The 72089-nt window shown below is 36.7% G+C and overlaps 2 protein-coding genes across 3 annotated transcripts; both read right to left on the bottom strand.

Annotated features, from left to right (window-relative positions):
* Positions 1-5379: 5379 nt before the first annotated feature.
* Positions 5380-18133, bottom strand: Gnrhr (gonadotropin releasing hormone receptor). Of its 2 annotated transcripts, none has more exons than XM_075943492.1 (3): positions 17612-18133; positions 7520-7736; positions 5380-5624 (listed from the first exon to the last, which is right to left on the bottom strand). In XM_075943492.1, exons 1-3 carry the CDS (start codon positions 18131-18133, stop codon positions 5380-5382), a joined length of 984 nt encoding a protein of 327 aa, XP_075799607.1. The 2 variants fall into 2 exon arrangements, with proteins under 2 accessions (XP_075799607.1, XP_075799608.1); XM_075943493.1 differs by having other exon boundaries at positions 5597-5624; positions 7520-7612; positions 17613-18133.
* A 9989-nt stretch (positions 18134-28122) lies between these two features.
* On the bottom strand, positions 28123-71419 carry LOC142832651 (transmembrane protease serine 11C). Its single transcript, XM_075943311.1, has 10 exons — positions 71364-71419; positions 62714-62829; positions 59421-59539; positions 51571-51638; positions 48433-48593; positions 38295-38333; positions 34680-34851; positions 32944-33203; positions 31847-31989; positions 28123-28284 (listed from the first exon to the last, which is right to left on the bottom strand). Exons 1-10 carry the CDS (start codon positions 71417-71419, stop codon positions 28123-28125), a joined length of 1296 nt encoding a protein of 431 aa, XP_075799426.1.
* Between the last annotated feature and the right edge of the window lie 670 nt (positions 71420-72089).

Raw genomic sequence — 72089 nt, 5'->3', positions numbered from 1 at the left:
CTATTATAAAAGCAGTATAAGTTTATTTGGGGTTTTGGATACAGACATCCACAAGGAAGAAAAAAAAGTGTCACAATAGCTATCTAAAATGTTCAATATACATGTTCTTTCTTTCCTTTTTTAAAAAAGATATTTATTTTACTTATTTATTATGTAGACAGTGTTTCTTCTTCTGCATGTATGCCTGCAGGCCAGAAGATGGCACCAGATCTCGTAGTGGTTATGAGCCACCATGTAGTTGCTGGGAATTGAACTTAGGACCTCTGGAAGAGCAGCCAGTGTTCTTAACTAGATGAGCCATCTTTCCAGCCCTGTACCTGCTATTTCTAAGCATGCATTTTGTTATCAACATCTAAAATGAGACTATTTATTTTATACTTGATTTTTTTCAGTTAATTGTAAGAAAAGGATTGTTGGTTTTTATTTTATTATTTTCTTTTCCTTAATAAGCGATTAAATCTCTAAGCATTGAGACAATGTTTAAATTTAGGCCCAAGATAGACTGGGGAGGCATCTCAGTGGTTAAGAATACTTGTTGCTCTTGCAGAGAGCCCAGGTTTGATTCTAGGTACTCACATGGCAGCTGAGCACTGACAGTAACTGTACTTCTTGAGGATTCAGTTCCCTCTACTGCCATCCACAGGCACCAGGTTCACACAGGGTACACAGATATGCACACAAGCAAAACATCAATATATGTAAAATAACAATAAATAACTCATCAAAAATACATGCCATTGACAAAATAAATGAATTCTAAAAATATCTTATATGTCAATATGTAATTTCTTTCTGATAACTATGTAGATTCTGAGATGGACTTACTAATGGAATCCCTTACTCAGTTCCGTTATTGAACTACTTGGACTATAGTGTTTAGCATGCTTACTACTCAATTCTGCAAGGTATCATTTGCTGTGAAATAATCGTTCTGTTCACTGTGAAGATGTGTTGCTCTTATTATTAATAAAGAAATGACTGGCTAATAGCTAGGCAAGATTTTGGGGGCAGGGAGAACACTAGGAAGAAGAAGGCTGGAGTCAAGGGATTGTGAAGAGACACAGACGAAGCAGGAGATGAATATGCCTGCTAAGCTGAAAAAAGATACTACCACATGGCAGAGTGTAGATGAGAAATATGGGTTAATTTAATTGTAAGAGCTAGTTAGTAATAAGACTAAGCCATCAGCTAAGCGTTTGTAATTGATAGTAAGTCTCAGTGTGGTTATTTGGGAGCTGGCTGGTGGGACAGAACTGACTGCTGGAATCAATGAGTCTCCACCTACAATTGTTCTCTCTAACAGTCTGAAAATGAATTGATATAATCTTTGCTTAATTATTATTTAGACTTCTTCAAAAAACTGAATTACTTAAAGAAATGCAATTTTTAGCAAATTCAATAGTCTAAATAAAAGAGAAGAACCAAAATGATGTCTTAATTATCTAAAATAGTGGATTTATTTTCCATAACATTTCCTTTCTACTAAAAACCTTCATCTTCTATAATAATATAATACATGAATGTAATATCCCATTTGAAATAATCTGTTGAGTGATAGTGATAAAACTTTCAAAGGACGTGTTTAAAATTGACACTGTGAACTTTAGTTTAAATCCATATCTATATTTATGAACCACAATATTGACATATTGTGATTTTCCCAAACATACTAAACCTTAAATAAGTCTAGATGTTAAAAAATTAAACATAATGAAGTTTCAATTATAACGTTTGCATGTATGTATAATAACATGTATATGGACAAACAAATACAGTTAGATATATTTTATTATGGTAATTTTCACATATCAAACTGAGATTATTAAACTTTTTTGTACCTTTCTTGGCAATCTGGTTTAGTTGGTAAATATTTTCTTTACAATGTCTAAAGTAATACAAACAGAACTGATACAAAAATACATTGACATATAATTTTATTCATGGGATACATATGTTAGCCCTCTGTATCTAGGTAGTCCTTTAGCAAATATATCTGTAAAATGCCCAAGGCAATACCTGACTACAATAGTTTCTTGAACACTTACAAAACCAGCTGAGAGACATACATTTTACACAGAGATGTACTAAAGCCCTTAGGTTTACCTTGCACATATATATCATTTTTGCTTTAAATCCAGAGGTAAGATTTACTATCATTTTAGGAGTAAGTATGTTATGAAGATATTTGATATACATTGGTATTGCAACTTAGCTATGTCCTGTGGCATCTCTACAGTCTTAGCATGACTTCACGTGTAAACTTTTAGCATAAACATCAGCACATGGAAAACTTTGAGCTCCACTCAGTTGACTATAGAACTCTATCTGTGATTTCTATGGGTTATGTTTAATAGGAAGTTTGATTAATACAGAAAATAAAGAGAGAGAATTTTGGAAAATAAAGTGGGAACTGAATTTTTTTTTACACTGTTGTAAAACCTAAAGTAGAAAATAAGAAAGGGAAGGGAAGAAGAGATTTGTCATTGGTCAGAAATTTACTTTCCATAACCACACATAGCCTAGTGCATTTGCAAGTTACTCTCATGTTTTGTATACTGTTACACAGTTCACATCAGTTCCTACTAGATAATTATTGAAATTGAGTTCTTATACTTTCTCACCAAGCAAGTATGATACTTCTTTTATTTTCACGCCCTCCCATTCTGCATGGAAAAGGTGAACCAGACCTGAATGGGATAACATATGTGGCACTGTACAGACATATTTTGGGAACTGTAGTTTTTTAGCAGTACGTGTTGGTTTCACAATTATGGTTTTATTTTTCCTTTCTCCCCTCTCAATAGTCTCTGCTGTTGTCCTTGATCTGTATAGGGGGAAATTGTATGGTTTCTTGCCTTGAGTTTCTTTTCCATATCAAACTTCCTCTTTTTGTTTGTATATTTCCTTGATTTTTTTTAATTGACTTTACTCATTTATTTGTGGGAAATGACTTGTAGTATAAGGAGATAAACAAAAATTCCACCATATTATTAAAAATGGGTTTTGTATTTTGCTTACAAGGTAATTAGTATATGCATTTTCTTTATTGTATTAAATCAGCATTGATGGAAGTCAGTCAAAATATATTGTACAGTCTAAGGAATATTCTAATAGTGTATGAAAAAAATCTATCCCCTTTAAAGACCTCTGTTGTGTAGTGGTGTACCCCACTCTGCAGCATGTGAATGGGATTAATCTATATCATATAAACAATCTTGCCAGACTGGTGGGATTGGGTTGCTGAATAAGAATAAAAATGCCTTTAAAACCAAAGAGAAAACTGGGTCTTTTAATCATGGGAGTTGAAAATGGGCCTATGGACATGATTCTGTTGTCCCTGTGCTCTGGGCGTTGTGATAGCATCAGTCCATTACTACTGCTGACGTATAGACAGTGATTCTACTGTCTCCATGCCATAGGCGTTGTGATAGCATCATTCCATTACTGCTGCTGGCGTATAGACAGTGATTCTACTGTCTCCATGCCATAGGCGTTGTGATATCATCAGTCTGCTATTGCTACTGACGTAGGGGTGTGATTCTACTATCTTCTTGCCATAGGTATTGGGACAGCAATCAGTCTGTTATTGTTGCTGAGCCCCTTTGAGAAAAAAAACTCCCTAAACCATGCTGATGTTATGAGCATGTTGTTGACCTTGGCTATGCCAGAGGATCAGCGAGTTGCAGCTGAAGTTCCAGGTGTCAGCCAGCAGAAGGGAATCCGCTGATGGGTCAATCTCGTCTAGGCGAGGCCATGAGACTGCAGCCCCTAGAATGTCTTTTGCTTCTGTGCTTTTACGTGCTTGCTGCAGCTCTGTTTCTTTCATATCTAGCATGGTGTGAGTGGACGTGGAGATATCTCCACTGCTCGTAATGTAGTGTGTTTATCTTTTGGAAACTTCCCATTCTACTTGGTATTTTTACCTGTGGATTGTCAAGATGACCCCTTCCTAAGCTGTACTAATTTCATAACAGTGATAGCTTATACAGAGTTTTGATGAATAAGGTCTGTGAGTCTCACCTAAGGAGCTGGATGGACTGTCGCTCAAGTTAATGACTAACAATTGAGTCCAGCTAGTTTAAATTCTTTTAACCTTAACGTCAGAAGGTGTGTTTACAGGTCTCAGAGTGCATCACAGCTGAAACAAAGCTGTGAAAATAACGAAGTTAGACTAAGATGTTTTTGTTGAATAACTTTGAGGTGAAAAACCCAAGAAGACAGTCTAAAGTTTTAGAAAAGCACATGGTTGAATGCGGAACTCTTTAAGGTCAGGGAACAACAACAAAGCCCAGTTATTACTGGCTGATGTGCTCTTCTTGCTAGGTTTGGTTGATGGTCAAAAATGATGATTAATTCTGTATACCCATGTCTGCTTTTAGTCTCCTGATATTAGAAAAAACAACTCTTGATAAGTTGGTATGCACCCTAAAGATTGAAAGTAGAACTGACTGATTCTTTCTCATTTATAAAGGTTAAGTTTGTGGTTCCTTTAAGATTTTTTAATCCATATAAGATTACCTTTTAAGATAAGTCATAATATAATTGTCCATTTCTTTGTAACTGCAAAATGCAGCCTGCCAGGAAAAGACCTGAGAAGAACACTTTGCTTGCCCAAACAGTTAATCTACAACAAGTTGCTTGGGTATGGATATATGTTTTTGGAATTGTTTGTAAAATGTTTAATCATGTAAGGGATATGGAAAGCATGCTGATTTTTACTTTTTTTGATATTCATTGTAATCATTCACTTGAAAAACAGAATGTAACCACATAGCAATTCCTATATTTCCCGAAAAAACTTTGTTGGAGTATATAAGCTGTAGAAACTGTACACAGTAGAGAAAGAATAGAAAAAGAACAAAAAATAAAGAAGGAAGCCATCCAGAGAGTGTGTGAGTGTCTTTTCCCCTAAACCCTCTCAGATAAACAAGTCTAGTTTATGGTGACTCCGTGGATTCCTCTCAAAGTCCTGTGCTGCTAGAGGCTGGTCCCCGAGACCGTGGTATGTTATGGTTTTGTAGCCTGCTTTCTGGTACTTTTTAACCTTAGGATGTAGTTGTTTTTACATTAGGATGTAATGTATTTATACATTATTATTATTAAAAGAGGAAGAGAAAAGAAGCCCAACTCTTATGCAATAAAACATCAGTCAAGGCAGAGGTTAGTTTAGAAGCTCACAATTAAGGACAAATTTCAGTATTTTTGAGGATCTTTTTCTTTCGTCTGAGGCTCTGATGAAACTGTCTACAAGAGCAAGTTTGACAACCTAAGCTTAACCCGGCTTTGCTTGTATATAGGTGTGTTGCAAAATTTGAGCTTATTCTCAACTGGTGAAATTAATTACCTTGCTTTAATAGTCATTCTTGTGTAGTCGAGCAATTACAAAGAGAAATATCCATATATAAGTGGGTCAAAGCATGGGTTTAGAAAAGCAAAGAGAAAGAAGAAGTGATTAACAGGATCCGACACCCTGTTTAGCATTTCAGGATCAAACCAGTACCAAATTCCTAGGACATAATAAGGAGTCCAGCAGACAATGAACGAGGTGGCAAAGGCGACTGTCATCTTTAGCGTTCTCAGTCTAGCTCTTGGGATGTTATTCTTGGATTGATTCAGCTGCAGTTCTGTTAGATAAAGAGAAAGAGTGTTTAAAGTCAGCTTCCTCACAAAACCAAAATAATAAAAATGAAAGAAAGAGTCATTAATTCTACAACTCCAATAATGATAACTTACTTAAAAAGATTCCTATGCTACCCCAACCAGGTGTGGAAGTGCTCATTTGTAATACTCCTACCAAGGGAGCAAAGGCAGAAGCTAGCCTGGGCTATGTAAAGAAAGTGTCTCAGCAGAGCAACAAATAGGCTTTTAGATCAGGGTTTCCTTTAGGAAAGAATGGAGAGTAGAGTTTTCTTAAAATTAAACCAAGAAGGGTTTGAAAAACGGTGGTATTCACACAACTCAATAAAAAATTGGTTGTTTGCTGTATTCTATATATTAGATATTCGGTGTATTAGCCCAGAAGGAGCACATTTTCAGTGCTTATCCTGAGTTTTAATGGAATAATTATCCTTTCTTCCTTTAAAAATTTTTTATTTGTATTTGTTAATTACAAATTTACAAGTTATTGTGTGTTGACACAACAATAACTTATCCATTTAATACATATACATAGCTATATCCAAATACCATGTATGTATGTATGTATGTATCTATCTATCTCTATCTATCTATCTATCTATCTATCTATCTATCTATCTATCTATCTATCTATCTATCTATCTGCTATTTGGGTCATACCCTCCTCCATAGCTCCCTTGTCTCCTTCTTACTCCTGTCTCTTCTTCCCAGCCAATCCCATTTCTACTTTCAGACCCCTTTTTGAATGACCTAATGAATTTCATCAAGTTTGCTTATAGGAATAATAGCATCTTAAGAAGTGGCTACACCACTGAAGAAAGTGTCTCTTCCATTCCTGATCAATTATTAGCTGTGCATAAGTCCTCAAGAAGGTGTGGTGACTTTTGAGTCTCTCCCCTCTGCCATTGCTTGTTTTGTTCTGTGGTGGAAAATGGGAACATGAGATGTTGTTAGCAGATCTCAATATAAATTGAATATATTGTAAAAATATCATTCGAAGGGGTGCTTGTGAATTATTAAATGATCTAAAATTTATTAACTCCTTGACACAGTATCTAATACACTACCCCTCTGCCTAAGTGTTGCTATTTAAATATAGTTTGTTAGTAGAGGTGGCCTTAGTGGTGGGAGTATGAGTAGGCTGGATCTGGTGACCTGAGAGCAGGTAAGTAGGCTGGATCTGGTGACCCGAGAGCAGGTAAGTAGGCTGGATCTGGTGACCCGAGAGCAGGTAAGTAGGCTAAAACTGGTGACCTCAGAGCAGGAGAACTGGCTCTGCTCCTTGCTGTAGGCTGCTTTGGATGAGCTAGCCTATGCTGTGATGGAAAAGCTTGCCTGTGTAGGGATGGGGGAAAGCTTGTGGGCTGACCAACCTAGCTACCACTCAGTCCCAGAACGGGGCTTGAGTTGGTCCACCCAAATATCCACCTCATTTATGAACTGTTGGAGCATGAATGGGGATGAACCTACAGATGCAAAATAACAGGATCTCCAGGACACAGGACAATAACGGGATACCCGAAGAGAGAGCCCATTGTCAGTGGTGTAGAAGCCAGAGGTCACCAGCCAGACCAATGACTCCTGGCAATGAAGACTTGCGAGGAAAGATGAATGAACTCAAGGGTAAACTGTGGGAACTCAATGGGAGACACTACAGCTTCTATGACAAGATTTTTCTCTCTCTTGTTTTGTTTGTTTAGTTTGGTTTTTCTTTTAAAATTTTGGTTTTGCTTTGGGGGAAGTTGCAAGGGCAGGGGGTAGATGTGGCAAGATGGGGAAATAAGTGGGATAGGAATGGATGATGGGAAATCCACAAAGACTCAATAAAAGCCAAGAAATATTGTATGCCTACAATTCTTATTCAAATCTAAGGACTACGTACTGCGTGGGCTTTGTTGAAGGACCCGTGTGAGGGTGAAGATGATTTTGGCATTGCACACGAGCATGATGAGAAGAGGGAAAATGAAGAGGCAGCCGAAGGTGAAAAAGTTGTAAAAGGCTTGGTGCCACCATCGTGGAAAACTGCAGTGTGTCACACACTGAGAAAAAACCGCATGCCCAGAGCCATCTTCAAGGTAGATCATCCTGAAAATATATAACTGTGGAAAAAAACAAGAAAAAGTTTGTGTCTTTTCCCCAAAGCATCCTTCTTTCACGCTGCTCGTCTCTGACCTAAAACAATTTCTAAGTTCCTTGACATTTTGACCATTATACTGAAACGTGTGAGTGAGGTTTGCTTGAAGTATGTTTGTGTTAGTCTGGATGACCTGTAGGGCTCTGTAATTGGTGGAACTATTTCGGCCTTGAAAAACAGTGAACACTTAAAGACTTATGCCTCGCTTGCCCTTCCAGTTCCCCTATAAAAGTTATGCCGAGCAGCCTTGTTGAAAGTGATTTTGTTCATTCTATATCCACTGTGTTTAAAACTGTGCCTTTTAGACTGCATCCATAAACATAGGTATTAAATTTGTTTTAAACATTGAAAGGTCTAATAATATGCTATGCTTTTTTTAAGTGGTCAAAATGTGTGAGTGGTTTAGAGGCTTCCACACTGATAATATTGAATGAGAGACAGACATGAGCAGTGGCATTGGAAGAGGGGCTGGTAAAATATAAGCCCCATTCGTGTTTCTGATATCCTGAAGAGTTAGTATAGAACCTAGTACCATATTTCAGTACAACACCTGGGTTATAACTGGGTGATAGCCGTGAGTTCAATCATGAATGTCACCCTGAGCAGTCTCAGGGAGAAGTCAGCACCGAGGCAAACAAAACAACTACCATTGTCTCTCAGTGGCTGAACCTCCTGGGATAAGAAAGCCCCTTTGGGTTTAAACACCCTGACCTAAGGCTCCTGGGAAGCTTCCCACATGTGTCCGCTAAAGATGTGCTTCCATCTTCAAAAGACCACAGCTTCATCTAGCTCTTTGACTTTGTCCTTTTGTCACCCCTATGCCCTGTATGTGTCTGTGTATTTGCTTGTCTATATTTATTTTCAGCCCCGCCCTTGAGGAGAGCCTAGAAATGATGTATCTTGGCTTCTAAATTCCTTTCTTTACCGAAAGGATCCAACACTCATTGAGTATTATCCCAATAGACAAAGTACAGTATGCTCTTCAGTTGACTGCCAGAGTCTAGAGCTGTTCAGAGAAGACCTGAATATAAAGGGGAGGCTAATTAGTTCACCGATTAGTTGGATAAGTCTGAGAAAGTTTAATCATCAAAATACAAGAAGGAAACTAGTGAAAAGTAATGATAAAAGCAGAACGTGGTGGCACACTCCTTTCATCCCAGCATCAGGAGCCAGAGGCAGGCAAATGTCTATAAGTTCCAGGCCAGCCAAAGCTACACAGCAAGACGCTGTTTTAAAACAAACAAACAAAAACAGTGATAAACTATCCAATAAAGCAAGTTCATGAATCCTTGTGGATATAAATTACACAACCATAAAATGAGCATAATTAAGAACATTTCCTTAATATAGAATGTTAACTAATAAAGTAAAGGGGGAAAAAGTGAGGTTTTTTTTTTTTGCTAATCACTATAATGCTACTTACCAACTTCAGCAAAATTCACCAATAGTTGGTAAGAATAATCAGTGAAAGCTTGAGAATAAGACAGTGAAAAGCATCAAAGCATCTACCTGCTAGACACTCATCATAAAGAGTAAAATAACTTTATAAATGAAGAGATATCCATGCAATTAACATTATAGATAATGGGACCCGTTGACATCATTTGCTTTCTTAGACAGTGCATTGAGATGGACCAGCATTACATCATTAGTATGTTTAATTAAGATACAGCTCAGAGAAAGCTAAGATAAACCTAAGCTGAGGAGTAATTCACAAATTGCTGATACACTTAAAAAATGTCAATCTTCTGAGACACGGAGGAAGACAAGAATGGTTCCAGCAAGGGAGACCTAGGTGACAGCATTGTAACCACTATATAACTTTGGGTTTGCTTTTGTTAAAAGGGCAGAAATTGGGGAAGGACAACACATGATCAAAATATATTGTATAACATTTTTTACTTATTTTTTTAAAGAGCAGAAAATCAGACGACAAATGCAATTTCAATAGGGTATGTGGATTAAATGATAGCGTCCCATTAATACTAATTTCCTGATTTTAATGTGCCTGTTTTTGGGTGTATGAGATCTCTCAAACAAGTTCAGACTGGTAAAGAAATGCCTTATTTCCAATTTTTTAAATAAATATTTATTTATTTATTTATGTATTTATTTATTATTTATACAGTATCCTGCCTGTAGGCCAGAAGAGGGCGCCAGATCTCATTATAGGTGGTTGTGAGCCACCACGTGGCTGCTGGGTATTGAACTCAGGACCTCTGCTAGAGCAGTCAGTGCTCTTAACCGCTGGGCCATCTCTCTAGCCCTTATCTCCAACTTTTAAAGAACTCAAAAAACATTTAGAAAAGCCTGGGTAGTGGTGGTGCTCGCCTTTAATCCCAGCCCTGGGGAGGCAGAGGCAGGCGGATCTTTGTGAGTTTGAGGCCAGCCTTGTCTACCAAATCTAGTTCCAGGACATCTAGGGCTGTTACACATTGAAACCCTATCTCAAAAAACCCCAACATAAGTAAATAAGAACTCAAAACCAAAGCCAAAAACCATTTAAAAGTGAAGACAACCCTTGTAGTTTGAGAGTGCCTGTAATAGGCTCATATAATTGAATGTTTCCACCTCGGTTGAACTGCTTGGAAGGACCAGGAGGTGTGTTCACATTGGAGAATGTCCCCCCCCCCCCCCCCCCCCGTTCTTAGCTACTGCTCCAGCACTGTGCCTGTTTGCTTCCTGCCACAATGATCGTGGACGAACCTCTAAAACTATAAGCAAGACCCCCACATCAATGCTTTTATTTATCAGAGTTGCCTTGGTCATAGTGTCTCTTTACAGCAATGCAGCAATGGAACAGTAATTAAAACAACAGCAAACAAGAAAAAGCTACTATTTGGTGATGGATGGGTTAAAGGGATCTAAGAAAACTTTGTATAGTTCTAACAACTTTGATCTGAGTGCAAAATCTTTCAAAATGTTATCTTTATTTTAAGACTTTAGAAACCACAACTACAACCTATCAATGAAAATATTGTAAGTCATTTTCAAGAATAAATTCAGGGCTGGCGTGTTGGCTCAACCCTTACAAGTGCTTGCTGTTCCTCCAGAATGCCTGAGTTTGGTTTCTAGCACCCAAGTATGGTGGCTCACAGCTGCCTGTAGTTTTAGCTTCAGGAATCTAGTGCCCTCTTGTGGCCTCCATGAGCATTACCGCACACAGATAAGAGTCTTCAAAGACAAATAAACCAGTAAGTAAATTGTAGTGACCTCTCATCCTTTTTCTCTGACTCATGAAACATATTTCTTATCTTGTTATTTCATGTTGTGTTCTGGAGAAACTTCACTTTACTATTTTTTTCCCTCATTGAACAAGATATTTTAGTTCACATAACAGTTGGTCCTGAATTTCTCTACTTTGGGGTAGGATATGGAATAGGAGTGGAGTGTGCTTATTTAAAAAAATTCTGAAATACTTTCTTGGTAGAGAAAGAAACTTGTATCTTATATTTGCAATTACATTATTGATTTCTCAATTTGAGATCTTTTATCAAGTAGGAAAAAAAATGAATTTTAAATTAATCCACTAGGGGGCGACAAAGGATCATCATACCATCAGTCTCAAACCCAAGAAACCCTAACAAGTTAGCTAACTTTAGTCTAAGATCCTGGTCAACTTTTCCCTGTCCCATACTTTCCAGCTTGACTTTATTTAAACTGTAGTTTTAAAGTAGATCAGGGCGCGCGCGCGCGCGCACACACACACACACACACACACACACACACACACACGTCTTGTTCTTATCAGAGTTTATCTTGCCTTAACCAAGAACGTTGTTTCCCTTCTTTGCAAACCATTGATGATACTTCCTCCTTCTTAGAATATAATATTTCGTCCATATCTTGGAATTTGGTAAATACTGTGGCGTTATGTTACAATCTTAATCGATGCTTGACTGATTAATTTGAATAAAACCAGAAGTTCAGGAAAGCACATGAGGATTCAGAATCTTACCCATAAATTAATTTGCTTTAGCTTGGGCTCAGTTTATTTTGTTTTCTGCACTGTGTTCATCTGAGTGGGTAATATGAGGATCCACTTTGCTTTCTGTGGTTCCTTTGCCCTTGGATTCTTTCTTCAATTTCTGTTTACCTTTTTCTCCTTTATCCGTGACTCTTGCTCTTATCAGTATTTGTTTCATTTTCCCATAATCAAGAACATTCTGTTTACTGTCTTTGGAAGCAATTGAAGATGCTTACTTATTAGCTTATGATCTTCTATCCATACTTTACCAAACCAACTATTGCACAGACTAAATTTTCTTAAATGTAATCAGCTATAAAGGACAGATCATAACAGAATCTTCTTTTCATTGATGTCATGACAACGGAGTTGTTTTATGCAAAACCCCTGGAGTAGGGCCCATAAAGCTAACACTGGATACATTTCAATCATCATTATTATAAAAAGTGAGGCACACAAATTTCCTTTGTATCCATATATATTTAGTCATACATTGATAAGCACATACTATATTACCCCCATATGTAAATTTGCTACTTTAAACTTTTCTTTCCTATGGGATAGAACTGCCCGTTGTGGTAGAGTTTAGTAGTTAAAACCTCTGGGTGTAAGTGGCCCACGAATGCTTGTGGGCATCATTCCCTGATCCCCGACCTTAACTACTGTGTTAGTCCTGTGTGCTCACTGTCCATGCACTGGACATTAATTGCGGGAACAACCAATGCAAAGCTCTGAGTCACAAAGGGAGCTCCAGGTTTCTAGTGTTTGGGTTGGTTTTAGACAGTCTGTAAGGCCTAGAATATCCAGTATTGGCAAGGGTGACCTTTGGCATCTCATCTTTTTCTCCACCTCCCAGATGTCAAGATTACGGGTATCCCACATATACCAGTTGGGTTTTGGGTTTTGGTAAACAGAGAAACTGGAATACAGGATAGGGCTCAGGCCAAAAATCAGGTTTGTCTACTCACAAAGAGGACTGTGGACATATGCTGAGGCCTCCAGAGGGTCTGCACAGCTCGACTTGACTCCCGAGAACTCTGCTTCTGAGTGCTAAATCTCAACCAGTGTGTCACAAACTGTTCTAATCCTGATTCTTAGTTTTGATATTCTCTTAGGAAAAATGAAGGGCCAGGCAGTCTGTTGTGAGAGTTTGTCTTCTAGAAATGATAGGGTCACTGCTTCATGATACCTCAGCAATAGAGCTGCATTAAAAACACCTGGAAAATGGTATCAGTAGAGACACAAAATGGAAGGGAAAAGCTCATAGGTCTCACTCCTAGACAAGGAACTACAGGCAATTAACAAGAGGGAGCACTCGTCTTTACAAGGGATGAGCCCTCTAAGTGGTATCCAATACCAAGAAAGTGCTCATCCTTAAAATCATGTATATCTATCTGTCTGTCTGTTTGTCTGCCTCTCTCTCTCTCTCTCTCTCTCTCTCTCTCTCTCTCTCTCTCTCTCTCATATATATATATATATATATATATATATATATATATATCACCAAACATACTAAGCAAGTTGTATTTGTATCTTTATATGTTTATTTCTATATCCTATGAGCAAAGATCTTCATGCACATGCAATGTAATATAATTTTTATGCTTAGCTCTTAACTATGTCTAATATTAATTAGATTCTTAGATATAGATGGGTAAATAGCTCTATAAATGAAACGGAGTTGTGTGATTTAAACCTTGTCTATAGAATTAACTGTTTTATATTGACATTTCCACTCATAAGACATACCCTAGGCATCCCATATAATATTCATTGGCTCATTTTCTTCTTATAGAAATAAGAATAATATACATAATTTATAGTGTTGTAGGGAACATTCTTGTAATATTGCATACAGAAGACATTTCGCACAATTCTGACAGATATGTTTATCTTCAACTATTATGTAGCATATGATTTTTATTGCTATTGCTGAGTGTAGCCTGTACTCCTGTGCTTTAAACAATGTTTAGAGTATTGCTCACGAGAGGTTAACTATTTATTGACTCTAAGCTGTTTGTCAAGTTCAGAAGTGCATTTTACTCAGTGAATTAGCTCATGTGTCAAGGCGAGTCTCCACATGCTTCAAGCCATGCTTCCTTACCCCAAAAACTAAGGAGTGTCCCGTGTTTCTTGCCTACAGGCTTGTGTTAACTATAGAATTTAGAAGTTGTTTTGTTACTACTCCACATGAACCAGATAAGCCAGGAACATCAACTCTTCCTGCGACTCTGCACTCTGTGGTCTTAGATGACTCTCTTTAAGGAATGTGTTTTTAATTAAGTTCAGCCACACCTAAATTAGGAAATGTTTGGTCATAAATCTGAGCTCCTCCCAAGACTTGCTTGCTGGAATATCTTCTTCCCTGTCTCCCTTTTTTTTTCCTCTTCAAACTTACTTTTAAAAACGGTCATTTTAAGACCTCTGTTATCATGTTCTCGCACAAGTAGTGTTCAGTGAGTAGTGTAGCTTTGTATGTCTTAAGAAAGTGTACATAACTTTATTATGAAGAGAAGAAAAAGGGATAGACAGACATAAATAATAACCTAATCTTTAAAATAAAAAAACATGATAGTGGGTAGTTTTATATATAATATTACCTATTCTTAACATGCCTTATGAATTTATATATTTTTTTGTTTTGGGCCATCTAGCCACAGTTGCCCTGAAATTTTTTTATCCCACCACCTTGCCTCCTAGGTGTTGGTATTAAAAGAATACACTACCACACCAGGCTTTCAATTACCCTTTTAAACTTAGTTAAGTGACATTCTCAAAGTCACATAGCTGAAAGGGGATGGCTAGCAGGCACAAAGCTTTGAGTTTGATCTCCATCATTATGTGAACTGCACGTGCTATTACAGACCTATAATCCCTACACACAGAAAATAGAGGCAGGAGGATCAGAAGTTCAAGGTCATCTTCTGCTACATAACTAATCTGAGGTCATCCTGGGATACATAAAATCTTCTGTCAAACAAACAAAAAGATAAAGCCCGTGGAGCGTTTCAGGGCATGTCAGCAGAGTGTTTGATTTCCCTGTTATCATCCACACCTCAGTTTCATCACATTATTGCTAAATGATTCAAAATTATTCTTTGTCTTGTTCTACTCTATTTGAACCTGCATATATTTTGTTGAAATATTTTTGTTTTAAAAAGTCACCTTAGGCCGGGTGGTGGTGGTGCACACCTTTAATCCCAGCACTCGGGATGCAGAGGTAGGCAGGTTTCTGTAAGTTCGAGGCCAGCCTGGTCTATAAGAGCTAATTCTAGGACAGTTAGGGCTGTTACACAGAGAAACCCTGTCTTGAAAAACCCCAAAAAGTTACTTTAGATTGAAATTATAATTATTCTATTTTCCCCATGTAATTTTTACAAAATGTGATGTATCAAAATGTCACATTATGTCATATGGATATGCACAATTATTATTTGACAATTAAGTTTTAAATGCTATAGTTTTTTTCATTACATAGAACCTATAAAGACTATGTGTCTTTCACAAAAATTTAAGGTGTTTTGAGTGTATCAAAGCCTTTTATAATTAAAGGTATTTTCTCTTTAGCTTATAGATCAAGTATTTTATTGTTATGTCTTTAAAAATTAATTATATTTCATTCATCAGTGCTTGGGACTGGACTGAAGGTTTTCAGGCAAGGGTTATTGATGTGGGAGTCCCCTCTGTGTGCTGTGATTACCATTAGTGAATAAAGAAACTGCTTTGGACCTATAGTAAGGCAGAATTTAGGTAGGCAGGGAAAGCTAGGCTGAATGCTGGAAAAAAGAAGGGCAGAGTCAGAGAGAAGCCATGGATCTGCCGCCTGAGACAACCGCTGGGAACTTTAGTTGGTAAGCCACTGCCATGTGATGAGACACGGAATAATAGAGATGGGTTAATTTAGGATATGAGTTTAGCCAGAAATAAGCTTAAGCTTTGGCTATTGGCCAAAGAGTATTGCAAATACTATGGTTTTCTGAGTGGTTATTTCGTGGCTGGGTGGCAGGGAAGAACAAGCAACCCTTCCCACTTCAGGTTATACCACTGAGCTGCATCCCAGTATTTTTCCGAGTTTGACTTTCCATATAACCTTGGCTGGCATTGAACTTGTAGCCCCCTGTCTCTGCATACTAAAGATGGAGTGAAAAGTATGTATCCCAATGCCTAGCATTGTTTTTAAATTGATAGCATAAATGAATAAAAATTATACAAACTAATAATTTTAAATTTTGTATTCTGCTAAGTCTATCTGATTAGTTTATAAATATTAACTTAATTTAGTACAACAATCATACAATTCTACATGACAAATACAGTACCACATCGTATACTCTCAGCTCACAGAAAGAGGGGGACTACCAATCCAGTTCCTCACTGTTCAGAGCTTTCAACCTTTCACTTCAACCAAACAATTTTCTCACAAAAAGTATTTGTACCCTTTAGTCATCACTGAAAAATACATATGACCAGTCATTAGGTTTTCATTCCCATAAACCTCTTATGATCATTTTATATTCAACTTCCTTCTTGGTTTCTTACACTTGTGTACTTTAAGTCTTTAATATCTACTTGTTTTACATACATTTTCTCTCCACAAAGAATGACAACCCCCTCCACTAGCCCCTGGCTGTTTTATTGTTTCGTCAATACCAGGTTCTGGATTGACTTAACTTGTGTTTATCTTTGAGAAAACTAACCAATAAGAATTGCTCATACTTTAAAGAAGAAAAACAGAAAATACACGAACATAAACCTTAGCTAGTAACCTCATTTCCAGAGATGTGCCTGGGAAACCTCGTCTTGGTTTGCATTGCCCATGCAAGAGTAATTGGGCTTTCTCCAGGTAAATAAAAGCCCTTCCATTTCCCCCTTTCTTCTGCCATTTGATACATACTAATTAAATACTTTTCCTTGCGATTCAGTGAAGAAACGTTTACTTGGTGCCTTGCAATGCTTAATGAATTTTGCACAGCTGTTTTGGTTTTCAGACACGTGGACAGTTTAGAATGTTTAGACAGATTCCTGGTTGTACAGGTATGCTTTTGCTGGATTTTAAGAACTCTTACTTCTTATGATGTTTTTATACCCTGGTTTTCCATACAGAGCATTAGACAGCATAAAGTCAATTTATTCCTCTGTTAATGATAGGCTCTTTATTATTTGCAAGAATTTTTTCGTGTTTTCTTCAGTAATCTGTTTGAATAGTAAAATTCTGCAGAACAATTAGTCAAGAGCAACATAACAATCAAGATAATTCTTTCTCGGCTGCAGTGACAGAATTCTTACATAATAAATCCCAAGTAAGAAAAGTTTAAATATTTTCCACCTATGGAAGTTTCATAGCTCTTAAACGTTCTCTCAATTAACTATTGATTACATTTCAACCAGAGCAAAAGGCAAGACAGAAATTGAGCATAAAGGGGGTGCACCTGTAATCCCTGTGGCTTGCGAAGCTGAGGCAGGAGAATTTAAGTTTGAGAACAGCCTTGGAAACATATAGCAAGATACTTTTTCAAGTCTATAGAAGAGAGAGAAAGAATGGGAAAGAAAGAGGGATTGGCATGTATTCAGTTGAGAAGAGGTTTTACGGGGCATTAACTATGCAGTACAAATAATTCTAGATACTTTAATACATTATTTATCTAATCATCATGAAAGCCTGTGGAGTAGGCAATTACCCCCATTTTATGAATAAATCAACAGAACTTCAGAGAGGTGAAGAAGTTGGCCTGAGAAGACAAAGTGGTCAGGGTTAAAGTCTACTCTCTGATTTCCAGAGACTAGGTCTTAAAGTTCACACAGCAGGTACTTTCTTGACTCAAGGTTAGATACAAAATAACCATATCCACCCAAGTCCACGAGTAACGGTTTACCTGTGGTCCGGCAAAGACAATACTGAGAATCCAGGCTAGGCCGATCATGGACTGTTCAAGCTTGCTCTTGCTTTGTACAGCAAGGGGCCGAGTGATGGCCAGGGAGCGGTCCAGGCTAATCACTACCATCATGAAGGCTGGGGCATACATAGAGAAGAGCTTCAGATAGCTGAGCACTTTGCAGAGGAACTCCCCAGCATGCCACTGGACTGTAATATTCCACATGCCATCCAGTGGCATGACAATCAGAGTCTCCAGCAGGTTGGCTAAGGTCAAATGCTTTAAGAGCACCTTCATTCTTGAGAGCTTTTTCCCCTTCTCCCTCTTCTGAGTCCACTTCTGCAGCTTCATCAAGAAAGACGCATTAAAGGCAGTAGAGAGGAGAAAAAGGAAGAAAGTCACTGTGACTCGGATCTTTCCAGATAAGGTTAGAGTGGGGAGTTTGCCTTGTATCAAAGGGATGCTGTTGTTGATGGCCAAGCAAGGATTTTGGTCCTGCTCAAGAGAGGCGTTGTTAGCCATATTCCTCAATGGCGGGCTTCAAGAGCAGAGTCTCTGTACCTCTGATGTTTTATCGTATCCGAACACAAAGTGCTGTTTTATTTCTGCCTTCTTTAGACAGAAACGTCACAGGGTTACATTTATGTCAAATTGATTTTCCCTAAGATACTCTGGACTTAATGTGAAAGATCAAGGTGAACTTGTTGTGTGGGTTTGTAATCTAAAAGAGTGCTAACAGAAGATGCCAAGCACACGCTGAAGGCCAAGTGTAATTGGACCACCTCAGCAGATGGCCTGTTTTTCAGAGTGTTTTATCGTAGGCGAAGAAGGACACTTGAAGTCTAATTTTGAAGTTAAAAGTGACTCATATTATTTTTCAATTAACTTTAATGAATATATTTTCTAAAAACTGTTGTGAATCGACAGGTGCCACATGAAATACAGAAAATAATTTAAAATCCTTGATCCAATTAAAAAGTCTGTTGTTTGAAGACCACATTTCTCTAAATAATTGTTTTTCTTTTTTATTCTATTTATTTATTTTATGATCTGACCATATCCTCTCCTCCCTTTTCTTCTCTCGTTCCCTCCTCCTTTCTTCCCTCCACCTCCTGCCAATCTACCCCTCCACTGTATTGGCTCAGAAAGGGGCAGTCCTCCCCTGGGCATCAGAAAAACAATTGGTTTTCAGATAAACATTGTCGAGTAGTCACAAATGAGTATATATGTTAGCTTAAAACTATCTTTCACAAGGCATGAAGCTAGTACTTCAATTGTCGCAAGCCATCTACTCTAATACAAATTAATTTAGATTCATTTATCAATCATTTAAATTATCAGAATATCCATGCTGAAATTATAGTAAATTTATTTTTTGTTAATTGCCTTGATTTTATAATTCTGTAAACATTGTACTTGTTATGGTTGCACAAGATTGATAGGTAAATTAGATACTGGAGCAAAAGTAGATACTTGCATATATATTATAACTGAATTAATTATGTAATATGATAAGTTATAACCCTACATGTCATATAATCACCTCAAATTGAGACGCCTTAAAATTCTTCTGTGTGTTACTTGATGATAATAATCACTCATATTTGGTTTCTAGCTATAAACAAAGGACATTGAGCCTATAATTAGTGATCCTAGAGAAGCTAAATAAGGAGAACCCAAAGAAAAACATATAGGCATCCTCCTGAATATTAACCTTCATCAGGCGATGAAAGGAAACAGAGACAGAGACCCACTTTGGATCACAGGACAGAATTCTCAAGGTCCAAATCAGGAGCAGAAGGAGAGAGAGCACGAGCAAGGAACTCAGGACTGTGAGGGGTGCACCCACACACTGAGACAATGGGGATGTTCTATTGGGAACTCACCAAGGCCAGCTGGCGTGGGTCTGAAAAAACCTGGGATAAAACCGGACTCACTGAACATAGCAGACAATGAGGATTACTGGCAACTCAAGAACAATGGCAATGGGTTTTTGATCCTACTGCACTTACTGGCTTTGTGGGAGCTTAAGCAATTTGGATGCTCACCTTACTAGACCTGGATGGAGGTGGGTGGTCCTTGGGCTTCCCACAGGGCAGGGAACCCTGATAGCTCTATGGGCTGACAAGGGAGGGGAACTTGATTGGGGGAGGAGGAGGGAAATGGGAGGCGGTGGCGGGGAAGAAACAGAAATCTTTAATAAATAAATAAATGGAAAAAAAAAGAAATATTGGTATGACTTTTATTGGAATTTCATAAGTCTTGGTTTGTTGTTATCAGATCACCGACTGGTCTGCTTCCATCACGCCCAGAGCAGCGGCACTGTTAGGACAAATGCAGCTGTTTTGGTTTAGGTGGTGCATTTTTTTATTGGTTTATTATTTTTTTAGCTTTTGCTGGTAATAAGGCAGTTTGTGAAGTTTTATACACACATATAATGAAGAAAATCATAAATCAAGGTAAGTTTTAAATATGTGAGTATGTACATCAGAGAGACAGTTACAGCTGGGTAGGTCTAAGTTGCTATCTGATAACAGTGTGAGCTTTTGGATTGGTGGAAACCAGTTGCCTGCTAAGTTATTAGCCATCAGAAGGCTTTATGTATTGTTATAGGATGCGAATTCTGCTAACATACAAACAAGGACAAGGAATGGATGCTCCGAGGCTAAAGCTAGCTGAATATAAGGTAAACAGTACCTAGACCTCAACCTTTCAACTTCTCCACATCACTGCACTTTTAACCAGTCAGTCAGGCTTTGCAGACACAGCTTCTTTGCAGGAGTTTTTGTTCATGTGAGAAAAAGGCTTTTTAGAAAACTGCAATTCATCTATCTTATTTGTTAAGCACAAATGCCATGCAAACATGCGGTTGGCTCTCATGGTTTATAGAACATAACTGTTCTATAAACTTCTGGAAATACTGAATTAGTGAACATCAACTATTATTCCTAGTGAAACAGAGTGAGGTCTTATGAGCCAAGGCTACTTGCCGAAGCCCTGGAAAAGCAGCTGATCTTATCAGAATCACAACCTGCTCTTCCTCGTAATGCCTTCCATGTGTAACAATTAATAGGCAATTATTTATTATTTATTTTTTGCAACTGTAGAGCTTGCCTCATAATCATGAGTGCTAAGATGTAATTTTTTTCTTACTAAAATTTCTGAGGATTTCTAAGTTTTTTGAAATATTTATTACACCCATTCTTTTAGTGTGTCAAACTCTTGTAAATAAATACTTTGTTTAAGAAGTACCAATATGATAATTATGTCAGGGACTGTAAGTGCTTCATAGATGTTTGTATTGAATACTCATGGCTACCTTTGCAGGTAGATACTGTTATTACCCTAATTCTACAGTGGGGAAAAGGAGTCATAGCATTGTTCCATGACTTGCCCCAAATCACATAGCTGTTAGGTGGCAGAAATGATTTAGATCTAAATAAAAACCCCACCCATGCATGAACCCAACCCCCCCCCCATAAGCTGTAACTATTTATTCCAGAGTCAATAACCAATGACATTTGTTTCAAGGTATATTTTTATTGGATAGCATTAAATAATAGTCAGGACATAATAATAAAGCATAGATGAGGGGGACATGATGGTGCACATCTTTAGGTCTAGGACTCTGGAGGCAGAAACAGGTGGAGCTCTATGAATTTGAGGCTGTCCTGATCTACATAGTGAGTTCCAGGACATCCAGGGCTACATAGTGAGCCCTGTGTCAAGAAATACAAAATAATTAAAATAAATAAACCACAATGTTGAAACCCAGAGATGTTATCATTCTTTAACAAGGCTGTTGAAAAGCATTTTAAGTTAAGGACATCTAGAATCTTTAGTCATTCTTATTTTACTAGAATGTGCTATTTGAAAGGATCAGGAAGACGGCTCGGCAGGTAAAGGTACTTGCCACCAAGAATGATGGCCTTGGATCATGGTGATCACTAGAATCCGTGTGATGGAAGGAGAGAATTGACTCCAGCAGTGCTGCCCCCCATTGCATGCCATGACATACCCAGGCACCCCACACACTAGAATCCGTGTGATGGGAGGAGAGAATTGACTCCAGCAGTGCTGCCCCCCCCCATTGCATGCCATGACATACCCAGGCACCCCACACAATAAGGAAATAAATAAATGTAAAAAAACTCTGGGACGTATAGACATACCTTTAACTTCTACCACCTTGAAGGCTAAGGATGTCATCAAATAGCACCTGAGACCTGTAGTAGATGTTTCCCCTGCTCTGTTGTAATCCGCCTACCTCATGAATCCACTGATGCATTTGAAGGTGTCTTGATCTAGAAAAACTTCATGAACTATTACCTTGCTGGAAGATGGTATTTTGGGATACCTAAATATGTGTTCCAAAAAATTATTTTGTTCCAAAATAAGCTGTCTTATTCCTTTTGAGGTAAAAGCTATGTTTTTGCATCAACCTAAGAAAGCAGTGAAGCAGATGAACTACTGGATCACCACACCATAAGAAAAGGAGGCTATTTGGGGGAAAGAGGATATTTTCTTGGCTTTGTCTGAGTGCTGGCTCCCATAAATGCATGACGTTTCTCTAGAGAAGGCAGCCAACACAACAGCCGATGAAGCAGTGTCCCAATGAAACACCACCATTTCTCTCAGAATCAGTCTACTTGTTCAAAGAATGTTCTAGGAAATCAATGTTTGACAGTAATAACATTATTGCAATGGAATTTAACTTACATTTTCATAATGAAAAGAAGTATAGATCAGGCGATTTCAGTTTTCCAGTTAGAGTCCCGAGGCTCCTGGACCTTAGCTTTTTATAAATTTTAGGACATGTTCTTTAATTTCTCTTTCAATTTCATAGTAATTTTTTATTGTTCAATTTCATAGTAATCTTTTATTATGCATGGTTTTATACACAGTAAATAGTATTTTGATTTATTGGGTTTATCTTGCATAATAAAATACTAAGAACTGTAACGTTCAGTATTTATTCATTTATTCATACTTTTATTTATTTAAATATTTATTGTTTTACAGAGTTGTAGATTACAAGAATATAGAATAAGACAAAAGACCCCAAATCCCAGAGTATATTAATGGAAAATAAGAAGGCTATGCTTTGTAAACCAAAGTTCTTAGATCAAGCCGGGCTACACTAAACATCCTACAAGCCTGCCTGTTTGTAGAGAGCTGGAATGTTACAAGAGGGAGCCAAATTTATCGTGAGTTGTTTTTGGCCTTCTATACAGACCATCGTTGTATTTTCTTAACATCCTTGTGACCATTTTCTAAATTCTTTTGGAATGTGCAAACAGACCCTTAGCTTCCACCAACTCCCAGGCTAGGAAAGTCATCAGACAGCACCTGAGGGCTACGGTGGAGATCCATCCCTTACTCCCTGTGCTGTGCCGCACCCCACCTCCCTGCGTACCTCCCAATATACATTTGAAAAGTGCCTTCCCTTATGACTGTCTTTGATTTCTTTGTTTCGAAACTGTGAAAGTATTACTCTGTTGAAACTACTATCTGGGATAACTTTAGCCTTTTCCCCAGGCCATGGTCACTCATTTTTGGCACAAGAATAGACTGTGTCTAATTTCCTTTGAGTTGAGAGCAGTTTTTATTTCACTGACACCTTTTTCCCCCAACCTTTTCAATTTGAAAATGAAGGTGTATGGCTTTTTCTTAAATCAGGAAAATCCTTCTAAAAGTAAGTAAGAGCAAGCAGAAACGAGGTTTTCTTTCTTTCTTTTTTTGTCTTGTTTGTTTACAGTAATTCAGTGGTTCTCAACCTGTGAGTCGAGCATCAGATAACCTGCATATAAGATATTCACACGGTGATTCATAACAGTAGCAAAATTACAGTTATGAAGTAGCAAGGAAATAGCTTTTTGGTTCGGGGTCACCACAACATGAGGAACTGTTTTAAAGAGTCTCAGCATTATGGAGGTTGAGAACCACTGACTTAATGAAAAGCTTTCTGTTTGTAAAGCCTTTTTTACTTAAACTATGGTATCTTTTGAAGAGAAGCAAACACATTATGCCAGATGGTTCTAAGTGTGTCTAAGTGTACTTTCCTGTATATACAAGGGCAAAACCTACTGAAAAGTAGCAAGATCAGCAGAGTTAAATGAAGGAAATCAGAGAACAAAATGGGATTGTTAGTGAGGACAGCAGGTTGTAACAAAACTGGTCTTACTAGATATTGACTCATCTGTGGAAGGAGTCCGTAAGCCACAGCCTGGCACAAATAATCACAAATGTGTCAGCTGTAAAAACTGAAGGAAGAATCAGACAGGGCAGTGAGCCTTCAGCTCGTTCAAAGCTTGCTGTATCACCAGCAAAGGGCAGTGGTATCAGAACTTATTATGATATCTTTGGGGCAGGAGAGTGAGGGCCAGGAGAGCTTGTACTAGCGCTGCCGATTCCGTATGTCAAGGGAGCCAGTAGACAGGACTTTCGGACACCAGTCCCACTGGCTCTGGCTGGAGCCTTCGTGCTGTGGGACAATGGTTTTTTTTATCCTGTCACTTGTATTATTTTTAATAAAATGCCAATTGGCTAGTAGCTAGGCAGGAAGTATAGGCAGGGCAACGAGAATTCTGGGAAGAAGGAAGTTTGGGTCTGTAGTCATGATCCATCAGCAGAGGCGACAAGATGTGACTGCCTCACTGAAAAAGGTACCAAGCCACATGGCCAACATAGACAAGAATTATGGGATAATATAAGTTATAAGACTTAGTTAATAAGAAGAGCCTGAGATACTGGGCCAATCAGTTTATAATTGTTGTAGACCTTTGTGTGATTCTTTGGGCCTGAATGACTGCAGGACCAGGCAGTATAGAAACCTCAGTCAATACCTTGGCACCAGTGTAGAGGCGCTCCTGAGTCTGAAGGTGACTCGTGACTCATCGTGATACTAAACTGTATATCCCCTGGTGGATACTTAAGATATTCATGTAACACGGTACAAGAAAGCACACATTATAATTGAGACCAGAGATGTTTTACACGCCATAAAAATCCCAACTCTTTGCATAGTGGTACCATTTTAACTATTTCACTTTTGTTTTTGCTTAGCCCACTTTCTCCCATGGATTACACATTTTTATGATTAACTTTCCTTGTTTCAATGACTACTACCCATGTACTTCTGTCCAATTCCTAGTCTAAATACAAGAACCTGGAAACTTTCTAATGGGTTCATACCTCCATACCTCTTGATAGTGCTCACCTCTGTAACAAACACAGTAATTATTATAGTCAGGGTAGCAAAGTTTCCCTGTTGTTTTTAAAGTTCTTTTAATTATTTGGTTGATAAAGATTGTATATATTCAAACTGTAAAACTTACTTAATATATGTATGTTTGTCAATCTTCAGCTCATAGCCACCACAGCTCTATTTTAGTCAATTTAAAACATTCTACATGAAACAGATGGTTCAATATTTGTTTTATTGAACCTGACTTATTTCTTTTAGCATAATGGGCTATAGGTTCATTCTCTTTTATTTTTATATTCTAAGCATTATTTCACATGTGTGGGTGTTTGACCTGCATCTATGTCTATGTACCATGTGTGTGCCTGGTGCCCTTGGAGATCTCTTTGAGATACTGATTTTATTCCTTTATATATATACCTAATACTATTGTTGGGCCTATGGTTGTTCTAGTTGCAGTTTGTTTAGAAATGTTCATATTATTCTTCATGGTGGCTTTGTAAGTTTATACTCCCAGCCACAGTCCTCTTTCTTCTTGTCTCTTCAATAGCCGTCATCCTAACAGGTGTGCGGTGACAATGACTGTGGTTTAGTTTTCACTTCTGTGATGATGACTGACATTGAGACCCTTTTTAATATACCTGCTGGGCACATGTATATATGTCTTCTCTGGAAGAAATGTCCAGTTAGGACATTTATGCATTTTAAAGTTGGGCTATTGGCTCTCATTTCTTTTGGTACAGGGCTGTCTGCTTTTCTTGCATACCTTGCACATTTGGTTATTACATACTTCTCAGATATATGTTTATAAATGTTTTCTTCCATCTTGTAGGCTGACCTTTCATTTTATTGACTGCTGTGCATAAATAAACTTTTAATTTTGTGTAATTTCACTATTTATTTTATGGTTTTTGTTGTATGAGATTTTGGTCTCATATCCACATTACTCATTGCCCAACTAGTGTCAAGGAGTTTTGTTTTATGTCTGTATGTGAATGCAGGGGTTTTACAGCTTCAGATAGTATGTGTTAGTCTTCGCTGTTCACCTAGCTTTTGTAAAAAAAAATCCAGTTTAATTCCCTTACATGAGTTCTCATCATGGAGTGTTGCCAGAGACTTTTTATGGCAGAAATGCCTGTATCTGAAGGGAGACCCAGTAATTATGACACAGGTGCCCAGGTGGAGAGAAACCATTATTACTGTTTTTACTTTCTGTTTTGACTTATACTGAGGAAAGGGAATGTATTATTATACAGTGTATCATCATGCAGTGGGGTTATTTAAATATCTTTATTTGAAGTTATACTCTGAAATTTTGCTGACAATACATGTGTCTTCATGTGAAAGTGCTTTCTGAGTCAAAAATTAAATATTTTATACTTTTCTAAAATAGGCAGTTCCTACTCTTGGTGTATGTTAAGAAGTGAAGTGAAGGAGAGGACTGGTAGCCTAAGTCATTAGTGTGTGATTTTTTTCCCCAACAGAATAGAATATACATGGCGTGCATAATGTTTCACTTAAAACTTAACATTAATAAACACAATATAGTCTTTATTACATTATATGGCTCTGAGTAATATTCTATTAATCAGAACATAGATTTTGCATGGGTTAGTAGATAACTATTTTTTTATTTTTTTCCTGCATTTTTCTCTACTTAATTTGAGGGGTTGTCAACCAAGACAAAAAAGCGTTGTCAAGAACCCCACTTCTTCCATGATCAGTGTCATGCCTGAATCCAAGCTAGGTCAGTCCTGACCAATATGCATTTACTTTTATTTTGTTTATGCCTTTTTTCTCAAACAGCAAATAACAGAAATACTAATTTTTAGGAATATGTAACAAGATAAGTTGAATACTATAAAAGCATTTATGTAGTAAACCTACAATTTATTCATATGTTTCCTAAAAGTCTACACTTAGAATATGATACTAGAGACTTAGTCGGATTAAACTATCAGTGAATCATATTTTCTTCACCAACTTCTGTTTTCTAATTTTTTTAATATTGAGGTTATTGCTATATTATATAACATAGCAAACTGTTAAAAATGTGAGCTCTGAAACAGAGTTGTATGATTTGAATCCCAGCTTAGGCAGTTAGATGCTCTTTGTTCGTCAGAAAATTGTTGGCCTTCTCTATACTTTACTTAACTTATTATCTACAATATTGAAAAACCATGGGACAAGTTCCCTGGAATTTTCAGTTGATTTCAATGTAAAATATATATGAGAACTGTCTGGAAACTAGTAAGAACCAGTAGATATTAACTAATATTATTAATACAATTTGTAGGAGGCACTGTGAAAATTTACCTTATGGTGAAAGTTATGGTGGTAGCTGTATATTGCTAGTGATGAAACAGAAAAATGTAAAGTCCTGTAGAAACAGTGATGAACTCCTAGCTGAGAAAGAACTCAGATTAGGCATTTGGAGCAATGGAATTGGGCAGCAGACTTAACATAACACTGCAGTTACAGATACCTACCTGTACCCTTCACTAGAATGGGAATAATCAGAGTGATGTGAAAGCAAAATTTCTATACTCTTTATTTAGTTGCTAGTTTGTATTATTGAGAAATTTAAAGAGTTTGGAAACAAACAGTGTGACATTATTTGCATTGTGAATTAAAGCCAACTATTGAAACAAGACTAATATGTCTATGGATGATCTTACAATTGCAAGAGAGTCACCTTCTGAGAGAAATCTGAGAGACTGAAACGTCTGTAAACACTGTGATCTGTGAATAAAATCCATAGGGTCGTCATTTTGTTTTCTATCATTTAAGATGAGAAAGAATTAGAAGAACTAGTCTTGCTGCAGAGACCAAAAAGAAAATAGATACATTTTTCTGAGTAACTCTTATGGGCAGTATTACTGCAATGCACTGAACTATGTCTTCAAACACACTGATCCTGGAGAATCCATGAACTGGGCAGTGCAGAAGATGACTGATATAATCAGAAACATGTATAACTAATGCTCATGTGATACATTACCCTAATATCTGCCCCTCCAAAGTAGCAGAGAGTATTTCCTTAATAAACTAAGACCTTATTCACTCCTATAATTATATACATCCTGAAAATGAGTAAATGAGAAAATTATATATTTTGCTTTATACTCTCACTAAAGATTCATCAAACTTTAATAAAATAACTCTAAAATCTCAAATTTCATACCTTTAAATTTTCTGTCTAAATGTGTAGAAGAAGAGAAATATCTAAGGAAATGTGATTTTGGGATTGCAAACTTATTTAACTGTTATATAACCTTTGACCTTTGGTTTATGGAGAAAAGCCAGACTAGAGTCCAGTTTTGGATGTGATCCAGTTTCGATAGTATGTCACCCGAGTGTAAACACCAGGCTTGTTTGGAAGGGCACATTCATCTCCCCAGCTTACAATACCAGCAAGGAACCAGATGCCTTTAGAATCTTCACTAACCAATGGCCCACCAGAATCACCCTGCAGAGAAAAAAAAAGTCAATAATATAAATTAGTGACATTGTATCTGTTTTTCTTTTGTAGTAATGGAAGGGGGCACCAAAAAATGAGTATACAACAAAAGAAACCTCATACTTTGGATATTTCAATACTTGAAATGGTACTAGTCTAACATATTTTTCTGTGTCATTATTTTCTAAAGACTAGTATGTCAGTATATGTTGTTGACTAATGCAATACAAGAGTGGAAAATTAGTATGATATGTTTCAACTTAGTTATTAATTTGATGTGGGATTTCCCTCTGTATGTATTACCATTGATTAATAAAGAAAATGGCTTTGGACCTATGGCAGGGCAGAACTTAGGCATGAAAAGCTGGGCTGAATGCTAGGAGAAAGAAGGGCAGAGTCAGAGAGAAGCCATGTAGGCCCACCAGAGCCAGAAGGAACTTTATCCAGTAAGTCACAGCTATCTGGTGATACACAGCTTACTAGAAATAGGTTAAATTAAGATGTAAGAGTTAGTAAATAAGAAGGAGGGTGAGTGGGGGAGTGGGAGGAAAATGGGAGGAGGGGAGGAAGTGGAAATTTTGAGTGGTACTATTTATAAAGCAATAAAAATTAAAAAACCGAAACAATAACAACAACAAAAAGAAGCTAGAACTAATGGACCAAGCAGTGATTTAAATCATATAGTTTCTGTGTGATTATTTTGGGGCTAAGCAGTTGGAAACTAGCTAGCGGCCTCCTTGCTACATTAACTAAGGAGTTGTTGAAGGTATTTCTTCTTATGCAGTCATCACCATATTGAGGAATGCTCTTCCTATGTAACTATTATGCTTGGGGAAAAGGAAGGTGTGTATATTTTCCCTCCACTAAAATTGGACATAGTTTTTTTATTCTTGAGCAAATGTTGGTCCCTAAAGTAAGGAAAGTAACTTTTTACATCATATACTTACTTTCTTATATGAGAATACTATGATTCTACTTTCATCATATTTCAAGTGGATAATATGCTATTCTAAAGTAATTGTGCTATATATTAGATCCCCGAACTTACAATCTTCCTAAAGCAAAATTTGTACCCTGTTTTGAGCAGTATCTTTCCATTTTTCCTACCCACCCATCCTTAATAACATTTGTTATTATTATTAATTTGTTTTAGAGTTGTATTTTTATTTCTGTGTATGCCAGAGTATGTGGAGGCCAGAAGGGAGCTTGGGTCCCATGAAGTTGGAGTTAGAGGCAGCTGTGATCCACTCTACATTGGTGTTGGGAATGAAATTCACTCATGTCTTTCTTCTGTGAAAGCAGAACGTGCTCTCAAATGCTAAACCCTCTCTCCAGTCTTGACAGATGTCAGTATATTCTATTTTAGTGAGACAGTCTTTAAAGATTTCATGAGATCCTGAAATATTTGACTTTCTCTATGACTTTTTGTTTGGTGTGTTTGTTTTTGGAAGTACTATATTGTTTTCCATCATGACTGTACCGTTTTCTCTATCATAGTGTGTAATTTTCTCTATATCATTACAAATCATCCTTTCTTTTTATTATAGTCATAATTCATATTATCTTAAAGTGATTTCTCATTGTGTTTTTAATTTGCACTTCTGTCATTGATTTTGAGTACTTTTTCAAATGAAAAGGTGTCTGTGTTTTTTTGTGTGTGTTCATGTGTATATTTGTATGCTTGCAGAGATCACAAGTTGATGTCAAGTGTCTTCCTTGATCACTTTCCAACATATCTTTGTAACAAAGTCTCTTTCTTACAGAACCTGAAGCTCGCTGACTCACCTAGATGGTCAAGCTAGGGATCCCCCTTTCTCTCTCTTCCCAGGGCTAGGATTATTGATATGGACTTCCTTGTCTGGCTTTCTCCCCCATGGATACAGGGGAATACCAACTCAGGTCCTCATGATTGAGTGGCTAAACTATCTCCTAAGATCCGATTTGTGTTTTTTCTTTGGAAAAAAATGTCTATTTAGGCTGTTTTCCCATTTTGAAATCAGAACATGGTGCATTTGGTATTGATTTATATGAGTTACAGGAAGTTTCTAAGATTTGGCTTCATGACAGACTTGATGTTTACAGAATATACAAAAGGATTCAACAGAATGGGGAATTTTAAAATATGAAAGCTAACATTAATAGAGAGTACAAATAATTGTGTAGATTGGAGGAGACAGTGAAGAAAACAGGCAGGTGATTACGTTTTAATACTATAAGAAAGCTGATGAAACAAGAGGGTGAACTTGGGTACAAATAGAAATGTATTACAAAGAAAGGAAATCAAGGTGGTTTTCCTTTGATTTCTTCATTTTTCTAGTTATTAAGAAAGCTAATATTCTAAAGAAGATTGAGACATAGTGTAATATGTAGAAAAATATGATGAAGGTTTGACATAGCACAATAAGATATACCAGAGTTACATTAGGTAAGGATTCACATGTATTAAATTCCTTGGGTTTACAAGAAGACAGCATTTTACCTAGTGTGCAGAAGCTGATAGAGTTGGCAGATTACTCTGTGATTCACTGTGATTCAAGATTATTAGCATAGGTGTGGGGGAAGTAGAAGATGAAGCCACAAAGGGTGTAGTAAATACAATTGCTGAAGCATGGGTCTTAGGCTGTGGCAGGTTAGAAGACACAAGTCTGCTTAACCAGTTAAGTACAATGGGATTTAAGCTCTTCTTCATCTCCAAGAATAGGCTTAGTTAGTTTGAAAACAAGAAAGATGAAAACCTGTAATTAGAGAGGACAATTGTGTGTTATAAATACTTATTTGCTTGTCTTCTTGTTATTAGAGTATAGGGATATGTTTACTCATTTCAATATCCCTCTACGTAATACAATAAAACACTTCTGTACAGTGATTGAGTAAAGTGAGGTTCGTCCTGGGTTTACCACTAGTTGTACCTTCCTAGACTACTTGTGTATTGTGTAAGCTCCAGGACTATTACTTATTAACAACATAGGGATATTAGAAACACATTCATTAATAAGGAAAAGTAACTGAGTTTAGAATTCAGAGAATGGGTGCAAGATCAAAATTCCTCTCTGTTTAAGTCCCTGCTCTCTCAGTTTACTTAAGAGTGCTACCTTGTCTCTTTGCCCGAACTCCTCATCAGAAATGGGTTTCAAACTAAAATATGCTGCAGGAGGTCACCACAACTAAAGTAAAGGGATATTCTTAATGATCTTAGAATCATGCCTCGTATGTGGGATTCCACTTAGAAGTTGTCAAGTAAATAAATAAGGAGGATGTTGGAACCAGCTTGTGAAAGCTCCATAAGCAATTAGTATTAGATTAAGATGATGGCTCTTGGAGATAGACCAGTCAAATTAAAGTTATCCACTATGTATCTCACTTATTCATTGTTCATTCTGAGTCTCTCCTTCACCTCCATACCCTGCTTCCAGTAACAAACCGACTGCCTTAGAATCATACTATTTTACTGATACCAATTTACATTATAGTTAGACGATTTAGCCACAAAATACACCCATATTTTTAAGATTGAGAAAACTGCACTGTCCACTGAAAATTAAAGCTATCAGAAAAAAAATCATGGCATTACCTGGCAGGCATCAACACTGCCCTCCAGGAACCCAGCACACAGCATTCCAGGTGTTATCACACCGCCGTATGCCTTTCCACTATTGCAGGTCTTGTTATCAATAATCTTCACTCTTCCTTTCTGGAGTATATTAGGACTTTCTCCTGAAGAAACGATATCATATAATTTTTAAAAGCGTGTTTAAAAATCACATATTGACATTTGCATATCTACTGTGTGAGAACATACGTGTGTGCACGTGCATGCATGTGCATGGATGTGAAGGTCAGAGGTCACCCCTGGAGTGTAGGTTTTCTCTTTCCACCATGTGGGTTCTGTGAGTAAGTCCAGGTTCTGATGCTTGAAGGCAAGTGCTTTGCCCACTGAGCCGTGTTGCCAGCCCTTCAAATTATAATACGTTTTTAGAAACTCAATATGAGTTTCTCTGAGTTAGTATTTCATTTTCAAATTATATTTGTTTTTCAGGCAGTGCAAATCACATTGTAGTGAAAGCAAGAAATGTTTATGAACACACTACATACCAAACTATTGCTGAAAACAATCACGTTTTGAACTAGTTTATCTTTTGTGACAGAATTGTTTTCTTTTAAAATGTTTTAGAAAGTAAAATTAAACTTTCCACTTCAGAAGCAAAAATTTCATCATTTATACATTTTTATTTAAGCTTACTACAGTAATTATAAATCTTAAAATCATTTAACTTATTTTCCTGTTTTAAAAATGAATTTTAAATCTATTTTTGTACTAACTCTATAGAAGTAAGATCATGGAATTCATGTAATAAGTGGGCTTTGCTCAAATATTACCTCCTCAATGAAAGATAAATATTTATTGAATGAATTAATGACAGAGGAAATTATGTATCCAAATAAAAAGAAATTTATGATAACTGTCATTACAAGGACGCAATGGCAAATAGTTCTATGAAATTATAATTTCTAAATAAATGATACTGAGCACAATTTTCAATTCATTGTACATTATATTATTTTAAATGATCTACAGAGACTATTTTTCACATTTAGTTGTAGTTCTGAAATTATTTCTTTTTGATTCCTGAACTGGAATCCTGTCATGGGGAGAGGTGAGGAACTTACCATCAGACTTTAGTGTTCCCCAGCCAGTGACCACCACATCTGAGTTGGGTGGGAACTTCTGAGTCTCTTCTGGTAAACATGCCCTTCGAATGTTGCTTGCAAATAATACTGGCGAAGACAGATGCACAACAGCTATGTCATTATCGTGTGCAGGGTAACTGTAGTTCTCATGGATTATAATATTCTTGACATTTCGTTGTATTTGTGGTTTACTTAAAAGAAGCCCAAAACTAACTTTCCAGCCTTTTGGATTTGCATCCCTAAAGGAAATAGATTTATTTATTAAAACTTCTATATATTAGACTAAAGGAATTAGTCACTTAACCCTTGAAAACTAATTTGGTCATTTGCATTTCCATAGCACTTTTTTTGATACAAGGTTTCATTGTGTATTTCTGACTGGCCTCAACTTGTTATGTAGAAGCAAATTTGAGACTGGTCTTCAACCCAGAGAGATCCATCTACCTCTGCTTCCTGCATTTATGCTGAGATTAAAGGTATACATCATTATGGCAAGCTCCCCACCCCCACTCTCACAAAAAAAACTATATATAAAAGAATAAATAAAAACAAAACTGTTTGTATACATTTTGAGTAACTCTATAAAATATGACTTAAAAGATAATCAACAGTTGGGCATATGAGCCCAGCAATTGAGGCATAGAAGCAAGAGAGTGGTGAGTTTGAGGCCACTCCGGGATACAAAGTAAATCTGAGGTCATTCTGAGCCATATGTAGTGAGACTTTAGCTTAAAAATAATTAAAGAGAAATGACAATTTATAGAAAGTGCATTTTATTTATTGGACGGAATGGAAAATACTGAAGGGAATTTAGAAAGGTAAATATGACAGCACAAAATAACAAGATTTAATACAAAGTGGGTAGGATGTGAACACAAAGAATTTATGAAAATTATATCATTTATATCTTTTCTTTTTGTCATTTTACACAACAAATAAAATACTTTTGTCTTCCATCTTTACTTGTTATTTGCTATTTTGTACACTATTTTCTGAAAAGTAGTCCTGTTGGAATGTTTCCAAACTGTCTACTAAAGACTTATAATAAGTAAGGTTTTCATTAGAGTTTTCATTAGGTGGAATTCTGTTTTTATCCAGCTCAGAGGCAGAGCGCTTGCCTGGCACGCACAAAACCCCGAGTTCAACCCCTACTACTGAGAAAAGAAGGGAAGATGGAGAGGTGGCAATCTCTCAGTGCAATCATGCACCCTTTAAAGCAGCCATTATTTCCTCTGGGCATGATAGTCCACCTCTGTAATCACAACACTTAGTAAACAGAGGCAGGAGGATTGCAAGTTTGTGGTAAGGTCAAGTTATACAGCAAATTTGAGGCTGCTCTGTCATGAGACCATTTTGCCAACTTTCCTTTACCAATGTTTTGGAGGCACTATTGTTAATATTGAGACAGATTGCTGGTGGTTAAGGGAAGGAGGGCTGCCAAGTGTTCCACAATGCGCAGGCCAGCTTTCTACAAAACATGATTATATCTAGTCCAAAATGTCAATATTTCTACTTTTGACAAGGTTCTGTAGGATGAGTACTTTATTTGCTATTTTACTGATTAATCAATGAGCAATTCTGAGGCTGTACCTCACTGGAGTGTAAAGCAGTTGGGGGCATTGGAGGCATAGTTTCATGATTACACTGAGAGGAATATATATTATCAGGCTCTTAGTACTTGAGGGCCTTTGCTCCCTTCACACAGCTTCCCTTACCTTGTGAAACAGTGAGCGGCAGTGATAAGCCAGTTGTTACTAATCAGAGTGGCTCCACATCGGTGGACACTGTTCTGTTGAAGGCTTGCTTGCCAGGGCCATTCTCCTTCCTCAGCATCCTGGCCTCCTACTATTTTGACGCCTGAGGGAGTAATTGTACGTCGTCCACAGCCTGTTCCAAGGAGAGTTCATCAGTGTTGATAATGCTTATGCGTGTGTCTTGCTGTAGTAAATAAACTACCTATGACATATGTCTCTAGTAACTAAGAAAAACTCGCTGTCTTGGAGAAATTTGGATGGATTTACTGCTGATATGATTTCTTGCAATATACTCTAAGTACATTGTCATCTCATCCTTCTGTGCTTATCACTCACATGTTCTCTGTGTCTTTCTTGTCTTACCATGACTTGATGTGTGAGGTAGGTAGGATTATAGGTTTGGTTTTAGAAGAGACCAACCTTACTATATTGCACGAGGAAATATGTGGTTTTAAACATTAGTGAAGGTTAAAAACGCAACAAATGGCATGCAAATATTCATATGAAAGTGAGACTGACTATGAATGTTATGAGATAGAGCCAATAGAAATCCTGTACACAGTAGTTAGACAAAAGAAATGACATGAATATGGCCAACACTTCCAAAGCCATATGCTTCTGTGAAGTTCGTCTGTACATTATTGTCAGTTGAGAAACATAAGAGACAGCTAGACTCTGATGTCTTGACAGCAAATTCATAGTGATAGTATAGTTCATTATTCATCAGGCTGATTTTGGTTACCTTGACTATACTAACTTTGTACCAATAAAGTGCTGAGTTTGTTCTTTGTCTTCTTTTCCTAGAGATCACCATCTCATCAGTAAATACTTTTAAAGATAAGGAATTAGGGACTGGAGAGATGGCTCAGAAGTTAAGAGCACTGTCTGCTCTTTCAGAGTTGAATTCCTAGCAACCACATGGTGGCTCACAACCATCTGTAATGAGATCTGGTGCCCTCTTCTGGCTTGCAGGGATGCATGTAGGCAGAACATTGTATATATAATAAATAAATAAATCTTTAAAAAAGATTAAAAATTATGCTTTTTGATAAAAAATATGTATCTAGAACCTACCATAGAGAACACATTACATAAAAGGAACTCAATAAATATTTGTAGAATTAAAACTGTAAAACTTGGAATAAAAGTATTTGTTTACTACTTCATTCGGAGAGGGAAAAAAATTGTAATCTATTTAAGGCATAGATTAAGGCAGTGGTTAGTATTTGGCAATGTTGGAGACATTTTGTATTATTATAAGAGAGTGGAGGCTGGGGGAGTGTCTGTGGCTACCCAGTAGACAAAGGCCAGGGATATTGCCAGCTACCCTATGATAAACTGGAGAAGCACTGAAACAAAGAATTAGCTGTCAATTCTGTGTCAGTGTTGTTAGGAGTAAGACACACTGGACAGCATAATTGACCTGTATCAAGAATAAGAATGTTTAGCCGGGCAGTGGTGACTCACTCCTTTAATTCTAGCACTTGGGAGGCAGAGGCTGGTGGATCTCTGTGAGTTCCAGTCCAGCCTGTTCTACAAAATGAGTTCCAGGACAGCCAGAGCTGTTACACGGAGACTCGGGGGGAAAAGAAAGAACATTTAAGTACATTTAAGTATTTAAATAAATTAAAAAAATTTAGCTGGCTAGTAGGTTCACAATTGACGTATGATTATAGTGGCAGATATACTTTGATATATTCTTTTCCTGAAGGAAGAAAGGCATGAGAAGCGTAGGAGAGTCATGCACACTTTTAAAGTTCCTAACTGACGTCCTGAAACCATTTGGTTTGCTTTTTAGCACATTTTTAACCTTGGGTTAAAGCTCCTTTCTTGAGTCACGTAGCTGTGGCTGCCATGTCTAATGGGTACGCTCACAATGACTCATTGACTGTCACTCCCTTCTCTTTTTCTTTCCACTCCCACATCAACTGACTCTACAGAGGATAAAGCAACTAATCCAGACCCAGGGGATAGTGGTTCCTCCCTACCCTCATTTCTGTTTGGGCTCCTCCTAAAGGAAGTTGGCTTTTACTCAGCTTCCTTCAGAGAAATATAAAACCAAAGGTCTTTCTCTGTGGGTTAGGTGCCTCCCTAGGAGGCGTGGCTTCATTGTTTCTGACCTTACTCATAATTCTCAATTTCTATTCCTTCATCAGCTTCCATCTGAAGCTCCCATTTACTCATGATTGTGTCTGTTGCGCTTTCAGCCACTATCTCCGCGGTCTTACCTTGCCTATTACCTCTGCTTAAGTCCTATGTGGAACCCTGTAGCTTTATTATACCAAAAGAGAGCAGATGGTAAATTTCAGAGCAGAAGATTGCTGGCTGATACTTTCAGAACCATCATGGAACCTACAGGGGATTTATTGCCATCCTTCTCTTTTTACCTCTAATATGTTTTAATATACTTTATTGTGTCACATGTTGATGCTCTGTTCTTTACATTCATTTTGTTTTTCTGCATACCCTCATCTTTCTATTACAAATGTGACCAGAACTCTAGCTGGATCAAGTCAAATTCTGGATTCTGATATGAAAGGGTCTTAGTGTTCCAGTTGGGGAGCAGATAGACTGGATGATATCTTTAGTACCGTTGCTCACGGACCTGTAAAGACGTCTATGAACCTGACAGTTTTCCAATTGTGGATTTTCAATTTACAGATACTGAGAATTTCACTGCCATAATTGGTTTTAAGATGTCTTATTAAGTTGCTTGTGGGTTGTTTAATCAAAAATCTCTGAAAAAGAAACCTTAAATAGCCTTGTGTTTAAATTTTGTCCAGGTTCCCACTAAATAACTAAGTGGTGACTATGGGGTAGGTGAGCAGCCTGGGTCACTGTCACCTAGCTCTACAGGGTGAATGCTCTAATCCAGCTACCCCAGTCAGTCTTTGTCCCCAGATAAATGAAATGCTTTCTTTGACAGCTTGCTCTGAGTTCCAGCCACTTTAAGGATCATGTTTCCTAAGACCAGCAAAGGAGTGGGGGTGGGGGTGAAAACAATGCCTTGCCCAGCAAGGAAGAAGTGGTTTGCATATAAAGCGTATGGCTCTCTGCACACAAATTTAGTTACTAGGGTCAGCATTCCAGAGAGAGTTCCTAGGCCTGGGATTCTTACAGATGACACATAAAACACAGAGAGCTGGCATGCACTGAGGGCTAACTGTCAGTGCAAACACTCTGGTGAGTAATTTATTCCTACTACCTTATTTTATCTTCACACTAATTTGAAACAAAGGCTTGGAACATTAAAAAAAAACTTATGCTAATCCTTCACTCTAGAATCCAGATCTGAAACTCCGAATGCGCATGAAGCTGATTTTAGATTCTAAATTCTTAATTACCACTGCTTGTCCCAAGGTCCTCTCTGCCATCCTGGCATGTAACATTGCTCCTCCTTTTAAATCCATGACGTCACTCTGTATCTCTTCCTACAGAAACATTCAGTAATCTGTTACTACAGTACATTCACATATGTTTCTGAAAGTCAGGCTTCTTATTACACTTCAACTGTGGGTCTCCTTGTCATTTTAAGGATGAATTTTTGATGGCAAATAACTTGGTTGATAGACTTACATGTATTGAGAAGATCTTCTGCTATTGGCATTGAAATGTCTAAAAGTCAAGAAAATGAAAATGTTTACATTTATAAACACATTTTATTTTTAACATTAATGGTACTTAATGTTGCTTTTGGAGATATCCTGTAAACATGTTATCCATCTTGATTACCAGTTCTGTTCATGAATTAAAATAGAGAAAAAGAAAATATTTATACTTATTTTTTTAAAAATGCTAAAGTTCCCCACTATAATTTATTTACAAAGCAGTTTAGTTTTGAGATGTCCTAAAACATACAAGAAATAGTGACCTTCCACCAAATCCTAGAACACACCTTAACAAATAATTCTGGTAAGTAGGATGCTGTTACTTTTACTACATTTTTAAAATTAAAATTAATTTTTTGATTAACATATAAAGAGATGGATTTCACTGTTATTTTTCAAAGTATATAGTCACACTTTGTTCTTATTGCCTCTCTATCTTCTGGATGTCTCTTCTCTTTCCTCTTACCACCGAACACTGGCCTCATTTCAGCTTTCATGATACATACTCCATTACTTCTCTTGTTCCTACCTCTTCTTCCTTTTAGTCCTCTTTCTCCTCTTTTATAATTTGCCCTGATGTTTAATACTCTCTCTCTCTCTCTCTCTCTCTCTCTCTCTCTCTCTCTCTCACACACACACACACACACACACACACACACGTGCACAAATTTTCAACCAGGATTCCACAAATAAGAGAAAATGTGTCTTTGTCTTCCTGAATCTGGCTAATTTTTGTTTAACATAATCTCTAATTGTGTCTATTTTCTGAAAATGTTATAATGTCACTCTTCTTTACGGATGAACAAAATTCCATTTTCTATAGGTTCCACCCTTTCATTATCTGATCATTTCTTGATGGATACCTAGGCTAGTCCGTAGCTTGACTCAGATGCGCTGACAGGATCCTTTAGATGAGTGTCCAGGAGTAAGCAGCTGGGTCAAATTGTAGCTCTGGTTTTAGTTTCAGTGGTTTCATTTGTGTTAAGTCCTTTTAATATATTTTAAAATTTATATTTTTTGTGCTATGGTTCAATTGTTTGCCATCCTACTTCCCATTTATTTTGTATCAAAATAATTTATTTGGGCAATGACACATATTTTGAGCTTTTCCTCTCATGTCTATATAGATTTTAGACATTTGGAATGAAATCATTTATACCAGATAGTTTTGTTATGCATCCCATTTGTTAACACTGTAAATTTGCTCAATTGACATGGAGAAACTATGAGGGGAGATTAGACAAATGAATCATACTTCAAATTTCATATGTGGAAAACTGCCAGTTCACTAGCTAAGAGTTCTAAAAGACACTATCAACTGCACTATGAGGTAAACACTATATATGTCTATATTCATTTATTTTATGTCCTTGATTTCTATAAATCGAGGAAGAAGAATCCAATTCTCCATGTCAATTAAAGTTCAGTTTAATATTTGGTTGCACAATTAACCAGACAAACAAAAGAATACTTTACCAGACATTGACCTGTCTAAACAAAAGACAAGGGCACTTAGCAGTCAGCTAGACTAGAGAAGAAAGGGGCCACACCTACGGCACAAGAAATCTGCCGTAGCTTCATATACCCATTACTATTGTCTCACAGAGGTTATTTTTTTTGTTTTATATGATATGTCTAGTTTAGTTTTGAATTTTTGTGCTTGGTAGCATATATCAAATCATATTAAGATTTTTAGAAATAAACGTTTAGATGGATTGGACAAATTTTGTCCTGTACTCAAAGAACTAATAATTTTAAAGCTCTATGTTATTCATACAAGTTTCTTCCTTTCTTAAAGTTTTCTTTATTAATATATTCTTTTCCAAAGAAAACAAATGTCTTGGACTTGTAGTTAGCTTTTAAAAGTTGTGCTGTCCCATAGCTCAATGGGACAGTTATCACTTGGGGATGAGGATGACAAGCTACAGTGAATTGAGAAATGACTTAAGTCATTTTCCTTTCGGATTGAGTCACAGCTGTGGCTGTCTGTATTTCCTGCAATTTAAGTCCCCTGACTCACACTCCAAGGGTAGAAATCTTGTGGATTGGCCTCACAATGACAAATTTCAACAGTGTAACCCAAGAGACTCTCTGTACAGTGTGCTATATTAAGGAAGTGACCGAAAACAATAGCTCTGTCTCTGCCAAACAGGAGATGGATGAAAGGATGGGAAGAATCCTGGGAGTGGTGGCTTTCAGCTGTCATTGCAGCACTCCAAGGCTGAGGGAGTCCTCAGAGTCCGAGACCAGAGCAGTTTCCAGTACAAAGAAACCGAAAGGCCAAACAGCTCAGCCAATGTGCATCGGTCTTTTCCAAGGCCATAGGTATCAAAGCACAGACATAGATTTATCCTTAGTGAATCAATTTGTTGAAAATGGAGATGAAAATTCGCAAGAGCTTAAAAATAACCTCTACACTTCTGTCTGTTTTCCTGTGGTAGGTTTAATAGCTCACCTGGAAACGAATGCGTGAGCAAAAGTTGTTAAGCAAAGAAGGAGGATTTGAACAGCTGACAAAACCGTTCTTTTGAGGGAGGAGTCAAGGAATTCATTTTAAGGCCAGAGAAATTTGGTATGATTGGTTGGAAGTGAATATTAGATTTGAAACATGCTCTCTATGTTAGTCCTGTAGAATGCCCATGACTCTGTTCATAGTTGGGGAGTATGAGAGGCAAATTAGGATGAACTGGAAAGAGAGGGAGGATTCCTGTCCTGGGTATGGTGCTGCCTCAATTTAGCTTAACACTCAGGTTACAGAGGCAGGTGGATTTCTATGAGTTTGAAGCTTGCCTAGTATAAAAACCAAGAACCAAGGTTCATAGTGAGATTGTGTCTCAAAGTAGGAGGAAGATAGGAAGGAGGGAAAGGAGGAGGAAGAGGCAACAGCAAAAAACTCCTGCTCTTGAAGGTAGCATGAACACTTATAAGCTTTAATCCTAGCCGGTGCCCAGTGAGACCTGCCTCAATTAACAAACAAAGCAAATAGATAGAGAGATAAAGGTTTACAAAAGGAAGACCTTTTTATAACCTGGTTCTAGTAAAAATTTTCTCTTGAAAGGAGAAATCTGAAACAGATAATGATAATGAAAACCAAACTATAACATTCTGAGAATAAGAAATATTTTTTATCCCGATCCTCCTGTTTCCCCAAGAAATATGGACTTTAAATCTAATTAGGGGAATTTATCACTTTGCATATTCTAAATCCTAAAGAAGTTGATCAGTTCTACCCCTGAGCTACATTTTCCTATGTTGATGCATTCAGCCATACTCTTAGGGACATTTAGAAATGTCCACCTGGCTGATTTTGGAAAACTCTAAAACCGTATGGATTTGCTACCTAAAATAAACAGTATAATTGTTTAACGATGTAAAAATGATCTCCCACCATGGGTTCCTTATTTGTGATGTTTTAACACACACGCAGTGGTGCAACTGCTCTGTATTAAAAAGCAAAGGAGCTGAGTGTGGATATGGATAATGCTTGAACAGAACTAGAATGCTCTGCTTGTAATAGGTTTTGGTTGGTCACCTGACTGCAACTAGCCCAATAATTGCTTTTCTTTGTTTTCAGTTTGACTGAGAGTTGTTCTGTGGTTGGATGTTGTCATTTGCTATTCCTCAGGCTGAAGTAGGTTAGTTTTTGTTTTTGTTTTTTGAGTACATACATTCCCAGGTAGCAGTCTTGATGACGAGGATATAAATGTCAATATTAAAACAATTATGAGCTGTTTTCCCAGATGATAGTTTTATGGGTGGGTGGCATATGCAAGATCAGAGGACAACCAGTTTGTTATGTCATTTTATTATAACAATATTATGTAATATTCTGGACATTTTTGTGTATATTTATCTCTTGTGCCCCACTGATCACAGTCACCTTCAAATAGTGACTATTTTATTAATATTTATGATTTTTAGTGTCTAGTACATAATTTTGTTATTGAATTGTAAGTATTTCAAATTCTAAGCTGAAACCTACATTTAAAAATATGCAAAGAAATATTATTCTAAAATAAATTCTTAGACTGGAAACTATTTTAAATGTTAAGAGGCATAGTCTTCTACATCTTTTGGGAAAGTTGATTACATTTTCTGTGTGCAAAGTCAAGAATTGGAGGAAAAAAGGTGTCTGCTAGAGCTAAAATCTGGCTCTTAGCTAAGAAAGCTTATTTTGATAATTATGTTTTCTTTCAAGTGTCTTTAAAGATTTATCCAAAAATGATGGGTTAGTTCAGTAATTTCAGTCCTGACACAGTGAAGCCATTCCTTGTCTCAAGAGCAAGACTCACCAAAATATGTGTTCTCCTGACTCAGTCACTGTTCCAATTTTAGCCAGCTGCTCACGAGCACTAGGTCAATCATTGCTGCCATCTGAGAACCTTGACAGTGAGTCAGGGTCAGCATCCTTATATTATTATTATTATTATTATTAGAGATCATTGTTCTATTTTTTCTTTTACTTCTACATGATTTGAAGTTTTTCATTAACCATCAGAATTTAGGGCAAGCACTTAGCATATTTCATCTTTATTCAATTCAGTATTTTTGTGTGGGAAGTGATTATTATTTAAAAACAAGTAATAATCATAGCCTTTAATCTTCCATTAAGATTGTGAACATTAAAAGGTATTTCTGTTTTATAAAGCCATTTTATTTAAGATTTATTATATGAAGCTTGAAGCTTCCTTTTTCTCTTACACGTTTCCTTTAGGTTTTTCCTTCCAGAGCTGGAAAGGTGGCCATTCCACCTGGCTCTGCAGTGTTGCAAATCGCTCTTGTCTACTATTTGCCATCTTGGCTCAGGCTTCAGAGTGTCCATCAGTGGTAGGTAAGCTCATGCTTAGTATATGCAATATCATTTGCTCTTATTTTTGATATTAAAAATTTGAATGGCATAAATATTAAATATTAAGTGCATAGTCTGTTTACCTTAATAATATCAGATAAATAGCCATAAAGTAATAAAGGTGAGATTTTAACAGGGTGTGGTGGTGGAAGGCTGTAGCCCTAGCATTCCAGAGGAATGCAAGTTCACCACAACCCTCCTCTTCTTATGGAGATGCTGTCTTAAAAAAGCTAAAGGATGAGGTATAGGAGATGTTGTGAAGCTAATTTTAACTATGGGCTTAATCATCTTTAGTGGAATGTGATATTAACATCAATGAGTAAAAATTTGGGGTTTGGGAATGGATATCAGCTTTCTTTCCATTAAAATGAATGGAATAAAGTTAAGAACTTTGTTACAAGCAATTATTATTTACTATATTATTAACATTATTGTTATTATTATTATTAGTTGTGTTTTTGAGACAGGATTTCTGTGTGTAGCACTGGCTGTTCTGGAACTCACTCTACAGACCAGGCTGACATTGAACTCAGAGATCTGCCTGCCTCTGCCTCCTGAGTGCTAAGATTAAAATCTTGTGCCACCATGCCCAGTTTGGAAATAATTCTGGGGGAGAGCAGGGGAGAAATATATAAATGCTTTTTCTAGTACTTATGCTACATGGTCAATGTCAGGTGGCTTAACTCTCTAACCTTGTAATGATTTCGTGTTATAATAACAAAGGGTTGTAGGAACTGGTTCTCCTGAGTTAGGTGTATTTATTACATGTAGAAATGTTTGAGGATGCTTTGCTAGATTTGCTGCTTCTACATTTGCATGAACAATAATCTTTATGCATAATTTACCTCATCCCTAAGGCTTGTAAAATCAATTTTAGTGAACTTGTTCCGCTACTTTAAATCCATACATGAAAAACACATATGTATATTCCCTAAGACTCAGCTGGTTGTACAGTGAACATTTGCTATTCAGTTATTAGAGAAATAAATGAAAGAACAATTTCTGATATATTTTATACAGCAACTTTTTTTCCACTCTTAGTATGTCCTAGGTTCTAGGCTAAGAGACTTGGCTGCATGTGCTTTAAAATCTGTGATGTCCTACTCTTCTTTTTAAAAATGAAGTAAATAAGACCCTATGAAGTAAGTGATTAGGTTTTTTTTGTGGGAGCTTGGAGTAGAGAATAGAGTTTTTTTTTTACTGTCCCAGTGTTTAGGAGACTCTTTTTAAACATCTTTTTAAAAAAAACCATCTCAGTTTTACTCATTTAAATTAATAAAGCAATGTGAGTTTGATAGACCAAGAGTAGCACTATTATAAATTATATATAACAACTACACAAGTATCTAGTCCATTTTATTAAGTGAGACTACAGTAAGGACCACCACACCGATAGACCAGAGTGAAAGCTCTCAAGCAGACAGCAGAATTATTGGATTTTAATCTTGTATTTTATCTACTAGACCATTGTATCCTACTAGACTTCAGATTGATAGCCCTGGGGAAGTTTGCTCCAGAAAAGGACTGATTGTGTGCTCATGATTTTCTTTCTCCTGAATGATGAATGGCGTAAGAATGAAACTTCTATAAACAATTATCAGAAACTATAGGAAAGAGACAGGTAGTGGCAACCTGCTCGAAGGATGGCCCCAGATGAAGCCTTGGCCAGGGATAGATATAGCTGCTGCTTGCCAGGATTTCATGGTAGAAATGTCCCTCCTCGTTCTTCATCCATGTAGTTTAGCTGTCATGTGACCTGAGCTGTATAGAGTTCTCTACTATCCTGTTCACACTCATTGGTGATCTAGCAGGGGAAAGCGGAGCTTACAGTCATTTCTTCTCTCATTAGAATTGCCTGACAGTTGAGAGTTTTATAAGTTGAAAGTTCTGATGCTCAGATTTACTTTCAGAAGAAGTGGCCAAACATGGAGCCCTTAGGATAATACATGTAGTCTATCTATAGAGCCTATCATCATGAAAGAAATAGCATATCCAAAGTGTTTTGGTATAATCATGCCTTATGGTACACATAGGATTGTGTTATACCAGGAAACATTTTTTCAAATTATATTGTATTTAAATATGTTTAAAATAATTTGCTCAGTGCCAGACTCTTGAAGTCTGCACCAGTGCCAGCTACTTAGTTATGTTGAACCAGATTTCCTCCTGTCCTCAGGTGGACCATTACTCTGCCACCCGTGGTGTTTGCAGAGACCCATCCCGACAGGGTGACCTGAGGAATGTGTAATCATAAACACAAGACTTCAAGCCACATGTTTTTGTAAAAAGTAACATATTAGGTGTTTTAGAATGTACTAATGAGGAAACAGATATCCAAGAATAGAGTATGAATAATATCATTTCTGTTTTTCTTAGAAGCAGTCACCCTCTTTATTTCCATGGATGTGATTTGAGGAACAACCCATAAATTATCAAATTAAAAAGAATAATAATCTGCATTTCTTTCTTTCTTTCTTTTTTTCTTCCTTCTTTCCTTCCTTCCTTCCTTCCTTCCTTTCTTTCTTTCTTTCTTTCCTTTTCTTTCTTTTTCTTTCATTTTTCTTCCTTCCTTTCTATCTATCTTTTATTCTTTTGACTTCAGTTTTTGATTGTATTCATATTTGTGTGTATGTATGTGTGTGTGTGAGAGAGATGTGTGATTCCCCTCTGTGTGCTGTAAATATGCTTTATTACCATTGGTTAATAAAGAAGCTACTTTGGCCTGTGGCAGGGCAGAATATTGCAAGGTGGGAAATTCAAATACACACACACACACACACACAGACACACACACACACACACACACATATACATATATATATAGGGGGGGAGGCAGAATCACGAGATGCCATGTAGCTGCCGAAGGAGACAGATGCCTGGAACCTTTCCAGCAGGCCACAGCTCATGATGATACATAGACTAATAGAAATGGGTTAATTTAAGATATGAGTTAGTTAATTAGAAACCTGAGCAAATAGGCCAAACAGTGTTGTAATTAATATAGTTTCTGTGTGATTATTTGGGGTCTGGGTGGCTGAGAATGTAAGAGCAGTCTCCTTTTAGAGAGGGGGGGATGTTCACAAAAGAGACCTCAATTGAGAAAATGTTCCATTGGCAAGTCCGTTGGGCATTTTCTTGATTAATAATTGATATGAGAGGGTTCAGCTTACTGTGGGCAGTGACAGCCCTGGGCTTGTGCTCCCGAATTGTACAAAAAAACCACACCGAGAAAGCCATGAGAAGTAAACCAGTAAACACCATTCTTTCCTGGCTTTTGCTATAGTTCCTGTCTACAGGTTTCTGTCTTTGTGTTCCTGCTCTGACTTCTCTCAGTGCTGGAGTGTGACCCACAAGTTAATGAAAGAAACCTATTTGCTTGCAAGTTACTTTTGGCTATGGTGTTTATCTCAATAATTAAAACAGCAACTAAGACAACTTTCAAATCTATAACACATACATATTGAGCAGTTTTGTTTTCTTTGGATTAAAAACTCAGTAGTTAGTAGTAATTTGTGTTAAACTTGTCTTTAAATGTTCTTTATGATGTATCAGTTCTCCAAAATCTTCACAATGACCATAAGAATTATTTTTTATTCTAATCCTTTTTTTTCTATGACATTATTAGACTAAGGCATTCAAATGCTAAGTAAATTTCCCAAAGTCATACAGCTAACACATAGAGGACTGAAAAATCCAAATATCAAGCTATCTAGTATCGGAATCTGTAACCTTAGCCACTGCTTTATATTGCTTTTGTTTTCCCTACTCACATTGTAGGATACTTGTGCTACAACCAGTCATTCATTTAATTAGCAGCTCTAACCAGTGACACATAAGGCTTTGTCTTAAACATAGAGATTTTCTTGTATGTTAAGCAGCAAGAATGAAAATGTACTTCACAGCCTTGATGTATCTGCTGTAAGTAGCTGAGCTAACTAGTCATCATAAGAAGGTCATAGTATTTTAAAAAAATGCTGAAACAGAGACTTTGGCTGCCAAATAAATTTCAGGATCTGTATGGCACAGACCTACTTACATCTTGATCAGTGATTAAAAATTCATCTTGGCAAAGGCTGTCCTGAGTATAAGTCCTGTATTAACATCTTCCATTGTGGTTTTAAGAGAATGGCTTTGTCAGCTGCTGGGTTTGCTTCTACATGGGTGAAAGCTCATTCAGTTTTATGAGGCACCAAACTTCTGATGAAGGATAAAGAGGGAGGGACAGAGAGTTTCCAAGACTTAAGACAAGAGCACAGCCTGTACTTAATCTGCTTAGTTTAACTGCTGACAGTGGTGTCTCTCAGCGTTACAACACGACTCCTAAGAAAAACCAGTTGTTTGGAAGAGACCACCAGACTGTATATTTCTCTGAGATCTTACTAATAATTTAAAATCTGGAAGGATGTTGAGAATATGTTTTAGTTTATGTAGTTAGACAATGAGTTTCTAAGACTGTCCCTTTGGATGTTAATTCTCTACAGCTTGGAAGACTATTTTCTTCCTGCCTTTTTCGACTCTACTACATATGAGCTCTGTGAGAAGGAAGGCTGGGAGAGGAAACATCCCAGGGAAGTTACAATTCAGCAGGGATGCTTTCTTATCCAGAAGAAGCATGCTCAGAGTTTGCTTTTTGATGCTTTGATATTTCATTTAACTGAAATGAAAGTTTACCCGAGGAGCCTCCACACCAGTGCATCTTTTGGTTCCTCATGTAGAAGTGGCAATACTTTCAGTTTTAATTCTGTCCCCCAAATTTTCTACATTATTCTTATAACAGGACTTGTAGCAGAAACTGACAGCCTGTCCCAGAGACGATTTTACTATACCACACTCCCAGTTATTCTAACAATCCAGGGATAAAGTTAATTCATCCCTAAGAATAAGAATCAGAATATATGTGACCATGTGAGACAAGTTAGAATCAGATTATATGTGACCATGTGAGACAAGTTCCATTAAATGTATGTCAAGAAGGGAGATGTATTTTTTAAAAAGTTCCACCAATCCTGGCAGTCTGCATTATTGAGACTCTCAGATCAGAAGGAGCCCTGATGACTGCAGAGTAAGCCATGTAAACTGCTGTGTTTTGAAAATGAAAAATGTCATTTGAGATTCTGGTTACTTTCTTAGTGTACAAAAATAGCTATCATTTTATGCAGTACAATATTTAAAGGAAGAAATTCTGCTTCATGTGTATATCAAAACAACATATTCAAATTAAAAGATGAATATCATTCCATACCATATATATTCTTACCTGAAAATTTAAATGAGGAAAAATCTATAAGTAATTTAGTTTGGCGTTTGAGCTTCTGATACACAATGGTTTCAATGCTTTCCCAGAATTTTTCTACATTGTTCCTATAACAGGCTTTAAATTTCAACACAGCATGTATCACAACTTTCCCATTGGCTTTGCTGTAAAACATAAACAGACAGATTGTTATCTCAGAAAGGAACCCCTATCATTTTTAGTGTCGGGGGTGAGGAGTTTGCAAAGAGTCAGTGGTTGACATAACACAGTAGAATGTTTTGTTAGCGATAGATTCCCTCCCAAGGGAGAGGAGACAACATTTTACAGACATGATAAGAGGATTTATTAATTTGTTTATTTTTACTTAAAAATTTCCACCTCCTGCCGGGCGGTGGTGGCACACGTCTTTAATCCCAGCACTCGGGAGGCAGAGGCAGGCAGATCTCTGGGAGTTCGAGGCCAGCCTGGTCTACAAAAGCTAGTTCCAGGACAGGAACCAAGAGCTACAAAGAAACCCTGTCTCGAAAAATCAAAAAAAAGAAATTTCCACCTGCTCACTTCCTCCCATTTCCCCCCTCCATCCCTCTTCCCCATTCCCTTCCCCTCCCTCTCCAGTCCAAAGAGCAGTCAGGGTTCCCTGCCCTGTGGGAAGTCCAAGGTCCTCCCCCCTCCATCCAGGTCTAGGAAGGTGAACATCCAAACTGCCTAGGCTTCCACAAAGCCAGTACATGCAGTAGGATTAGAGAGGATTTTTTTTTAAAAATCTTTAGATCCAGGGCAACTGAGTCTGAATTTTATATTTAGTATCTGCCACTGTGATCATACAGCAAGTTGCTGTCATTCGCTTTTCTTGGCTCTCATGCTACAAATGGTATGATCATCAGATTTACTAGTTTTTCAAAAATATTACAGATCAAGTGCTTCTGGAGATAGAATAACTTTCAATCTCATAGAAGTTAATGAAAATGATTTGTTAGTATAAATGTATTATGAATCCAGTATGAACTCATTAGGGGAACTAATAGAAAAGAACAAGCATTATTGTTTTGGTGATTGTAAATGAAGTCACAGCTTGCAATAGTGAGACATTATCTATTTACCTCTTGAATACCAGGACTGAGTGTTACAAGAGGTGAACTCATTTAATTTGTCATTCTGAATGGAATATGCAAATGCTTAAACTATACATATATATGTAAACTGACTCCAGAGACAGCTTAATATGTACGGCTTTCTAGTTCTGTGTCTTCCAATGTTCTGCTAGGATTTAGAAACTAAAGGTTCCCAGTACCTATATTATCAATTTTATGTACTCTTTACCTTTATAGGCACTAATTGATGATTTAATTATTTAATTGGTTTCTCAATTAGTAACGAGAATGCAAGTTGTATTTTATTTCTTGAAACTTCCTAATGCCCAGCAGAGCTCACAACAGTTTCTTGAAATGAAGAATTATTAATACACATTAAAAACTGAATTAGAATATTTTGGATATTATTTCCTGTTGGATTTAAAAATCTTGTTATCTAGGAATATATAATAGGCGGAAAATAGTTTTGGAAGAACTGTTGTTAACTGGAATCTGTTTCTTTGTAAGAAAAAATTATCTCCTTTATCAACTTTTCTTTCTATGAACCCCCTTGTCACAGAGGTGGGGTACTAGAGACATGGTGAAATATGGGAACCCCTAACTGCTTGAGTTTCTTTCTGTTCATATCAGTTTCCCCCAGTTCTTTGTTCTTTTTTATATTTATTTATTTATTATGTTTACAATATTCTGTCTGTGTGTATGCCTGCAGGCCAGAAGAGGGCACCAGACCCCATTACAGATGGTTGAGAGCCATCATGTGGTTGCTGGGAATTGAACTCAGGACCTTTGGAAGAGCAGGCATTGCTCTTAACCTCTGAGCCATCCCTCCAGCCCCCAGTTCTTTGTTCTTTATCAATATATTTATCTACGTCTTGACAATGAATAAAGCTTTGAAACTTGACTTCTGAGAGTTCCAAAACTGAAGGAGGGAAATTGCTATACACAATGCATGCATATCATGAATGTTTAGAGTCTAATGCAAGCTGTTGAACACCCTAGGCAATTTTCCATCTATTATGTAGCCTTGTGTGCCTTGGACGTTGTGATCCTCTCCTTCCTCAGCTTGCTAGTCATGGGAGTACAGGAATGTTCTGTGTGTCACAACAGCTTCTGTCTATTGGGTGGAGGACTAGGATGGGAAGTGAATTTGATTTTTAAGCAAAAATCCCTAAATCCGTTTTTATGTGAACTATCCCTACTTCAATATCAAATCCAGTTCCTAATTTGTTTATAAGCCCAAACATACTTTTTCCAAATTAACCCAGACATTCTGCAATGCTCTTTTCATTTTATAATGAAAATTATTTATTATTCAATTTCTGTGTACGTATGTGTGTGCACACACATGTGTAAGTGCGCATGTTAGCATTCATGTTATTTCACAGTTATATTATGTCACAGGACAGTTCTCTAGTGTCAGATCTCTTTAGTATTCTATAATGGAACTTGGGTCACCAGACTGTGTCCAGTGCTTTTACCCTACATGTCGTCTCAATGGCCCTGGCTTATTCATGTCAAAAAGTTTTAAGTATACTCTCCTTTTTATATTTACTTTTTGGTTTTGTGCCCTCAAATAAAAACAGACCATTTAACTTTTATCTGATGCTTATAATTAGTTGGAATTCATGGTTGTAGTTTAGTCAATTTGTACTTTTACTATTTTTAGATTTATTTATTTTATTTTATGTGTATGTGCCTTTTTTGCATGCATGTCTATGAACTATGTGCAGGTAGAACTCTTGGAGGTGAGAAGAGAGCATTGGGCCCTGGAACTGAAGTCATAGATGGATAGCGAGTCACCATGTGAGTGCTGGGAACTGAACCTAAGTCCTCTGCAAGAGCAACTGCTTTTATTACTGAGCCATCTCTTCAGTAATCATTTTCTAAAAATGATAATTTTCCTTTATATATATGGAGCACAGGGAGTTTTATGACACTAAATACATTTTTGTTTCAAACTTAAAGTTGCACACCACACAAACACATTTTGTTGGAAGGCAATATAGAAAAGGAGATGAAACTGCTTCTCATTCTGCTATGCTATGCATACCTTACTTGGACAGTGTGAGCTTTGACGTACTGTTTTCTCAGTTTTGATTCATGAAATGTTTCATTCATCTATTAAAAAGAAAAAGGGTTAATGACATGATTTTAGCTTCTTAAGAAGGTTTCTATCACTTTGGAAAACTTGAAATACACCTAAAAACACACAATAGTAAAACAAAGTCATCCAGATTGACCTCATATCACCAAATACATTTAATTTTACTTATTTATGAGTCACTGAGATTATATATTCCTAATTTTCATAAAACATGTAATGTTCATGTCTTCCAAAAATCATGAGTAGGAGCATGGTAAATTATAATACTCATTTTGAAGTGGTGAATTCAATGTACTAGTGGATATTACGATATTATTTTTCTTCCATGTGCAAATTTTACTGAATGTCAATGTAATAAAAGTAGTGCGCATAGAGGAGATGTTTACAAATTGTATGTGTGTGTGCACACACGTGTGTGTTTGTGCATGCATGTGTATATGTGTGCTATGGCAGACCTGAAATGCATATATGGCAATCTATCTTTTTCATTTTCCAAATATGTGCTGTTGATAAATTTAAAGGGAGATTGTAGGTCATAGGTATTATTGAAGAAAAAAGGGGAATATGGATGGGATACTTTAAGTGGGGAAGGGGAGGAAGGATAATATGGAATGAGAAGGAAGAGAGCAAATAACACTTAACAATGTCTGAAAAAACATTGCTGTATATGCTTACACATATATATGTAATATATTGGAGTTAAATTTACATGGGGTGATAAAGTACACTGCCCCATACACCTAACTATCTGACAAATAATAAGAGCCCTAACAATCTAACAGAAAACCCAGCTGTGTAAAACCTTCTTTTGTGTTGTCAGTCAGGGGCTTCCAAGAGACTCTTAACAGTATGACAGTGGCTATTGTCATTGCCACTGACTGCCTCCCAGAAACTGAAGGTAAGACCCTATTGCACTTTGGACATGAACTTGGAAGAATCAAATTAAAACAACCTGGAAGCCTCTTCCCTGAAGATTAGTTCTCATTCTATCTAAAGGAACTATACAAGCTACCAAGGGACAGAAGCAATCAATAGTCCTAACTAGCTATAAGTGTAGGAAGCATGAGGCTAGTCTGCCAGAAGATTCCCAATGGTGCAGTGTGTGGCAGTTATACCTTGGGGACAGGGATAGCCAACAGTTGTCTAACTGGACTTAAAGCCTGCTCAGTGTGATATAACTTTCTAATATAAACATAGCCAATTACCAATGTAATTGTACTAATTTACTGAGAGGTCTTATGAAAAACGGTTGTTGATAGAAGTGGAGGAAGGGTACTCAAATACTGGGGTAAATCTGGGGTAAATATAAGGTTTTTTTTTTTTTGCTTTTTGGATAGTTACATGGCAGCCTTTCTTAAAATTATAATCTTACTGGTTTTTATAAATCTTAGTCTAGAAACTTATTAAATGTGAAAAATTATGAGGATATAGCTGGATGTTTTTAAAAAATACCTATTTATATTAAAGTCCTGGATCCAGCAGGTACCCACAAATATAGAAGCACCTGAAAACATAATGCTGTCTGTGGTGGTTGGAAAGAAGGTGGCCCCCAAAGGGAGTGGCACTACTAAGAAGTGTGACTTTGTTGGAGGAAATGGTGGCACTGTGGATATGGGCTTTGCGGTCTCATACATGCTCAAGTCACACTCAGTGTCTCGGTTCATTTCCTGTTGCCTTTGGATCAAGATATAGACTTCCCCAGCACCACATCTGCCTGTACATCACCATACACACATCAGCCATGCTCCCAGCCATGATGATAATCTACTGAACCTCTGAAACTGTAAACGGCCACCTCATTTAAATATTTGTCTTTTTAAGAGTTGCTATAGTCATGGTATTTCTTCACAGCAATAGAAAGCCTATATTATAATATTATATATTAATATTATGATTATATTATATTATTATATTATAATAGAAACTGTATCTCTACTAAAGAACATTTTGGAATTGTTGAAAAGAATAATTGACCTTGTCATTAACTTTGAGGAAACTATGAGAATTAATGAGAATAAGGAAACAGTTTAATGACACTACATATTTTGAACGCATTTTGACAAAATACTGGAAAACAACATTCATCTTTATGTTTTGCTCTTCTAAACATGTGAGAATAGTCAGGAGGGTCTGGGAGGAGCTGGGAGTAGGGTAACCATGATCAGAATGTATTGTATGGAAAACATTCTATTTTCAATAAAAAAATTTATTTTGTGTGATTTCATTTTATTTTTCTTTTTATGTAAGTTTTTAAAAAAGACTTAAAAATTTTGTACATATGTGTCTATCTCTGTGTTTGTGTCTTTGTAGGCCAGGAGAGGGTGTCAGATTCCTGGATCTGCCTGAAGTAAGTGCTGGGAACTGAGCCTGAATCTTCTGCATGAGCAGCAGGTGTTTTTATCCATGGATCCATTTCCCACTGTCTCATACAAGATCTGTAGGTTTATTTATTCTTTATATAAGCATGTACATTGAAACTCTTTATAGACTTTTAAAGACAGCGATGTGACATCATTTTCTTTTTGAGACCATCACTTTAACTATTGTGTAAATGGAGTTTGAAGATACAGGAGAATAGCAAAGATAGCAGTGTCGAAGCAATAGTAAGAGTTTTGGAAAGAGATGGTAGTAGTTAAGGGGAGAAGTGGATAGGTTTAGGTTATATTTTGGAGGTGGATTCAATGTGATTTGTTGATTTTGAGTATTCCATTGTTAGGTTTTTAGATTGAGAAACTCAATTGATCTATTTTACCGAGACGGATAAAACAAACAAACAAACAATCAAAAAGACTAGGTTTTGGGATTGAAGATCAGCAAGATAGCTTTTAAATTGTAGGTTAAGTGTGAAAGTTCATAGGAATATATCCAGAGAATGGCAAAGATAAAGGTCATGAGGAGACATGGGAAAGGTGAACTTGATGCTGAAAAGCCATGGTTGAGTCACAATTCATATCTGCAGACGATAATGAAACAGCAAATTTAAAGGAGAAAACAGCTCATTAGCATGATTAAAGTATGGGAAGGATGTGTTGTAGAAGCCAGGAAAGGAGGTGTGTGCAGAAATGAAAGAGTGTTAATTGTAAGTGGAAGGAGCAATGATTTGGCAGCAGCAAGGTCTTTGGTGCCCTTCTTTTAAACACTTTAAAGGGGTTGTTGAGAGATCCCTGATGGATGAAACAATGGTGATACAGGGAAACAGAAAGCATGCTTACCTATTCAACAGAGGTTTGCTAAAGGAAACATGAAAGTTATCCAGAGAAGAACATAGATTCAGAGAAAGGTTTTAAAGATATTATGATATACATTCTAGTTCATGAAGTAACTGAAGACCTCAAAATACTATCCTGCATTCTAGAAGGGCAATAGCCTTGCAGTGTCTTTTTTCCTCATGGAAAAGAGAATCCCAGGGAAAAGATAAAGCCATTTAATTACTTATGTGCTCAAAATAATTTCAATATTAACTCATCTGTGCTCCAGAAATAATTCTGTGGATTGTATAAATCTAGCGTTTTCCTCCTCTAAACAGTTCATCTTTGATTTCTTTTTGTACCATTTCCACTTGAACTATTTTTTTTTCTGTTTCACAATGTTATTTGAATATGGTCAGCATTGTCTGGGATCAGGGTGGTGAAGATATTTGGAACAATAAGATCTAGGGAACATAGTAACTATTGCAAAGGCAGATAAAATTAGATTATTTCTGAAGGTATTCTAAGGCAGAGACACCATGTTGATGGGATTGATTAACAGTTTGAAACTGATAACAATAGGTTCATGGAAATCTGTTAGTTTGGGTTGTTTATCTTAAGAAAGCTGTTGGTAATGTATTTAGACTGTATTATTGATTCTTATACAATTTTCCCCGTTCTTATCAGTTCACAAAACATAAAAATATTTTATTGGTCTTGCCATGTTACAAAGGATTGCAAGATAATATATTTCTAAGTGAGAAATGCTGTCACACAAAGGAGATAGTACACATCTAATAGTTTGGCATTCCCAAAGTGAAGGGAATGTTTAGGCTACCATATTTTCTTTATTTCACAATGATTCCTGAGTCGAAGGGTCCTGAACATTTAGGGTTGGTTGTTTTATATCTATATTTTCCAGTTGTAGAAAAGAATACTAGCATGGCAGCAATCTTTCCTGTTGCCTTCTGTGACGGTTAACTAGAATCGCTTGAGAAGAATAGTCTCAATAATGTGTTTTCTGGATGGGGTTGGCCTGTGGGTATGTCTATAATGGATTGCTTTGATCAAGTTGGTTGATGTGAGAGGACCAAGTCCATTGTTGGTGGCATTATTTTCTAGGCCTGGGGAGTGGAAAGAACAAGCTGAGCAGAGGCAAACACGTGACGTATGTGCAGACATTTCTTTCTGTCAGGGTAACTTCGCACAATGATAGGCTATAACCTGGAATTTGTAAATTAAAATGAATACTTTCTTCTCTAAGTTACTTTTGGTCAGAAAATTTTATCACAACAGAAATCAAACTGGAAAACTTTTAAAAACTCTTGAAATATAAGTAATAGTGCCATCATATTTGTTGTATTTGATAAATTTTGAGTTATCTTATTTCCATTATGGCTAAAATCCTAATAGAGAATGGTTTACTTTTAATGTATGCAACCAATATTTTGTTTTAAAAATAGGCAATATAGTAATACTTGAATTTAAGATTCTTGGCTTTTATAGAAAAATTCAGATTTTTCTCCACAGAAACACTTGAATATATCCAAATAAAATATTTCTTTTCTAATTGAAAAAAAAGATTCTTGGCTTTTATACTATTTTTTTCTGATACATTTTGAAGCTCATAGAACTGAATGTATGCTAACATAACTTTTACTCAAATTGCAATGTAAGTGGAACAGAAAACTATTGTTATTTACTTTATTATTAGTTTTTAAAAACTAGCATGTTTTTAAATCTGATGAATCACCTAAAGAACCTGTCATTTGGTAGACTGCATCAAAAAGAGGCATATGTCTAAAGGGGCATATGCTCCTAGCATGCTCTGGTTAGCTTAGGGGAAATTTTATTTGATGAATTCTGTGGTTGTATGCCTAACTAATATGTCCCTTACCCTTGGATACTCCAGTAAGTGGTTTAATGTATGAGGTTGGCTGACTGTATGACTGCGCTGACCATCTATAAACCAAAAGCATTTATGTGTTGAAAATCATATTGCTTTGTATTAAACACATTGGATTATTTATCTGGTTATATTAACTTCCTGCAATTTGAAGTGTGCTCAAGATTTTGTAGTATTTTTGGTGATCTTTCAATAAAGGACAAAAGAAAATCAAGGAGTTTGATTTTGACAACTTAATCTTTTAGTGTCTCAGTTTCTTTATATGACATAGGGACATCCTGCGGATTAAGTATTGTTATATAAGTACTTATACTGAAAATTAATGAAGCAAATTATATTAATAAGATCTTGTGTCAGTGTTAATTGGTCTTAGAACTTCTTTTCACTTAGTTGGATAGCACACCTGCTGAAGAGCTTAAAATAGAACAAGAAGGGTAGAGATTTCTTGAGTTACCTGTTAGAAACCATATAAAATATGAACTTTGAGAAAGTTCTCTATCAAGACCTTTCCCCAATAGTTTATGGTAAAGCAGTATTTCTCTTTTCCAAAGGAAAAAAATATAATTTCTTTTTAGGATGAGTCATTGAAAGAATTCTATAGTGGCAATCAGAGTCTACGGGAATTAGTGTAGTGGCTATGAGATTTGTCTAATGATTTGTAACTCCATTTGGTGCATGCTATTATATTATGCTATCATGTTGTGCCTATGAATGTTGTATATAGTGATAACTTTAACAAATGAGGCCATTATTATATTCCGTGAAAACAGAAAGAAAGTATAAAAATAAGGCATTGCACAACTTGTTTGGTATATGTTGTTTTCAAGCATATGTATTGGAAGCTAGGAATGGAGTTGTTTAATAAACCTGAAGGAGGACATCATGATCACTGCTTAACAGGCAAGGATGATGCAATATTAGTTATACCAACTGTTCTAGAGCAGTGGTTTTCAACCTATGGGTCACTTTTGATCTTTTGGGGGGTCAAATGACATGTCCACAGGGGTCGCATATTAGATATCCTGCATATCATATATTTACATTGTGATTCCTAACAGTAGTAAAATTATAGTTATGAAGTAGCAATGAAAATAATTTTATCATTGGGGGGCACTACAACATGAGAAACTGTATTAAAGGGTCACAGAATTAGAAAGGTTGAGAACTACTATGCTAGAGTAAGCAGGGGCTAATTGATTTTGAATGTATGGTCTGAAGTTTGAGCTTGTCTTAGGACGATTTTCTTAGGAATTCAGTATTGGCATGGGTGCCATGGGAGTAACCATGATTTAAGGCCCTCTTTACAAGATGAAACCCATACCTGGCATTATTGTTGAACCAAGAGCTAGACAGATCATAAATTCTAGAAGAAAACCTACTACTGCTATTATGCTGCTAAATGAATATATTAAACTGACTCTCATTATACTCATAGGTTAAGGCTATCTTTTTAAAAGACTGACGAAATAATGGTACTTCAGCTTATATCACATTTCACCTTTTGTGACGCCTGCAACACCTTATTATGTTGGCATTTGTGATCTAATGTCCACAGAAAGAAGCTGAATTGAAGGAGAATTAAGGAACTCAAGTCATAAAGCTAGTAAAACACTAATTTTGGAATTGAATAAGGCCCTTGAGTCAATTTCTTTGTCTTTTTTGTATTTTATTCTTTCCATTAGTAGCATTCACTGTCTAAAATGATTGGCTTTATTATGATATTTTCATATAGGCATATTATGTTTTGCTTGTTTTGCCCTGGACCCCATTCACGTTCTTGTCCTCTTCCAGTGAGGCACTTCCCATTTCTGCATATCTATTTTTAAAGTCTAGGTTTCACATAGAAAAGAAAGAAGCAGTAATTATTGCTCTGAGTCTGGCATATTTCACTGCAAGCTTTTTCTTATCCACCATACTATATTGCTTTGTCTCATTTTTGTCCTAAAGCTAAGGGTTGACTTTTCTGCCTTCATTTTCTGATTCTTTCCATAGTAGAAAAACACACCAGGACTTTCAGGGACTCTGACTTATTGAGAACTCTTGTGTAGTGGGTGCTTTGGAAGGACTACAAGCTTACTAGTCAGACAGGCGAGGTCTGCAATGTCCTATCAGGAGATTTTGAATGGCAGATGGATAACGTCACCACCGCTCCTGACACTGCTAGTCTGATTAATTTAGTTACTTTAGTTAATTATAATCATATCTGTGATAACAGATATTTCCAGCCCAACAGAGCGAGACTCTTGTTTGAACTTTTAACCTGGTGAACATGAACAGAAAGCTAATTCCTAAGCAAGAGGTTTGTCACCTTCCCTCAACAGGGAAGACATGAAAAGTGGTCTTTATTTTGGTTACATTGTCTTTCAGATTGGCCAGGCTTCTTCTTCAAGGGACTGGTTAATTTTTGAACCAGAGGCAGCATGACATAAGTTATGCATCTTAGAGATCAAACATGTATTACTAATGTAATTGATTAATCCATTAGAGCTATCTACTCTTTTTCATGAATCATTTTTCTCAGGGTTATTTGAAATGTGTCCCTTTGCACATTTCCATGTTCAAGTTTTCAGAGGACTTTCTGAAAGGGCTTCTTCATCTCATCTAGAACAAGGTATTGGTTAGAAATTGTTTTGAACTTGGAAGATGACTGTTAGGGTCTTAACACTTTCGGGAAAGCACAGAAAAAAGGTAACTCAACTTACCAAAGACACTATCTTTTTATTTAGGTCCATGTATTCCTGAGAATATGGCTTTGCAAATTTGCTGTCATAGTCAATGTTGTTAACCTTAAAGCTGACATGGTAGTAGAAAGGTGGCTTTCCTGAGGAGAGAAAAGGAAAACAGTTTTTCCACTGGGCACAACCACTTTCATTCTGAGAAATTATACGCTCATAAAATGTCAGGTTACGTGACATCTAAAACTCCTACTGCCCACTGATTGTGGAAATTGCTTGGGTGGAGAAATGCTAAATTATAACCTTTTGCCAAAAATGTAGTCAAGATTTTTTAATGTAAAATTTTAATATGACAGTTTTCAAGTTTGGGCAATGTGTTATGGAACAAAATTATATTAAAATATAGTAATTATCTTGGTCTTTGTGATTGCCATACACTACATTTCTGCAAAATCAGCTCAATCATAGGATTTCTTACTCACAAAATACCTAAGAAATCAAAATAAATAATGGAGAAAATGAAATAAGTCATAATTTGAACGTCCCGAACATTTAGTAAACTGAACAAAGAAACAAAGTATGTGATTTTAGACAGGCAAAGCAATGAATGTCTAGATAGATGTTATCATATAGAAAATATTATTTTCAATTTTAATTTACATTAATCCTTTTATTTTGCCTTTGGACTCGTGCATGTTTATGTGGGCTTTGAGGTAAGTTGTTCTCAAACTTGGCTTCCCACTAGAAATACACTTTGGATACTACAGGTTCTACTACATCCTTGAAAATGGACTTTGTGTACAGATTTTTTTGTGTATTCATAAGACTATAGAAATATAAATTAATTAACTTTTAATTTACATAATAATTGTAAATATTTGTAGGCTACCCATGTAATGTTTTAATACTGTTATTTGTGTAGTGTTCAAATCAGGGTAACATTTATTTTCTCAAACATTATTTCTTTACAATAAGAATATTCAAAATCTTTTTATTAAACTTTTAAAAATGGACATAATTTCAAATTGCTTTATAAATTTGCATCTCTATAACCAGCTCTCATCTGGAAATTTCTTTGTGCAGCAGACACCAGTTAGTTTAGAAACTCACAATTGGTCAAATTATAGAGAATCAATGCCTGTGTAATACTCAGACACACTGAGATATCTCTAATTATACCCTCTACCACCAAGGCAAGGCTCAAGGATCATTGTGGAATAGGATTGAAAAGACCATGTAAGAGCCAGAGGTTAGGAAGAATTGGGATGAGACAGTGATATCTGTGAATGACAGGGCCTTGAAAGCTGTGAACTCATAGCATCTGTGGGTGCTGGGATAAAATTAAACTAGTCAATGTTACAGCTTGGAAAAGCTTGGATTCTTGAGCCACAGCCTCAAGTTTATGCTTTCTGGAGGGGGAGAGTCAGTTTTCTTCAAGGGTGTGATCTCGGACAGATCACCTGTGCTCCAGTGGATGGGCCTATACCCATGAGGATATGGGTAGCACAAATTGGAAACAGTGGGTTTTAGAAAAAAGCAAAGCCATGAAGTTAGAAGGGGTTTGAGGGTGGGTAGTTGATCTGGAAGGAGTTAGGGGAGGCATAGAGGTGAGTATAGATCAAAATATATGTGTGTATGAAATTCTTAAAAAATAGTAAAATGTTAAATTGAGTCAAACAAAAAAATACATTATATTATAAACATTTGTGGTTACCCTAGAGTACAATAGAACATCCGAAATTATTACTTCTATAGAACTCTAAGTTAGTACTAGCAGACTAACATTTGATAATATTTTCTCTATTCCTTTCATCTTCTCTCTTTCTTTCTTGCTCTCTCTTTCCTTATCTTCCTTATCTTCCTTATCTTCCTTCCTTCCTTCCTTCCTTCCTTCCTTCCTTCCTTCCTTCCTTCCTTTCGCATTGGGAATTGAACTTCAAGATTCATGCAGGCTAAGCAAGTGTTTTGTCACTGAGCTGTATTCCCAGCCCTTTTAGTAGTAGTGGAAAAATTCTTTTCAAATAATTCTAAGAGCTTGATTTGTGATAGGGATTTTAAATGATGATTTTCAGGACCAAATCTAGGTTGATTTTGGGTACTCTACAAACAAGTAACAGCCTTTGCATTTAGAAAAGTTGAAAAACTCAATTTAATATTGACATTTGGTGATATGTGAAAATTATGTGAAATTCAAATTCTAGAACCCAAATGCTTATTTGAAACCTTTACTGTGTTAAGTACCTAGATATTAGTTCAGAAGTAGTCACTCAGTGAATGAATGTTAACTCAGTTTCTGGATACTTTCATGCATCTTTATTCTTTTTCTTTCTATTATTTAGAGTACCAATTGCTCCCCTCCCCCCTCCCCCCCCAAAAAAAGGTAAGTGAAGGTTGGGATTGGAAAGATCTCAGTAGGTGAGAAGGTCCAGGTTTAGTTACCATTACCCACATGGGGGATCCAGGTGTAGAGGATCTGATGCCCTTTTTTGACCTCTGCAGGCACTGCACATGTGTGGCATACACACATACACACAGGCAAAAAAAAATTTTATGTGTATATTTTATACACATAAAATTTAAAAAAAAATGAAATTGAGAAAGAAGCTAGACTAACGAGAAAGCACACGACGATCACTTAGGGTAATATGGAGCAGAGAAAGAAAGGTATCCATGAGGTTAAACTGTTCTGTGCTTTGTTTCACTCAGCTGTTCTTTAGCTAAGCCCTGATTCCAGTGAAATTAATAGTAGTTGTGAAAATATAGTCCATTACTTCTGGCTTTGGAGTAAGAAATCGTATTTCTGTAGTAACAAATCGCGGGTCTTTAGCTTTCAGATTCATTTGTTAGTACATTGGTTGTTTACTTATAGAGCTACTAAGTTCAACAAATAGGAACTGTGCCTGCTTTATTCATTAATGTAATCTCAATCCCCAAATCTTTCCAAACAAAACAAAACAAAACAAAATAAAAGAATACTACATCTCTAGTTTTAGAATAAATACATTGGACTAAAAGTCACTTGAGGACAAAGTCTGAGGACAAACTTTGGGGAGTGAATATTTACTACCTTAACTGTAATGATAGTGCCATGAGTCATATGTCAAAACTCATAAAAATATGCTACATGTGCAATCTTTCTTATATTTATTATCCTTCATAAAGTATTAAGTGTTAGTGCAGTCAATGTTAATAACCACAAGGGTAAAAATGCATAGCAAACAAAAAATTATGTTTCCTCTCTCTCTTCAAATTGCCAAGTTTTCCTGCTGTAAAGTCAAAAGACCCACGTGACTGAAAAGACAAGCAAAATACGTACTTACCACAGGCGACAGAATAGGCAATGAGTCCAATGACTACAGCAGCAACCACCGTCATTAGGATGACAAGGATAATCTTTCCACACCTTGTTAGCTTTATTTTTGTTTTGGACTCTGTTCTGAGTAAAAGGACAGGAAGGTGTCAGTAAGAGTTTGATTTTGGATCTTGGAAATACATATCAGTTTAGTTTTAAGTGTAAAAGTGTGTTATTTTACATGAATGATGTGGTCAGTAGACTGATGACTTTGGAAACAGTGCAGAGTTGGTGGATATGGTATTAGGGATGCTTATTTTTCAGTAACTATAATTGATAATGGTTATACTAAATCATTATTTATTTATTCTTTCCAAGAATAAATATAATTGTTTTTCTCTGCCAGGAAGAGTCACTTCTGTCCTTATGGAGCTTACAAACTACTGAGTAGAGAGAGAAAGGACAAAATAAGTACATAATTGCAATCTGGAACTGGTACAGGGTTTTAAGTGCTATAGGAAAAGTTGGACTGGGAAAGATCAGATTTGGGTTCTTTTGTTAGCTGCAGGTGTGATAAACTGCTACTAAGTAGAGTGGTCAGGGTAGACCCCGGCAGGCAAAGTGTGAGAATACTTAACACATGTGTAGGAGTTATGCATACCGACACACATGTGGAAAACTTAAGGCAAAGTCAATGAAGCAAGGGAAGTCCATAGGTAAGGACAAGTTCGGCGTGTTAGGTAATTATGGCTGGAGCAGAGGATGAAGGAAAAATAGTGGGAAAGTAAGGTTGAGAGGCATCAAGACCCAGATTTCCTGAGCCTCACGATAATGATTTGGGGTTTTCTCAGCTAAATGGCAGCATTGAGCAGCGTTGAGTAGTGGATTGTGATGACTTGGCCTAATGTCTTGATGGAACACCTTTGGATGCTGTGAAGAAGGAATTACAGAGGGGCAGGTAGAAGTAGGAGAGGGGCAGGACAGAAAATATTACAATGATTGAAACAGCTAATGGTGTTGACTGAGACTGGAGAAATAGAGGTAGAGCAAAGAGGTTGAATTTTGAATATATTTTAAGTATAATACTGATAGAGATCTCTTAATGGAAAGATGGGTTGTAAGAGGAATAGAAGATGTTTTCCAGATATTTACCTGGATCACTTAAATGATGGTGCTGTCATCATGTAAGATGAAAAGGCTTTTTGATGTTAGGGATGTTCAACAGGTATTCACGAGACAGTGTGGGTCAGATATACAAGTGTGTAATTTGGAAAAGGAGTGTGAGTTCATCATGTTAATATTTCATCCCTGATCATGTAGATGAGAGTCTGACAAGGGACGTCAATACCAAAGGAGTCGGGGTAGGTAGAGAAGAAGACGAAGATATGATCTCCTGTGTAGTTTTTGTTAGCGTGTTAGAAAGAAGGATCTGGCAGAGAAAAGATGCCAAGGAAAACAACCAGTGTGAGGTGGGAAAGGCAGGAAGGTGGATCCTTGAGGCCAGTGGAGGTGAATCAAAGACAAGGAACAAGCTAAACTGTGCTTAAAGGTAGCTCAGATATATTATGGAATGAGGATGGGAATCACAGATGGGCATCATAAAGGTGATTTTGATAGGAAGCTTTAGGAATAACACAGGGTTAAAAAGACAATGGACAAATCTCCTGAGTAATTGGGAACATGGGGACATTGGGAGAGGGTTGAAGGGAAAGGCAGTGACAGGGAGGGGAGCAGAGAAAAATGTATAGCTCAATATAAACCAATAAAAAAGACAACGGAATTAGTGTAAACAGGGTCTTGACCACTGATCTTTCCTTCAAAGGGTTTGCTAAAAAGGGGAGCAAAGAAAAGGCATTATACTCAGAATTTAAGTCAGAATAATGACTTTAAAAAAAACCTTGAATACTCATAAGAAAGAGACTAGTTGGACAGATTGCCACATTCCTATTTCATAAACTTAAGAATTATTCAATTTTTATAATAATACTTACTTCATGTTATTTTTGTTTGTTTGTTTGTTTTGAGACAGGGTTTTTCTGTGTAACAGCCCTGGCTATCCTGGAACTAGCTTTTGTAGACCAGGCTGTCCTCTAACTCAGAGATCCTACCTCTGCCTCTTGAGTGCTAGGATTAAAAGTGTACGTCATCACCGCCTGGCACTGCCCTCCCCCCCACTTTATAACTTCATGGTCTTATGTAGCTTTTCCAAGTAGTTGCAATGAATTCACCTAGGTAATTTATATTTCACCTAAAAATTAAGAGTACTTTTCTGTGATCACTGATACACCTAGTGGAGCCACTATCAACTTCTTAACACCCATCAATACAGACTTCACATTTAACATCTTCAAAATGTCTTATGCATATTTTTGTTTGAGCTGAACTGAAATCAGAATTTCTGCATTGCATTTCATTGTTGTATGTCTCAATGTTTTAAACCTGGAATTCAAATTCTACTTCTTTCTTTTCCTTTCTGACATTACTCTGTTGGGGTTACTGGTCAAATTATTTTATAGAATGCTTTCTTTAGATATGTTTCTGTATTTATTTTTAAGTTTAAAATCAATGTTCAACTTTGAAGTGATTACAGACTTTTATGCAACTATAAAAATAATAGAAATTCCTTGTATCCTTAGAATAATTTTCCTTGACAGTAATCTATACTATAATATCACAACCTGGACATTGGCATGCACAGAGCCAAGATACTGGGCATCTATCAACAGAAGTCCCTAATGTTTCCTTTTAACTATGTAGTTCCTCCATCTCTTGTTCTCTTTCCCTCTTTAAGCCTTGACAATCCCCATTCTGTTTTCCCTTCCTATGGCTTTGTATTGCAAGAACATTATAGAATAAAATCATACACTAGGTAACTTTTAGGGATCTGTTGTTTTTTACTCAGATGTAGAATTCTTCATTATTACTTACTAATCATGATGGGGTTGCAAATTTTAAACATTATATACATATTGGAAATAAAAGATGCACAGTCTCGAAGAATATACAAATTTTTAATTCATTTTAAAACTCTATGTGTATGTGTGTATGTGGTTGGGTGCAAATTCCTATGGATATATATGTGGAGGTCCGAGATCAATGTTGTGTGTCTTTCTCTCTCCATCTTTTTAATGAGCAAATCCAAATTTATTTTAATGACATACAATTTTAGAAACTTTGTATGTTAGTTAGAGCCCAGGTTCTCTGGAATAGGATCCTAGAATTATGAAAATGTGTCATATTTCTTTGCAAAGCCAAGAGAGTCATATAATTCAAAGCCACAGTCTCAGAAAGCAAACTGTCTCTTCAGTCAGTTTCACCTCTGTTTTTGAGACATTCACCTGATACGGGAATTCTGATCCCATCAGACCCCTAAGATCTACCCATCTTTGCCACTCCCACACTGTGAGTATATGCACTGTACCCCTAAACTTGGCCTTTCAAGTGAGGCCAGCTTACACAGCAAAAACTTCACCTACCCAGCCCTCTCCTGTCCTCCTGAAACCGAGAAACTTCTGTAAGGCAAAGGATACAGTCAATAAGACAAAATGGCAGCCGACTGAATGGGAAAAGATCTTCACCAACCCCACATCAGACAAAGGACTGGTCTCCAAAATATATAGAGAACTCAAGAAACTAGACATCAAAGTATCAAATAATCCAATTTAAAAATGGATACAGATCTAAAGAGAGAATTCTCAACAGAAGAATCTCAAATGGCTTAATGACACTTAAGGAACTGTTCAATATCCTTAGCCATCAGGATAATGCAAATCAAAATGACTCGGAGATACCATCTTATATCAGTCAGAATGGCTAAGATTAAAAACATCAATGACAGCTTATGCTGGAGAGGGTGCAGAGTAGGGGGAACACTCCTCCATGGCTGGTGGGAATGCAAACTTATACAGCTATTTTGGAAACCAGTATGGTGAAGACCCAGAAATACTACTCTTGGGCGTATATCCAAAGGATGCAGGGCCGTACCACAAGGACATGTGCTCAACTATGTTCATAGCAGCATTATTCATAATAGCCAGAACCTGGAAACAACCTAAATGATCCTCTACCAAAGAATGGATAAAGAAAATGTGGTACATTTACACAATGGAGTACTACTCAGTGGTAAAAACAAAATACAATGACATTTTGAAATTTACAGGCAAATGAAGGGAATTAGAAAAAAAAACATCCTGAGTGAGGTAACCCAGACCCAGAAATACAAGCTTTGAATTTACTCACTCATAAGTGGATATTAGATGTCAAGAAAAGGATAACCAGGTTATAGCCCAGGAACCCAGAGAAGCCAGATGACAAGGAGAACTCTAAGAGAGTCATACATGGATTTCCACGGGAAGGGGAAATACAAGAACTCCTGAGAAAATTGGGAGCGTGGGGGGTAGAGAAGGAGGGGAAGAAGGGGAGAAGAGGGGAGAAAGGAAGGGGAGGAGGACATGACGGAACAGGATGGCTGAGACAGGAGAAGGAGAGAGAGGGAGAGCAAGACAAGAGTTATCTTGATTGAGGGAGTCATTATGAGACTAGCATGAAACCTGGCACTAGGGAAATTTCCACGAATCCACAAGGATGACCCCAACGAAGACCCTAAGCAGTAGTGGAGAGAGTACCTGAACTGGCCTTCTTCTGTAATCAAATTGATGACGACCTTAATTGTCATCACAGAAACTTCATCCAGCTACTGATGGAAGCAGATGCGGAGATCCACAGCTAGCGCTGGGCTGAGCTTCCAGAGTCCAGTTGAAGAGAGGGAGAAGCGATAATATGAGCAAAGGGGTCAAGACCGTGGTGGGAATATCCACAGAGACAGCTGACCTGAGCTAGTGAGAGCTCACTGACTCCAGACTGAAAAGAGGGAAACCTACATAGGTCGTCTGAATGGGGGTGATAGGTGTGTGGCTGGGGCTGTCTGTGGGGCCGCTGGCAATGGGACCAGGATTTATCCCTAGTTCTTGAACTGGCTTTCAGAGTTCATTCTCTTTGGAGGGATACCGTGCTCAGTCTAGAGAGGGCCTACATTCTGCTTCAGAGTGCCAGACTTTGTTAATTCTATATGGTAAGCCCCACCCTCTTTGAGGAGTAGATGAGCGACGGGGTGGATAGAAAGTGAAGGGAGCAGGAGGAGAGGAGGGAGAGGGAAATGGGATTGGTATGTAAAATAGAAAAGATTGTTTTAAAAATAAATAAATGAATACAAAATCTATTATAAGATACTGTCTTATGATTTACATATTGGAAAGCAATTTTATTTTAGTATATTTATGTTTCAGAACTGTAAATTCTATTTTATTTTTCACAAATGTGGAAACAGTGTCTTTAGAAATTAAGTGAAGAATTTATTGTACCCATATTTGCTAACCACTTTACATTTTTTCCTTATAAATATAACATGAAAGAACTGTACAAAATTAACTTGTTCTATGTGCTCTATCTTTCTATCAGGTCTCAGGACTGCCATAACAAGTTCCACAGACTAGTCATGGTAGCACATGCTACCAAGGTGGAAACATGAGAATAAGATACTGGCAGATTCACAAACTCCCAAGGTCAAGTTCCTTACCTTATAGGTGAAGGGTCTCTCCTTGACACATCACACTGTTCTTTTGTTCTCATGTCCTGATTCCTCCTTGTATAAGTACAGTCATACTGTGTTACATTCTATCCAATAACCTCACCTTAAGAAAATCACTCCATTTAAGCTTTTCCTAAATGCATTCACACTCTGAGATATCAGTGGCAAGAATTTTAATGTATGAATGAGAGGTCACAATTCAACCCATTATATATATTATATATAAAATTTCATTTTGTATTAATATTATGATTTAATATTTAACATATGAATATTTATCAATATTTTCTATGTTAACACAAATTCATATTTTGTTTTATTTGCCATATTATCTACTTTATGTTCTATTTTATGTACTCTGTATACTACCTTTCTATGTATGTATGTATTACACACTTACATGCTTATATGAATGTAGATATGTCTAACATGAAGAAGCATAAATAAATATTTTGGTGATTATATGAGGTACTCGTCACTTTGAATCACTTATATTAGTGCCTACTTTATTTTAATTTTTTATTTTGTAACGAAATCAAATATCTATTAGGAAGCTCACTTTTTAGTTACTTCTCACTGATTCCCTGAATGGATAATTTTTTTCTAAAGAAGCAGTGTCAGATAGGGTTCCATCATCGATGACAATTCCATGTTTTTTCAGAACTTTTATTTTACCTAGATAAGATTCTCATCATAGAAAAGTACATTGTCTAAATTGTTTGCACTAGAAATTTGGTGTCTTTCAATATTCTCTTATGATGCCTTAGAACTTTTTGAGCTTGAAGAAGAGAAGGAATTATTCCAGATATATAATATCCCATTCTCCCCACTTTTTTTCTAGATAAGGCTTGAATTCCTGAGTCAAGAGAATATTCTGATTTAGACTGATAATATATTTTCTCCCTTGAATCAACTCACATATTGAATCTAGAATGGTGTTTAACATTTTGGGTGAAGTAATTGACTCAATGATATGATAAATCCTGGTAACGTAATCCTACACATGAACATGTGTTCTCAGACATTTTCTTCCATACTTTACTAGTAAATGCATTCATATTTTATTTTTACTCAGTCAACTTGCCACAGAATAATGAAATTGCCAATGAAAATTTTGCATATGATGTTTGTGATGTGGTAAATAGTTAGGGTCTGTTTTTCAACTCTTTTAAACATGTCGTTATTATAGATCAAGCTATATAAGATTCTGCTTTTAAAATCAAAAATGAGTCCTAACAGTTTTATAAGAATTTAATAGTTTATAGATATTTTAAACCATTCATGGTTTTACCTTCTAATTTTTACAAAGCTATACAAAAGTGATTCTTGGATACAAAAATATGTCTCATAGAGCATATAACTTCCAACTTTCTTAATGTAACTTTCCTGGTGGAAGAAACTTCCTGGTGGGGTGCTGGGAGGGAATTTCCAAACCACCCATCCTATGTTTCTGATTTTAAAGAAGGGGAGACAACCTTTATAGTGCTCTTTCTCTGTAGGGGGCAGTAAAGGGGGCAGAGGAGCTGTCCTCTGACTATCCTCATAACTTAGGCAAGGTGAGGATCAGGGCTTCCCTCACAGCCCAGAAAGCCTTCCTTTCCAAGAGCTTTCTAGTTCACTGTGGAGCAGCACAGCCCTAAACTGAAGAGGAAAGTCCCACATTGTTATTATTCTTTTCTATAGAACATTCTTACAAACATCACATGTGAATTCTACTTCTCTAATAGAGGAAATGTTTGAAAATCAAACTGCCCAACATTAAACAGAAGTTGAGTCTCAGTCAGTAGTTGAGGTAAAGAACAGGAAAACTTGATTTGATTTGAGCAACATGTTTATCTTCCATGTGTGTTTCACTAACAAAGAATACATCAGAATCATTCAGGTGCAGTAATGATAAGATCAGCAATGGATTATTTATAAAGGATGTTCAGAGATTTCCGACTTTAGCCTCGACTTAAAATTATTAATTCTTTGAGATAAAACTAGAGTCTGTCTTCACAGTATTGCTCAGATAGTATTTATGAAGTATAAGAGGTTGATCAAGTTGATCTGAAAGAGCCAGAATCCATCCCTTAGGACCTGAGGTTTTATAAGTTTTGTTAAGTAAGTATTGACAGTAACATAATTTTATGGAAAATATCTCAATATTTTCTAATAGATAGATAAGTTAAATATTATTGTGAAAGTAAAAAGTAGAATTATTAAAGCTGTGTATTGAGAAGTTGCAGCATGCCAATATGCTGGTCACCTAGAATCTAGATTTTGCACAGATGTGTAATTTTTAAAATATAGTAGTTCCCCATGAGTTTATCAATGTCTGCATTTTGTGATAGTGCTGGAAAGAATAATGTGTATGAAAACAATTATCTTCATGCTTATCTGATTCGCTTAAAAAATAAAATGTAGATATAAAAATTCTGGTCCATCTACCTCCTTCATAATAGCAGGTCAGCATGTTCCTTTGTCTTTCAGGCCAATTACATCATTGCTAATGTCAAGTATAAAGGTCTTCTCTTTTTAGTTTTGCCTTTACTTCTGAACTGAACGTAAAACCATGCCGCTAAAAGCATAGAGTAGTGAAGCACTGTGGTGTACTAATAAGTAGAAATAAGACCTCCACTGTGTTGGTACCACTTCCAAGCCAGGAGATTGCATTGTAAATGAAACAGCAAGCACAGCCACGTCTCCATCAGCCATACTGCTAGAAGCACAGACACACATTCCTTTCCGTATTCATAGTGAAATTGTATTTCAAAGCTACGATAGCCCCGACTCCTCAAGTTTCAGTTGTTATACAAGAACACCTTATTTATAATTGAAAGGTTTCTCAGGAAATTTATAGTAAACTCCGACAGTGAAAACTTTTCCACTAACTCTGTTTTCCTTCTGTATTGACTTTGTATTGTTTGTATTTCCATAAAGGGTGGAAGGAACTGCTCATTTGTTTTGTTTTGTTTTGCCGATTTTAGGAGAATTGCACATTTTTAAGAACCTTAAATCTTTAATCTAACTACAAGCTAACTAACTGCTTTAATCTTTCGGAGTGGTGGTAAAGCCTCCTGCTGACCCCTCCCCCTCCCCTTATACACACCTGTTCCGCAGGGATGTCCATGGCTCCTCGCTCCGCTGAGGCTGTCCCCTTGCCATCTTCCCCTTGAGTGCTGCCTGGCACAGTCATCCTCCACCTATTTAGCTTACAAGAATCTCTGGCTTTTATGTGTTTTATGATAATGGCATAATGATAATACTTAGCACTTACACAACTTTTCATCTTCAAAGTGCTTTCCAAACATTTTGCTAATTAATTTTAAAACATTAGTAAACCGTGAGCTGTGTATATGCCAATCCATAAATAATAAATAGTTGTATCACCCCAATGGGAGCAAGACTTAGAATTAAATTGTCCCGACTAAGGAAGTAGCAGGACTGACCAGTCTGAGAAAGGTGGGGTTTTTTTTTGTTCCCTGCATTGAGAGACACTTGTTGCTCTTCCTACTTCTTGCTTAGACTTCACTCCTACACCTTCTGGCAACTTCCCTTTTGTTCCCTATGAACAGCCAATGGCTCTTGAAGCCCTAACCTTCCATTAGGATCTGAATGTTTTCCAGCTCATAACTCGCTAGCAACCATGTATCATCCTTCCGCGAATTCCCTTCTGAATTTTTACTGCCACTTTAATTCCAGTGCTCTTTAAAGAATGTTCGATACTCTCAAATCTACAGGGTGTTGATTTTTAATTAAAAGATATATGGGTTTAACCAGCAATTTCCCCCGTCTTGGACAGCATCCTGGCTTCTCGTACGGTATATAGGCGAGA

This window comes from Microtus pennsylvanicus, chromosome 12 (genome assembly GCF_037038515.1).
Source record: "Microtus pennsylvanicus isolate mMicPen1 chromosome 12, mMicPen1.hap1, whole genome shotgun sequence".
Taxonomy (NCBI): Eukaryota; Metazoa; Chordata; class Mammalia; order Rodentia; family Cricetidae; genus Microtus; species Microtus pennsylvanicus.
Note: the sequence above shows the minus strand (reverse complement) of the source record. Positions and strands in the feature narration are given on the sequence as shown.

Coding starts and splice junctions, on each gene's coding strand:
- LOC142832651 (XM_075943311.1), bottom strand. CDS start 71,419: ATGGCAAGGGGACAGCCTCAGCGGAGCGAGGAGCCATGGACATCCCTG. Junction 38,334..48,432: donor TTCCTCATTTAAATTTTCAG/GTAAGAATATAT, acceptor CTTGACTTTTAG/ACATTTCAATGCCAATAGCA. Junction 31,990..32,943: donor GGGAACACTAAAGTCTGATG/GTAAGTTCCTCA, acceptor TCGTTTCTTCAG/GAGAAAGTCCTAATATACTC.
- Gnrhr (XM_075943492.1), bottom strand. CDS start 18,133: ATGGCTAACAACGCCTCTCTTGAGCAGGACCAAAATCCTTGCTTGGCC. Junction 7,737..17,611: donor TTGTCTTTGCCGGACCACAG/GTAAACCGTTAC, acceptor TTTTTTCCACAG/TTATATATTTTCAGGATGAT. Junction 5,625..7,519: donor CCTTCAACAAAGCCCACGCA/GTACGTAGTCCT, acceptor TTTATCTAACAG/AACTGCAGCTGAATCAATCC.